General features: G+C 36.2%; 1 long non-coding RNA gene across 1 annotated transcript; it reads right to left on the reverse strand.

Annotated features, from left to right (window-relative positions):
- Positions 1–9,578: 9,578 nt before the first annotated feature.
- On the reverse strand, positions 9,579–56,802 carry LOC110742658. The gene is made up of 2 exons (XR_002520574.2): positions 56,282–56,802; positions 9,579–9,797 (listed from the first exon to the last, which is right to left on the reverse strand). It is a non-coding gene; the product is annotated as an uncharacterized LOC110742658 (long non-coding RNA).
- Between the last annotated feature and the right edge of the window lie 15,287 nt (positions 56,803–72,089).

Consider the following 72,089-nt stretch of genomic DNA (forward strand, 5'->3'; position numbering starts at 1 on the left):
TAGCTCCTGTGTCATTTTTTTGTCCCTGATAAAACAAAGTCCCTCAAAGTAGTGTTATTAATGCATCAAACTTATATGCAAAAATCAACAGAAACCTGGCATGACATGTCTGAGTGTTTGTTGACCATTCATTTAAATTCTAGAAGATACCTCCCAGGACTGGTTATACCTATGAATTTATCATTTTCCCCATGTCAACTAGTGTTGATTATTCTTACCATTAAACAGGAAAATGTGAAACATAATTGATAATATGTCACATTAAATGTTGCTATTATCAATTATTAACAAGAATACATAGTGATGGTGAAAGAAACCAGGCACATTCCTCCATATATCTCCCAACTTCCTGAGCCCAGCACAAACACAACCCACCATATATCACTCTCAACTTCCTGAGCCCAGCACAAACACATTCTCAACTTTAGAAAAACACCACCTGGGAAATCTCCAATAAGGGCACAGCGGGAACCAATAAAAAATGCTAAATGTATAATGTTAACCAATTGTAATGTTGTAACCAAAAGAATTCCCTTGTTCCCCTGTAACTTTACATATCCTGTTTACATCGGGCTATAAAAAGCAAGCACTCGCATTGTTCGAGGCCCTCTTGTATGCTGTGGAAGGGAGGGACCAAGTTCGAACTTGCAGTAAAAGATCCTTGCCGCTTGGCTTTGACTCTGGACTCTGGTGGTCTTCTTTGGGGAACAGACGGTCTGGGCATAACATCGGAGGAGAGATAAGGCATGACTAGAGGCATGGATACATTTTCAAAAATTTTCTGAGGCTATATATAAATATATGTAGGAGATATTTTGGTGACTTGCTTTCAATGAGTCTTGTGTATTAATAAATCCTTCAGCAAGGGAATATTGATGATGATCTGTAGGCAGAAAACCTATAACATGTCTCTACCAGCCCTTTGTATATCTGAGGGCTGGGGGCAAGGTCAGTAGGAGTATGGCATATAGACCAAGACACTCCCCTGCCATTGCTACCTACCAGTCTCAATATCTAGGACATGTTATTTTCTCAAGTTAAGCCTGTCTGTTTTGCCATTAAACATTTTTTTTTTCTCCAATCCCCAGAGGAAAGCAGTCTAATAAAATCTAATAAACTCATCACAGGAAAGTGTTTTTGATTGAAACAAGAATAGTAAATATCATTTATTGAATCTGGACAATGGTCCGAAAATTTCTACTAATCATCACAGTAAAGGTATAATTGCTTATCCTTAAGCTACAGCTAAGGAAACTGTAGCTTAGAGACACTTAACAACATATTCAAAATTATATAGTTAGTAAATGACAAAGCCAGCTGGATTTGAAACCAGGTCACAGGACTCTAGAGGCCATGTTCATTAGATCATCACTATAGGATAATTTTAGGAGAAGGAAAATATTTGAGGCATGAAAAGTTAAACTAATGGCAATTATCTTTAATGATAGAATTTCAGACATTGTGGCAGATGGATGTAGAGAGATTTCTTCGGAAATGGTAGACAGAGAGTATTTAAAATCACAGTATAAAGGCAATTGCTGTATCTGTTTAAATATAATTTTGGAAACAAACAATATAAGAGAAATCAAGCTTAACAACTTTTATTCTCTTTTCCTATATCATTCTCCCCTTGTCTCCACTGTCCACACAGAGGTTGCATGTGGACACATGATCAGTTTTCTAATTGAACTAGTTGTCAAGATTTTAAAATATGTTAATTATACGTAAAGATTCTCATCTCTGGTTTCTTTAAAAAGCTGGGAAATCTAGCAATACTGGGCATACATTTCTTCACAACAACAAGAAGCCAGACCTGAATAATGGCTGGGATCCATGGATGAGGACTAGGTTTTGATTCATCAGTTTTTGCCTGGTCCACTGCCCTCATTTATGATACCTGCCTTGCAGGACTTCGGCATGCAACCTGCACTGCTGGACACAGCTGCCTACCTTCTGTAGACATTTGAGCGCCCTGACCTTTCTATTGTTATTAATGCATCTAATGTGAGTTCAGTCTATAAACATAAAATTTTGGCAGGCAGGGATGTGTCTCAAATGACAATTGTATTTCAGTGGGCATTTACTGAATGGTTAAAGCAATGGTTTTCAGACTCTGCCGTTCATCAGAGTTGCCTGGCCAGCTTGTTAAAGCAGATGAGAGGGCTCTGGCTCCAGAGTTTCTGATTCATTGAGTTTGGGCTGAGCACAGAAATTTGTGTACCTCACACAGTCTCAGGGAATGCTGATGCTGCTGATACAGGGATCACACTTTGTGAACCACTGCTTTAGGGGAAACATTTTTATGACTGTGGACTGGATCATGATAATATTAATACTCTGTCTTCTGCCACTTTTAGTTCCTTCCTGTATAATTTGCTTCCTGATTTTTTTTTTGAATATATATTTTGCTTTTCACCAAAATAAAACACTTTTCTCTCTTTTATCTTCCTGGAATTTCTCCATGGCCACAGTTAACAGCTGTTCCTCTGGAATGGCGTAGAGACAGGTATATGGTCCTGATGACACATGGATTTCCTTTCCTGCCTTGTTTTTATGAGCTTTTTTCCTCTGAAATATTCGGTATCGTGGTCACAAGGAATTTGTGACTGCTGTCCAGATGCCCCCTACACTAAGGCAAATACCAGACAGATTTGAAAATGAAGGGGTTTTCTACTTCCAACAGAGCAGAGTCCATATCCATATCTTCTGTAAATCTATTTTTACTACACAGATGGCTGGAATCATCCAGAAGAGTCACACTTTGAAATTTAGAAAAAGTGAGTGTATTGTAAGAAAAAATAGTTTGGCAGGTTTTTTTCTTCTGGTCATTTTCACTGTGTGTACTTTTTTCCTATATATTGCTTCTCATATTCTTAATGATCACTTTTAAGCTGCTTTCCCCAAACATGTGGCTTATTCTTCAAGCCTCTCTCTAAATAAATTGCAACATATGCTATATGCAATTCATATCGTTCTCAATTCATTTCTAAAAACGGGATGCAGGACAGCACAACTAGGAGGCATTGAGAAAAAGTAAGCCTTATGTGGAGTGGATGTCCAGCTCCAGCAGTAAGAAGTGGACAGAAGTCTGTGTAGCCAGAATCATTAGTGTTGATTTCCTGTTTTCTTGGCTTGCACAAAGGTTGTAAACATTTCCTTCCTGGCAATGACCTTTCAAGCTCTTATTATGGTTAATAGATGATTTTTTGAAAAAGAAGGAAAGGAAAACCACAGAGGCGTATTTGTTAAGGACTTAATTTAACAGAAATGCTTAATTAGATGAAGATGGGCAATGACTAACATGAGGAAGGTGCACCAACACTGATCTTTTTTCAAGGTAATAGCCGTCATTCTTGATCAATAATATCTCTTCAGTTACCATTGCACATAGGCACAGAAGGAGCACCTGCTCTAGGAAAGATGGGAAACAAAAGGCAAACATACATTAAATAGAGACATTAATTGGAGGATGTTATTTATTAAGCACCAACCTTTTACCAGGTTTCGTATAAATCATAGCGTTATAGTCCATCAAAGTTACTTCAATTATCAAATTGAAATCAATTATGCAACCATTAAATTTTATGAAGCATAGGATTTAGGTTTTGATTGTTCACTTTGAAAAATGATTCTGAGTACAAAAATATTCCTATAAATAGAGAGTTCAACCTAGTGCATTTAACTTTTTATTTATAGATCATTCGCTGCTTAACAAAAAGTGGGACAGGGCAGAGACTTGAAGCTAAGTCATTAGGATTTCAAAATGAAGATAAAGAATCTCTGAAATCATAGAGTAAGTTTCTGGTGACTTATGATTTAGATTACAAAGGCTGATTATGCAGTGTTTTTCAGATATACATTACTGGTATATCTGAGTAGGGCAAAATGTAACTTGAATTTGAAAGTAAGAAACCATTTAATGTGGTATTATTTTCCAATGGACAATGGAGAAATAAACCTTTTCTCAAAGTTTTCTCCTATATTGCTGTTGCATCACTTGTTAAGCATAGGATCTACTTTTAGTTATATGTACTTTCATTTCAGGACATCATTAGCTACATTTTACTTATGTCAGAAAAAGACTCAGGATGCCTGCACTTCCTTTCTTACAGTCTTTGAAAAAAAAAAGAATAAGATATATCAAGGAATTGGTATCAAGATAGGAGAATTCTTATAATGTGAGTTGAATGGTCTTGGTAAAGGGTTCCTCTTAATATGTTTCTAATACGAATTGAAGAGTAGAAAGAGGGTGAAGGGGCAAATGACTCCTACCTAAAGGCTTTTTGCTTTCTTTCATACAGTGAAGCAATTACTAAAGAAAATGCTAGAATGATTCTAAGAATCATCCAGGTCCTCAGTCTTATTTTAAATAATCACCTAGTGATAATTATTCTACCAAGTTTGAAACCAGGCACATGAGAATGGAAGTGAACAAAACAAATTGGTGGCCCATCCATTTCTAGCTCTGAGTTAGCAAAGCTACTTCAAATCGCTTCTTTTCTCACTTGAAGATCTGTTTTTTGTTTGCTGTTTGTTTGTTTGGTTCCTTTCAACAAAGCTATTTGAGGAAATGCAATGATTCCATGAGAACCCAGCTTGGTAGCTCAGCTTTTGGTCATTAATATAGTTGGTGTTGTGATGAACCAAAAAGCACAAAGTGCAAAGTGCCTCCCAAAAGTGCAAAGTGCCTCCCAATATGAGACAAATGAATCTTCTTCCAAGAAAATGGGAAGCTGTGTGTGTGTGTGTGTGTGTGTGTGTGTGTGTGTGTGAGAGAGAGAGAGAGAGAGAGAGAGGGAGAGAGAAAAGCAATTTGTTAAAGGATATCCCAGTGGTCTTCATTTTCCTTATATGGGTGACAGCTTTATTTAATTTTGGAAAGTTTTATTGAGAGATGTTCATTGCTTTACATCCAGTCTTTTGCTTGTTGAGAGACTGATTAGAAACTTTCTATTCTATAGTCTTAGAATATCAGCTATCTGTACATATCACCGCCATTCTGTTAGATAAATGACAATTATTTCTGATTTGATGAGCTGTTCCTCTTACTCTAAAAAAGTGCTCTGCAGCATATAGATTTGTTTTTAAAGTAAACAAAATAGAAATGAAACTATCATAATACCTGCAAAAATAATTGCACAAAACCAGGTATGTGCAAAATGAAATAGGTTCTTTCTCAACCTACACCACAGATACAGAGATAGAACATGAATTTGTATCATTGCCAACTTTGATCTCGCTTTCTGGGAAGAATTAAGTGTGTGTTTTAACAGGTTGAACCCTTCAGACTAAGTATTGGTAACAAATTCTTGAATATTGTTCTTCAGATTCATTTTCAGCTTGCTCCCTGGTTTTAGCTCAAACAGTGGCTCATCCTGTTATACTTACAATGAACTAAAATAACTTCTAAGATTATGTCTTGAGTGATTTACATGTACCTTTCGGTTGTGGGTGTTATCCTCTAGTATAAGCTTTTTGGCTAAATGAAGTTTAAGCATCTATAATCCCTCACTCATTTTATTCCCAAAGTAGGGGGTGTTCCTGTAGACAGTAATTGAACTATAATTTCTGAAAATGAAGTCTTGTAGAAGAGATATGAATAAACCAGGGCCAGGTAAATATGCTTTCCTTCTAGCTTTCTCCCTTCCATTCATTCTTGCTACACATTCTGTCTGTACACTGCCTTTCTTTAAATTGGAGCAATGATATTTTAGATGGGGTCAGGGCTTTAGTTGTAAGGAGGCAGAAAAAACCTCAGTCTGATTTTGTTCTCAGTTTCCCGTATAACCTAGCTTCCATCAAATAAGGGGCTTAAAGTGCTAACAATGAAATATAACTTTTATCTTTTTAAATTTGGGTTTTTTTTGTTTTGTTTTTTGTTTTTGTCTCTAACAGTCATCTCTGTGGAGAAGTAATTAGCTTCTTAGTAAAAGGCAAATTTTAGGTTGCCTTATAGTCTAGCCAATACCATTTTAGTAGGCAGAATAATGATCACCTAAAGATGTCTTTGAGTATTCCTAATCCCCAGAACTTGTAATGAGCTATATTACACGGCAAGAAGGGATTCAGATTGCAGATAGAATAAAGGTTGCTAACCTTAATTAAATTCAAACAAGTGAGATTACTATGGATTACCTGGTGAGCCCACTGTAATCACCAGTGTTCTTAAATGAGGAGGAGAAAGGCAGAAGGGGTAGAACCAGAGAGAGAATATTGTGAGAAAGACTGGCTTTGAGGATGGAACAGGGCCACCAGACAAGAAGTACAGGCAGCCTCTAGAAGTTGGAAAAGGCAAGAAAATGGGTTCCCTCCTAGAACCTTTAGAAAGAAAGGCAGTGCTGCCAGCTCTTTGATTTTAGCCCAGTGACACCTGTGTTGGATATTGGACTTCCAAAATTGTAATATAACACATTTTAGTTATTTCAAACCACTAAGTTTGTGATAATTTATTACAATGGCAATAGAAAACTATACAACTATAAGTTACCATCTTAATACAATCCCCAACCGAAACTCACTTTTCATATCTGACATGTTTGAATAGCCCTTTTTGAAACAATGTGCACCAGTTACCTATGATTCTAGTGTACTTAGTCATCTTCCTTTTGTCGACTTCATTTCCTCGGAGGGACCTCTTTTCATTTTTTTGCTTTAGTCAATATGTAAATCAATGTGAGAGACAAAAAATGAAATATTAACAGGGTAGAGGATCCCATTGTGGAGTAAAGAAACTTTATCATTTAGATTGGATTGCTTGTATGTGTGCACACACACAGAATTTCATCAATCTAAATGATGTGGCAACCAAAATTTGTGAAGAAATGTCCCATACATTTTCTACGAAAGTTGATGATTTTAAAACTAAATATAGAAACATAAAATGCATTATGTTGCCCTCCACCAAAATAAAAGACAAAGACTGAAAAAGTCCCATTACACCAAGAACTAGTTCAGGTCAATGAACTGTGGCTCACACAAAGGCCTTCTCGAAAACAGCCATATTTTGGGGGTCTTGGTCTAAAAATATCTGGCCAATAACTGAAGTTGTAACCTCATTTGATATAGCACTCTGGCAATAAAGTTTCTCTTTGGCTGGTAAATATTTTACCCCATAAAGGCTTGAATTTCGATAGGGCAATGATTATAAGATGAATGAAGCCTCAATATTTTTAAAAATATTGTATTTACACAGCGTGTTTTTTGTAAATTTTATAATTATTGTGATGCTTTGTTTATGCTTTGTGCAGATGTTTCTTTGATACTTAGGATAATGACTTATTACATTTATAAGTTTGATATATGAGATTTATCTAAGGTTTTTAAATGCTTAAATTTTACTTATGAAAGTTGTGGGTTTTTTTTCAGATACTTGAAGTGTTTGAAAGAATTGGATATATTAATCTGTGTGATTCAACATGTTTAAGGAATCTGTCCAACTAAGTGTGTAAATGGTTTTAATGGTTCCCAAACAAGATCTCCTATGATCTTAATCCTTTACATTCATAAATAAATTGATCATTAATTAAAAAAAAGCTTTTGCTCTTATATAAAACTACTATATATTTTTTAATAAAGTAAGATTTTAAAGCTGATGCTAGAGGCTAAAGAAAAACTAAGTTTTGAAAGTAGTTACATTTATAGTTTAATTATACATTAAAGATAACTAACCACATATAGATATTCGTGCTCTTAACTACCCCCGACCCAGAAATTAAAAACCTTAATTGACAATTCATATGAGAGATATGAAGGAAGAAAGACATTTTGATGAATTTCAAGGATTCAGCATTCATTCAGCACATTTATTGAATGCTTATACGTTAGGCACTGTACTGAACACAGTGCAAAGGGCTTAAAGCAATGTTTGACCTGCAGGATATGTTCAGTGAGTAAGGGCTGTTTTTGTTAGCCACCTTTGGATCCCCAGTACCTAACAGTACCCGCAAGTATATACGTGTGTGTTTACATAAGTGTATCTGTCTATACCTAGGCCTGTGTCCACGTCCATATCCATATCTATCCTTTTGCATCTAGCAAGTTTTTTTGGAAGAGAGACTAGAAATACAAGAGAATATGAAAGCTAGTAGAGATTTAAGGAATTCCTTTGTTGACTCACAATAGACACCTGCATGCGGGTGTCCACACATGTTCAAATCTGGTGTAAACAGATTGTGACCAGTCTTTTGGAGGGAATCTGAAAACAAATCTCTGAAATAAGAGGGTAAAAATTAAAACAAACACCTACTTTGCCCTCATTTGGTACACTTGTTGATAAGTAGGAAACGGAAGCCTGGGACATGAGGTGACTTGCTCAGGAACCCTCAGCACAATTCCAGTAGTAAGATTTCTGCCTTATGCTTTAGCCAGATGCTGATAGTGATAACCCTACAAGAGATTATCTAAAAAGCATTAATCTAGAAACAAACAAACAATAAAACACTTCACTCATCTTTGTTAAGTGACAGGGCTCTGCTTCACAGCTGCAGAGATCCTTTCCAGTTTGATCAACTGCAAGCTGAAGGGTACGTGTTTGTGTACAGGATAAGTGGCCACTTGAATTCTAACCAAGTACTCCGAATTTAGTAAGTGAAACTCATTATGTCTATAAATAACATCGTCATACTTGATAATACACTTCATTTCTGGTATTGTTTCTACTTCAACCAATACATTGTTGAATGTATTGGTACATTGTACAATACATACAATACATGTTGAATGTATTGGTACATTGTACAATACATACAATACATGTTGAATGTGTTGTGTACATTGTACAACCAATACACAGTCCTGTTGAAATGTACTGTGGTCTTTTTGAAACCATCAGAACATCAACCTCTAATAAATGCTGCACTCTCTTTACAGCCTTGCATTCAGCATCTGAAACAGGACCAAGTGTCATATACTGAAGGAGCAGGATTGTTTGCTACAGTATTTGCCAATCTCTAAGTTATTTAAGCGTAAAATATCCCTGTTCCCCTTATAACCTATTGTAGTTCTATCATTGTGAAGGTTTTAACCCTTTTATGAATGTATTTAAATATTCACTTAATACTAGCTTTCGAGTATAATGAGTCTGAAAGTTCATCATCTGCTACATAAAACACAAACTTCTATGAATTGCCCCAAATGCTGCTTCATCAAATTCAAGGTGGTGATTTCTTTAGTATATAGATGATTTCCTTTCCCTTTTTCCAAAAGATGGTCTATCTTTAGATCTGTTTTAAGTTGTTTCCTTCACTTTTAGCTAGTTCATATCCACATTCTTCTGAGCCTAATTGGAGTCACAAAATAGAAGTCAGCATTCTTTTAGAGTTTAGATAGCTCTTTTAGATGTGCTTACATTATTTCTATTTAAGCCACTTTGTTTTCCTTCTTGAGAAATGCTTTAAAAAGTTTAAAACTCTTTCACCCCTATAATTTTGGCCCAGTTTTCAGAGTACTAATTAAGATGCATGAAGGTGAATGCTTTTTTTCCCCTTCATTTCTTTCATTTCTTTTTAAAGATATATTCTGCCTCTTCTTTCATTTGTACAATTTTCACTCACTGGGTGATGTAAGCACTTTGTATAAGCTTTTTTTTTTTTTTTTTTTTTTTCAGTTTAACCTCCATTTTATTATTCTCTTCTTTGACAGTTTTATGTCCTTACTACACTTCTACCTTCATTTTTCCCTTTTTTGATTTCAGTAAAATATAAATGTCATAATCTCATAAGTCTATGTTTCCCGGTGTTGCCATGACTTTTAATCCAGCTGAAAAGTTCTAATCCATGAAGGGTCTCTTGTGTCAATATCTGAAAATAAAAATGAAGGGTTAGTTAATTATACATAGCCCCTTCTGTTCAAAGTTCTGTAAAACCTGGTTTAAAACGTTATCAAATGGTTTGATATCAAAATAGAAAGTCTTGTGTTTAATCAAAAGTAGAGTAATATTATTTTTAATTTAATTTATAAAACTTAACAATTTCATGAATCTAAGGTATTGATAATAGAGATATAGACTATGGTAGCAGAGTATCCATTGAAAGTACAAGGAACTGTGGATTCACCCTTCTGAGAAAACTTTGGCTTTCTGGAGAAAAATGCACATCAGCAATTTAAGATCTGAACTTAAGAGTCATTAAAATTTCTATAAAAATTGCTCAACCTTACAGAAAATTAAAATGAGATGTAAGACATTGGAAGGGGTCTCTTCAGGAAATCTCATGGAAAGATACCAGTGAAGAAAGACGGATCATTCTCTTAAGAAGAACATGCTTTCCATGTGAATGTGTTTTAAAAGATGCATTCTAGACAACTGCCTTGTGATTGTGAACCAGAACTACTAAGGAAATGGTTAACAGGTAAATTTACACTTTCTATGAAAATCTGAATTACAAAAGATTAGCTTTGAAAGACAAGGAACTAAAGTTTTGTGAACTACTCAGGTGGAAGGAAAAAAAAATCTCTCCTAGTGAATGAATAGTCAGAGGGAAACCACGCTACAAAAACAAGGAATAATTGTTTTCATGGCACATGTCTCGTTCCTGCTCTGGACTATGGAAGGTAATTGATGTAAACACTGTCTGTAGAATATTCCCAAGGTCTTGTAAGGGATTAGCATTAAGCAGTTATAAGGACTATCTCCCCTTTAATGTATCCTGTCTAATGAATTATTGTCATGTAAGGCATCGTGTTACAAATGGGTGTTAGTTTTGGTTTACTTTATACTTTATGGTTTACAATGTGCCTTCACATAGTTTTTCCTCATTGGAATCTTACACTAGCTCTGGAAATAGGAAAAGCAGTTGCCTTGTGACAGATGAAAAAACTGAAGCTTAGAGAGGTTATGTGACTTCCCATAGTCATATACTTGACATGGGCCAGTGCTTTTATTAAAATAGTAGGCTCTGATTCCTCACTCAGCTGGCTTTCCACCAGCATCCTTTTATTAAAATAGTTCCTGTGAAAAGACTTAAACTCAAGCACCATGCACGAGAGATAAAACAAAAGGCCAAAGAAAGGACAACATTTCATTATGGTGAGGTTCCTAGAGGCTGTATTTCTTTAAACCTGGTGTTGAAAATCTATGGCCCAGCACCAATTTAGCTTACCACCTGTTATCGTAAATAAAGTTCTATTAGAACACAGCTATCTCCATTTGTTTATGAATTCCCTTTAGTTGCTTTTGAGCTACAATAGGAGAGTAACTTGTGGCAGAGTCTGTATGACCTGCAATGCCTAGGATATCTACTCTGTGACCCCTAATAAAATACATTTTTCAGACTCTGCTGTAAATCGCTAGTAAATAGTGTATCGTAGCATCAAGCATATTATATTAGTTAATATTTACATTTAAGGAAAACCCTTTAATTTTTAGAGTACAAGTCCATAAAAATGTTTTCTGATTTAATTTACTGAATCTTTGAGGCTCGAATTCTGGAAAATGTTATAAATATGCATAATTTATGGTCATAATGAGAGAATGTACTTCTAATGATCAGCCTTCAAAACTCAAACTGATAAAATGGCATCAAACATCACATGACTAGAATTAATAGAATTTGGAATCAAACATGAGGAACATATCATTTACTGGCTGATTATAAATTACAGGATGATTTTTCCTTATGCATTGTTGTCCTGGGTCCTTTCAGGACAGACCCAGCTATCATTTCCCTGCTGTCATGTGGAATGATGGCGCCCCTGTGGGATTCATTTCCCTGCTGTGTCCAGATCGGATATTCTTATGAACATTAGCAAGTAGGACAGATTTTTATGGTTATATAAGATTATTTCTAACACCTAAATTTTGTCATTTTTAAAGTAGTAAGCATCAGCATATAGTCTGTTTTAACTTGTATATGTAACTTTTTACCTTCTTGAAGACAATAACTATTTTATATTTGTACATTCTTTAGTGGCATCTGCTTAGAGACCATTAGTCTAGACAGTTCTCCATGAACAGGCTTGGAGAGCAACATTAGCTTAGAATGTTCAAATGAAAACATTCTGTTCTTTGCTTGGTCTGTCAATCTCTGTTGGCAGCCAAGAGTTTCCTCCTTTATAGCAACAGAAGAAAAAGAAAAAACAATTCTGAAGTACTTTGGTCCTTTCTTGATTTGGAACTATGAAAATGCTAGTTTATCCAAATTAGTCTGTGAATTTTTATGTTAGAAGATAGTCCCTCTGCCCTAAGACAGTCTATAGAACTGTAACAGAATTCCAATATATGAATAGAGTAAGGGAGGCAATGTGGTGAGCAGGCAAAGTTGGACTCCTGTTTTCTTTGCCCTCTCTTTGTGTATTTCTGTTCTCTCAATAGCTTTTCCTCCCAATTCCACTTCCAACTGCCTAGAGCTTGTGTGCTTACCATATCCCTTCTTTCCAAATGAAAAGTGAATCTTGGAATTTTAATAAAAACAGTGTTAGTTATATAATCAATTAGTTTTCTAAGAAATGTTTCAGCAGAATAATAAAACTTAATATATTCCTTTTAAAATAAAGCAAACAAACATAACAAAATATTTAATATGAAGTTATGAACAATTAAGGAAATAATTTGGGGACTGCTAATTACCCAATGGTAGCAATGTTTTAGAAAAAAAAATTCTGGTTTTCTATAAATTGTATGACCACAGTGACTCCCTATGCATGAATGAGAATCATTCCATGTCTGACTTGGTGGATGAGAAGATGTAAAAAACCAAATGGGGCAAACTAGAATGGATCAGAGCCTGGAATCTAGGTTATAACAAAGGGTCTGACTGATACTTAAATTAACTCACAACAAAGTCAGATTTACCTGTACCTTAAAACCACAGGACAACACCGAGTCTCAATGCTAAGAGACTCCATGGACAGAGTAGTTTCAAACTACACCCATAGGTGCCAGGTTTCAAATTATAAGTAGGCAGGCCATGTCTTAGCATCCTTGAGTTCTATTCAGACCAGTAAGGAGAGATATACAGCAAGTCACAAAATAAGAAGTCTACAGGTATGTGCCAGAGTCTGGCTCACTCAGAAGAATCCACTATAAAGGTACAACATAGTCGTGGCCTTTGACACTACAATGATGCTCTAGTTTAATTCATTCAGCTCAGTGTAGACAGATGAAGGCTGACAGATAGGGGTTGGCAACCAGAGAAAATTGAGGAGAGGGCAAGGATTCGTCATGAGGAGAGGGCAAGAATTTGTGTCCATATTAATTTGAATGAGTTAAAGAGATGGTTATGCAAAAGAGTATAATAGTAATACATGCACATTAATAGAAAAATTTTAAAAATACAAATGAGCTTAAAAGCACTAAAAATAACCCATCATTTCACCATCCAGGGGAAATGACTGTTCATATTATAATGTATAATTTTCTAGTACTTCCTATGTATCCATGTACTTGAGCAAACCTGTGTGAGCTTGTGTGTGTGTCTCTGTGTGTGCATTTATTTTTATTTCTATTTCTGATATTCTTAAGAACGTTATTATCTCTTGGCAATTAATACCATTGTGTTTTATCTGACTTATTATATGTGACGCTGCTACATGTGTCAGTCTAGCAGAGGATTTTTATGCTGTTTCAACTGGTTCTGGACTTCATTATTGATAGCAGTTCTTCAATATACACTAGAGACTTCCTGATACAGGAGGGCTCTATCACAGTCATAAAAAGAGAAATAAAAGGGAACTCTTCCAAGATTGCCAAATAGGAACAGCTTCAGTCTGCAGCTCCCAGTGAGATCAATGCAGAAGATGGATGATTTCTGCATTTCCAACTGAGGTACTTGGTTCATCTCATTGAGACTGATTGGACAGTGGGTGTAGCCCATGGAGGGCGAGCTGAAGCAGAGTGGGGTGTCGCCTCACCCAGGAAGTGCAAGGGGCCGGGAGAGTTCCCTTTACAAGCCAAGGGAAATCATGAGAGACTGTACCAGGAGGAACAGTGCACTCTGCCCAAATTCTACACTTTTCCCATGGTCTTTGCAAGTGGCAGACCAGTAGATTCCCTCCGGTGCCTGGCTTGGCAGATCCCATGCCCACAGAGTCCCGCAAGCTAAGATCCATTGGCTCGAAATTGTCGCTTCTAGCACAGCAGTCTGAAATTGGCCTGGGACACTGGAGGGGCGTCCACTATTGCTGAGGCTTGGGTAGGCAGTTTTATGCCCACAGTGTAAACAAAGCTGCCAGCAAGCTCGAACTGGGCAGAGCCCACCACAACTCAGCAAGGCTGACTGCTTCTCTAGATTCCACCTCTGTGGGCAGGGCATATTTGAACAAAAGGCAGCAGCCCCAATCAGGGACTTATAGATTAAAACCCCCATCTCCCTGGGATGGAGCACCTAGGGAAAGGGGCAGCTGTGGGCACAGCTTCTGCAGACTTAAACGTCCCTGCCTGACAGCTCTAAACAGAGCAGTGGTTCTCCCAGCACAGCGTTCAAGCTCTGGTAATAGACAGACTGCCTCCTCAAGTAGGTCCCTGACCGCTGTGTAGCCTGGCTGGGAGACACCACCCAGTAGGGGCCAACAGACACCTCATACAGAAGAGCTCTGGCTGATATTAGGTGGGTGCCCCTCTGGGAACAATATTCCAGAAGAAAGAGCAGGCAGCAATATTTGCTGTTCTGCAGCCTCCATTGGTGATACCCAGGCAAACAGGGTCTGGAATGGACCTCCAGAAAACTCCAAAAGACTTGCAGCTGAGGAGCCTATTAGAAGGAAAACTAATAAACAGAGAGGAATAGCATCAACAACAACATTAACAAAAAGGGCATCCACACAAGAACCCCATCTGTAGTTCACCAACAGCAAAGACCAAAGGTAAATAGAACCACAAAGATAGGGAGAAACCAGAGCAGAAACCAGAGCTGAAAATTCCAAAAACCAGAATGACTCATCTCATCGAAAGGATCACAACTCCTCACCAGCAAGAGAACAAAACTGAACGTAGGGTGAGTTTGATGAGTTGACAGAAGTAGACTTCAGAAAGTGGGTAATAACAAACTTCTCCGAGCTAAAGGAGCATGTTCTAACCCATCGCAAGGAAGCTGAAAACCTTAAAAAAAGGTTAGGGAATGACTAACTAGAGTAACCAGTGTAGAGAAGAAAATAAATGACCTGATGGAGCTGAAAAACACAGTACATGAACTTCATGAAGCATACACAAGCTTCAAAAGCAGATTCAATCAAGTGGAAGAAAGGCCATCAGAGATTGAAGATCAAATTAATGAAATAAAGCAATAAGAAAAAATTAGAGAAAAAGAGTGAAAATAAGAAAACAAAGCCTCCAAGAAATATGGGACTATGTGAAAAGACCAAATCTACGTTTTATTGGTGTACCTGAAAGTGACAGGGAGAATGAAACCAAGTTGGAAAACACTCTTCAGGATATTATCCACGAGAATTTCCCCAACCTAGCAAGGCAGGCCTCTATTCAAATTCAGGTAAAATAGAGAACACCACAAACATATTATATTGATCTAAAATCAATACCCTAATATCACAATTAAAAGAACTAGAGAAGCAAGAGCAAACAAATTCAAAGCTAGCAGAAGACAAGAAATAACTAAGATCAGAGCAGAACTGAAGGAGACAGAAATACAAAAACCCTACAAAAAAATCAATGAATTCAGGAGCTGGTTTTTTGAAAAGATCAACAAAATTGATAGACCGCTAGCAAGACTAATAAAGAATAAAAGAGAGATGAATCAAATACACGCAACAAAAAGTGATAAAAGGGATATCACCACCAATCCCACAAAAATACAAACTACCATCAGAGAATACTATAAACACCTCTACAGAAATAAATTAGAAAATCTAGAAGAAATGGTTAAATTCCTGGACACATACACACTCCCAAGACTAAACCAGGAAGAAGCAAATCTCTGAATAGAACCGTAACAAGTTCTGAAATTGAGGCAATAATTAATAGCCTAACAACCAACAAAAGTCCAGGACCAGAAGAATTCACAGCCAAATTCTAGCAGAGGTACAAAGAGGAGCTGGTACCATTCCTTCTGAAACTATTCCAAACAGAAGAAAAAGAGGGAATCCTCCCTAACTTATTTTTGAGGCCAGCATCATCCTGATACCAAAGCCTAGCAGAGACACAACAAAAAAAGAATTTTAAGCCAATATCCCTGATGAACGTCGATGCAAAAATCCTCAATAAAATACTGGCAAACAGAATCCAGCATCACATCGAAAAGCTTGTCCACCACAGTCAAGTCGGCTTCATCCCTGGGATGCAAGGCTGGTTCAACATATGCAAATCAGTAAACGTAATCCATCACATAAACACAACCAATGACAAAAACCACATGATTATCTCAATTGATGTAGAAAAGGCCTTTGACAAAATTCAACAGTCCTTCGTGCTAAAAACCCTCAATAAACTATGTATTGATGGAACATATCACAAAATAATAAGAGCTATTTATGACAAATCCACAGTCAATATCATACTGAATGAGCAAAAACTGGAAGCATTCCCTTTGAAAACCAGCACAAGACAAGGATGCCCTCTCTCACCACTCCTATAGAATGTAGTATTGGAAGTTCTGGCCAGGGCAATCAGGCAAGAGAAAGAGATAAAGGGTATTAAATTAGGAAAAGAGGAAGCCAAATTATCTTTGTTTGCTGATGATGTAATTGTATATTTAGAAAATATAATTGTATATTTAGAAAACCCCATATAATTGTATATTTAGAAAACCCCATCATCTCAGCCCAAAATCTCCTTAAGCCGATAAGCAACTTCAGCAAAGTCTCAGGATACAAAATCAATGTGCAAAAATCACAAGCATTCCTATACACCAAGAACAGACAAACAGAGAGCCAAATTATGAGGGAACTCCTATTCACAATTGCAACAAAGAGAATAAAATACCTAGAAATCCAACTTACAAGGGATGTGAAGGACCTCTTCAAGGAGAACTACAAACCACTGCTCAACAAAATAAAAGAGGACACAAACAAATGGAAGAACATTCCATGCTTAAGGATAGGAAGAATCAATATTGTGAAAATGGCCATATTGCCCAAAGTAATTTATAGATTCAATGCCATCCCCATCAAGCTACCAATGACTTTCTTCACAGAATTGGAAAAAACTGCTTTAAATTTCATATGGAACCAAAAAAGAGCCAGCATAGCCAAGACAATCCTAAGGAAAAAGAACAAAGCTGGAGGCATCACACTACCTGACTTCAAAGTATACTATAAGGCTACAGTAACCAAAACAGCATGATACTGGTACCAAAACAGACATATAGACCAAGGGAACAGAACAAAGGCCTCAGAAATAACACCACACATCTACAACCATCTGATCTTTGACAAAACTGACAAAAACAAGAAATGGGGAAAGGATTCCCTGTTTAAAAAATGGTGCCGGGAAAACTGGCTAGCCATATGTAGAAAGCTGAAACTGGATCCCTTCCTTACACATTTTATTAAAATAACTGAAGATGGGTTAAAGACTTAAATGTGAGACCTAAAACCATAAAAAAAATCCTAAGAAGAAAACCTAGGCAATACCATTCAGGACATAGGCACGGGCAAAGACTTCATGACTAAAACACCAAAGGCAATGACAACAAAAGCCAAAAGAGACAAATGGGATGTAATTAAACCAAAGAGCTTCTGCACAGTAAGAGAAAATATCATCAGAGTGAACAGGCAACCTATAGAATGGAAAAAAATTTTTGCAATCTACCCATCTGACAAAGGGCTAATATCCAGAATCTACAAAGAACTTAAACAAATTTATGAGAAGAAAAACAACCCCATCAAAAAGTGGGCAAAGGATATGAACAGACACTTCTCAAAAGAAGACATTTATGCAGCCAACAGGCATATGAAAAAATGCTCGCCATCACTGGTCATCAGAGAAATGCAAATCAAAACCACATGAGATACCATCTCATGCCTGTTAGAATGACAATCATTTAAAAGTCAGGAACGCTGGAGAGGATGTGGAGAAATAGGAATGCTTTTACACTGTTGGTGGGAGTGTGAATTAGTTCGACCATTGTGGAAGACAGTGTGGTGATTCCTCAAGGATCTAGAACTAGAAATACCATTTGACCCAGCCATCCCATTACTGGGTATATACCCAAAGGATTATAAATCATGCTGCTGTAAAGACACATGCCCACGTATGTTTATTGTGGCACTATTCACAATAGCAATGTCTTGGAACCAACCCAAATGTCCATCAATAATAGACTGGATAAAGAAAATGTGGCACATATACACTGTGGAATACTATGAAGCCATAAAAAAGGATGAATTCATGTCCTTTGCAGGGTCATGGATGAAGCTGGAAGCCATCATTCTCAGCAAACTATCACAGGGACAGAAAACCGAACACCACATGTTCTCACTAATAAGTAGGATTTGAACAATGAGAACACATGGACACAGGGAGGGGAACATCACACACCTGGGCTTGTTGGTGGGTGGGGGTTTGGGGGAAGGATAGCATTAGGAGAAATACCTAATGTAAATGACGAGTTGATGGGTGCAGCAAACCAACATGGCACATGTATGCCTATGTAACAAACCTGCATGTTGTGCACATGTACACCAGAACTTAAAGTATAATTAAAAAAAAAGAAGAGAGATAAAAGAAGGGAAGTTGTATCAGGTACAGATGTTACATATGCCATCCAAAAAACTAGCAGCATAAAAAACCCTTTATTATGCTCATGGAGTCTATGGATCAGGAATTTAGACAAGGCTCAGCAGGAATGGTTTGACTCTGCTCTATATCTGAGGCCTAATCTGGGGAAATATAAACATTTGGAGTGAGGTCACAGTTAGGGCTTAGTATCTTCTGTGGGCGTCTTGATTCATTATATTCATCAGTGTGGAACCTAGGATTTGATGACTTAGGAATACTTGACTCAGGAAAGCCTGCTGATGAGAGCATATGTGATCCTTTTCATGTGATCCTTTTTAGAGCATGGTAGCTTCAGGGGAGTTGGACTGTTACATAAAGCTTCAGGGTTACAAAAGTTAATGTCCTTGCAAACAAGGCGCAAGCTGCATTACCTTGTATGATCTCACCCACTAGTTTTAAGAATCATGAGGCAGCCCAGAATTAAGTGGGGGTGGGGACAGACTCCATCTTTTAATGGAAGGAGTGCCTAAAATTTTGTAAACAGGCCTACAATTTCCAACTCCTTGAAACGTTAGTTCAAACTGTGAGAAAGCAAATCAAGGCTCCTAGATTAACCACAATTTAAGAATCCTCCCCCAAGGAGATAATGCAAGTTATTCTCCATTTTGATAATTTTTTATCTCTAGGCAGAAATTATCTTACACAATTCAAACATTACAGAACCAAGAAGACAACATTTTCCCTTAATGCTGTGAACAAGAGGAACCTAAAACTTTAAGAAGCAGATTATGATCTACAATGGGTAAGAAAAGGAACATTTTTTGCTGACTCACCTTACAACTAGAAAAATGCAGCTTGCACAAAGGCTGAGGTGTTCCAGAAGGGGAAACAGAGAGCTGTAGCTGGGGAAGCTGGCAGATTGTCAAGGTGAGAGGACCTCAAGAATATAAAGTGAAGTAATCTGCTGGGAGCAATATTCATATTTGTAAATATCACTGGGGCAACTAATGCACCCTTACCTGAAATCACCCAGAACTTGATTTCTTTTTAGTTATTATATTTCAACGAAAGACTCAGATTGCTGTGACTTGACTCTTGCAATTTCTGGTAGTCAAGGTAACATTTGTTGTTGTTTTCCAGAACAGTATACCACTCTGAACCATAAATCTGCAATTAATCCTCCAAAACAACTCGTGATGATGAACTGTTTGGCATTATCAATTTCTGTTTTCCTCCAGGTGCCAAATACATAGAGTTCTTAAAATGCCTCAGGCAATCAAAATACTACTTTGGAATATTTCCTTTCTCTTTGGGTTTTCTTTTCTCCTATCATCTTTCTAAAATGGTGTAAAGGAGATGATGGAAGGTAAAGAAAACAATTCTGACATCTGGGGAATATAAGAGAAACACACTTAATTTTTAAAATTAAGTCTTATAATTGTAGCTTATGTTAGTGATGGCTTTTGTATGTAGATGATAAGCATATGGCAAGTTGAGAAGGGCACGTCTCTGATGTCATGTGTCCAAAACGAGTGGAACTAAAGAAGAAACACTTGTCCCAGATGATACTGTTGCTCAATATCAAAATCAATTAATGTTTACCTGACACTATTGGAATACACAGAGCTGGAGCAATTTCATCTGTAGGAATTATTTGGGCTTCTGACTTAGCAGATGTAGAGGGTCTTTTGAGATATCAACATTCTTAAAGGTTTGAGAGTTCACTTTTACTGGGGAAAATTAAAAGAGCAAACAAAAATTAATGACAATTGAAGAAATCGCCTATTCTCACACCTAGGGTGGAATATGAATGCTTAGTCATCATTCAGGTGGATGTTCCCATTACTTTACAAGAAACAATCAGGACTCCATGACCACCAGCAAGGTTAGGCTTTAAATAGTAAATGTGAAAGATGCAAGAAAATAGATTGAATTGTATTTCTGTGCTACACACACACACACACACACACTTCCTCACCTCTGTCAATCTGTTAGGATCTCACAACCCAGCACATGTGACCTACCCCAGTGGGTCAAGCCAACTTTTATCCACCTGGATCAGATTACATAACCTTGTTGTTTACAGACCTCTCCATCTTATTGCAAGAACAAACTTGTAACACAAGTATCAAGCCCAGAAAATATCTGTCATCTTAATTTCCAAAAGTTAACGATGGAAAACATATCAGCAATTTCTTGATGGTTGGTTTGGATTGAGGTTGGGTAGAAGATGCCACCTCTTTAGGATTTTCCTTAGAGATAATAAGTGTCTTCTATGTGCCATGGTATGTGGTGGGTGATTTAGTACACGTTATCTCATTTAATCGACCCATTATGGAGATAATTGAGGCTCAGAGATATGCAGCAAATTCTTAAGGTCACACAGATCATGCAGCAAAACTAAGTCTGGGTCCAAGGAGTTCTAACTCCACCTCATGAGATCCTTAAAGCAGTATCCCTGTCCAGGATTACCTTCTCACTTTCACCAGTCTGTTTAGGGATCATCCAGCCTATGCTGATTTTTCCCTCCTCCATTCTTGTGGATGTGGGCCTATACCTCTTATTCACCTATACCTCTTATTAATACTGTTATTAACAACATATTAATACTGTTATTAATATAAAACTACCAAGTTTTTTCATTTTAACTAATAGTTTCTTATCATATGATTGTAAATGCTTCATTATCCATTTCTCTAATGATACTAATTTAAATGGTTTTAACCTGCATTGTATTGCCTGCTTAATTTTTTTAACTTCTGTTTCCAGAGAAAACTAAAACAATCTTTAAAATTTCAGAGAATAATGTGAAAAACACCATTGTACCAAATACTCATAATTGGCTTTTATTTACTTTTTATAATATACTTGTTGGTCTTATAAAAAAATGAAGGATGCACCAATAAAGTTGAAGACCTCTTTGTTCCTGAACTTCATTCCTACTTCACTCTTTCCATTCCCAGAGTGATTCATCACCATGAATTTGACATATATTCTTTCAGTGCGTGCCTTTATACTTTTACTTCATATGCATTTTTCCATAAGTAGTACGTAGCATTGTGTGTATTTTTTAAATTTACATACTCTCATACAATGTGTTTTCTATAATTTGCCTTTTATCATTAATATCTGTTAGGGATATACTGTTTTTAATATAAAACTACGTAGTTTATTCTTTTTAACTAATAGTATCTGATCATATGAATGTAAATGCTTCATTATCCATCTCTCTAATTATACTAATTTAGGTGGTTTTCAATTTTTGGTTGCATAGAACATACTTCTACATTTTTTCTTATTTTAATGTATAAGTTTTCTCTAGATTATATACCTAAAGTTGGAATTACTGCACTGTAGGATATCTTGTTTTCAATCTTACTAGATCTGCCAAGTTTCCCTCTAAAGCTATTGTACCAATTTATTCTCCTTCCAGAAGTATAATGTGAGACTGTTCATTTCACCACATGCTAGCCCATGCTTGGAGTTGCCCAGTGCTAACTATCTTTTAATGAGGTTGTTTATTTCCTTAGTCAGCGGTCAGTCTCTTACAGGAAGCATACTGTATTTACATTTGTTGACGTCCTTGGGGTTCTACGGTGGCTAATCTATATTGCACTTGATATTTATGGATTAACTGATTGGCCTACTGTCGTCCACTGCCAAATGATTCCCCATGATCTGCTGAAGTATGTAGGTAACATCCACACCTCTCTGAATGCAATTGCTCATATTGTCTTAGAGTATCTTAAATACGGTAACTTAAAACCCCCACAGAATAGGATGTAAATCATTTGCTTCAGAAATAGAAATGATGTAACTCATAGGCTATTACAATTCAAACATTACAGAATTCAAATTCTGTAATTTGAGATTACAAATGAGATAACTCATAGGCTGTTACAACCAAATTAAGAACATTTAATGATCATAATTAATTAGTCAAAAGTTGAGCTCATGTACTCAAGTAATTTGCATGTGTACCTCTTCATTTACACCGGCTGTAGCTAATGGTTTTATAATAGAGGCAGTTTTCTTCTACACCATTCTACCCTCCAGAGTATTATTTATTTTTAACTGGGCTTTTTTTTCCTCTTGTTTATTCATGTTCCCCCTCTCTCCCAATCAGTATGTAAAAATACTCATGTCTTCATCATTAAAAAAAAAAGTTCTCCTTCACTTTCATATGGTCACCAGTTTCCCTGAATCTCTCACCTTTGCTCACTACCAAACTTCTCTAAATCAGTTCTTCTTTCTCAGTGTACTCCTTTCTGGCTATGATTCCCATCACTCCACTGAATCATCTCTTACCAGTAACTTAATATTACTCAATACAATGTCCATCTTTGTGGCCCGCATCTTACCTGATCTCTGTGGAGTGTCCTAATTCTTGATGCTTCCTGCCTTTTTGAAACCATTGCTTCCCTTGGGTCCTGGCTCTGCTTTTCCAGTCTCACTTTCTATCCAGTTAAATATTGGAGTTCTTTAAGATTCAGTCTAAGTCCTCTTTCTACTTCACTTTATAGCTTCATTCTTAGATTAACTCATGCAGGTTTATAATATAGATTACTGAAATGCAGAACTCCAGCCAAGATTTATTTGCACTCTAGATCTGAGTATATAATGATTTTTGGATAAACCATTGGGATTAGGCACCTCAAATATAATATTCCCTAAATAAAGCTCATGTTCATTTATCCATACCTATTTATGCCTCTATTACTGATGTCATTACCATTCATTTGGTATCACAGACCAATAAGCTAAAAGTTATATTTGCCTCATCTTTCCTTTCTTACCCTTACCGTATCCACTGCACCCTGTAGATTTCACTTCCTTTGCATGGCTCATATTTGTCTACTTTGCCTCACCCCCCCCCCCCCCCCCCCGCCACCCCTACCCTTGTCCATCTTTTTCACCAGCTGTCACAAAAGTCTCTAAACTGGTAGTACATGCTACTTACTCTCTTCAGAATTGCATCAGCATCCTTTTGCTGCTATAACAAAATACAGCAACTTAATGTCTTAAAACAACACGAATTTATTATCTTATTAATCTGGGGTTCAGAAGTTCTAAAATCAAGGTTTTGGCAAGGGCGCATTCCTTCTGGAGGCTCTGAGGGACAATTTGCTTCTCAGCCTTTTCCAGCTTCTAGAGGCCACTGTGTCCCTTGGCTCTATCTAGCCCTTTTCTTGACAATCCCTACTATCCCTGTTACATCATATCTGACCCTGACCCTCCTGCCTCTATTTTTCTTTTGAGACAGTGTCTTACTCCATTGCCCAGGCTGAAGTGTAGTGGCATTATCACAGCTCATTGCAGCTCTTACCATCCAGACTCAAGCAGCCCTCCTACTTCAGCCTCCTAAGTAGCTGGGACTGTAGGCATGCACCACCACACCCAGCTAATTTTACTATTTTTAAAAATCTTTTGTAGAGATGGAGTCTCACTGTGTTGCCCAGGCTGGTCTTGAACTCCTGGCCTTTTATAAGAACCCTTGGGATTACCAGGCTATTTTCTTATTTCAAAATTTTAACTTAATGCACCTGCAAAGTCCCTTTTGCCATGCAAGGTAATGCACTCACAGATTCCAGGATTAGGATGTGGACATCTTAGAGGGCTATTATTCATTTTCCCATAGGAATACTCCTCCCCTCCACTCTCCTCCCTTCTCAATTTGTTAACCTTCAGTGTTACTTCAGAGTTTAGTTCAGATGTCACATTCTCGCCCTTATTCCGTGGAGTCAAGTTTGTCTCTTAGAAATGTGAACATCCTTATCTCATTTGTGTATTTACTTAACTCATGTTCACCTAGCTCGCCAGTCAGTAGGCCTTATTAAAGCAGCAACACATTGATTTTCTCACTATTTTGTTTCCACACCCAGCAGCACATCTGTAACATTGGAGGCTGTGGTTTTTAAAACCTATAATTGGCTCTGTAGTTTTGATTTGATTTGTTACAAAACATGATTTTATTTTTTTCCTTTGATTTGAGGTAAATAATTAGACTTACAGAAAAAAAAAAAATCCTTTTCAAAGGAGCTCAAACAACTCAATAGCAAAAAAACTAAATAATTTGATTAAAAAATTGACAAAAGATCTGAACCAACAGTTCTCAAAAGAAGACAAATGGCCAAGTATATGAAAAAATGCTCAACATCACAAATCATTAGAGAAGTGCAAATTAAAACCGCAATGTGATGTTATCTCACCCCAGTTAGAATGGCTTGTATCAAAAAGACAGTAACAGATGCTGGCAAGGATGTGGAGAAAGGGTAGCCCTTGTACACTCTTGGTGGGAATGTAAATTAGTACGGCCTCTGTGGAGAACAGTATACAAGTTCCTCAAAAATTAAAACTAGAACTGCTGGATGGTCCAGCAATTCTATCACTAGGTATATATTCAAAAGGAAGGGAATTAATATACCAAAAATAATTCTGCCTGCCCATGATTTTTGCAGAAGTATTTATAGTAGCCAAAATATGGAATCAACCTAAGTGTCCATTAATGGAAGAATAAATAAAGAAAATATGATATGTAAATCTAATTAAATATTATTCAGCTATAAAAAAGAATGAAATCCTGTCATTTGTAGCAACATCGATGGAACTGGAGGTCATTCTATTAAGTGAAATAAGCCAAGCACAGACCGGCAAATATAGCATATTCTCACTCACGTGTGGGAGTTAAAAAATAACGGATCTTATGAAGGTACAGAGTAGACTGGTGCTTACCAGAAGCCAGAATGGTGGGGGGGCATGAAGGGGAGAAAGAATACAAATGTATTTATTAACACTGAATTTTATACTTAAAATTGCAAAGATAGTAAATTTTATATGTATATTTTACCTCAATATAAAAAGAAAAAAATTTCCAATTAAAATTTTTTTCTTATAAAGTTATTTGTAATTCCAAAAAACCTAAAAACATCCTCTTGTGAAAATTTGAATAATTAATTATATTTAGAAAAAAAACAAAAGTTTTGTTTGATTAGAAAGTAATGCAGAAGAACAGAAGACTTTTTCAATGTTAGAGTTTTCAGAATCCCACTTTTCTCCTCAAGTTTATATATATATAAATCTCCTTTATTAAGACAAATGATACATGACATTATTACAACTGGAGCACCATTGACCATTACAAAAGTTATTTATTTCTGAAAGCTTTGCTTGTCACAAATTGGAATTTTATTCTGTTTCCCGCAGTTGTATTTAACACTTGACTATAAGAAATAGAATTTCTTTAAAGAAATTATTTTGAAATCTGACCAAAACACTTGATGACATTAAATATATCTTTGGTGAAAATAATAAAGAATGCAACTTGTAAAAATGAGAGTTTTCTTTATGAATAATTCAGCTGGTAAATAAGAGAACAGATGTGGAAATTCAATGTGACTTTTTTTTCCCAAAGGAAAAAGAGTGGTTGGGGAAAATAATAAAATGTATTGCTTGATCAAAAACTAGGATCTGTAGGCTATAAAATCAGAGTAGATAAAAGGTATACTGAAACCATGGAGTAGAACAAGAGAAATAGGAAAAACTTTTGTAGACATAACAACTGAATGAAGCTTCTTTTTGGAAAATGGTAGATTTAGAAGTAAAGGTGCCTATAAAATAAAAGATTATTTCATCAGTGAGTGAATTGTTAACCAAGAACATCTGAAAGTTTAGGATCTAATTAGGAGTGATTAGCACATTGTGCAAAAGCTCTGTATGTGGACACATGGTTCATGGGAGAGAAATGGGTAGTTTTATAGAGGCAGAACAATTTAACGTTGATTGAAAATCAGTTATTTTCAAATGTAATAAATAAAAGTACCCATCTCAAGAAGCTCAGTTTGGTTAAAGAAACATTTATTGAGTGCCTACTACTGCATGCTGGCTGCTTTGCTGGAACTGATGAGAACAAAATCCAAGCAAAGCCAATCAACGAGACTCAATTCCAGTATTTTTGTTGGAAGCAAAGATGAAAGATAACCATTTCTACACTAGAAAGACTCCAGTCTCTCAATTTGAATATCATATGAAACAAGACCTCAAATTGTTTAAGAAAAAAACGTTAAATTGCATGTGAATACATGACCACATTTATAAAAGCAACATGTTTTTGAACTTTGTTTTACCATTATGGATTGCCAGCACTGACCAAAATATAGACGATTATAGGCACTAAATAATAGTAATGGTAAAAATAAAAATAGTAATAATAATTTTAAAAATGGTAAACAAAATTTACTATTTTGGTTTACCTGCACCTTTATAATTTCCTACTATATTTCCTACTGTAAAAATTCCAAATGAACATCCTTTGACCTCGACATTTTCCCTAAATATAATATTTTCTTAGGATACATTTTAATCAGTAAATCAAAAGATGAGGACATTTTAATGTAATCAGTAGGTCAGAAGATCAGGATATTTTAGGATATTTGAGAAATACTGCTAAGTTGCTTTCCAAAAAGTTCTGTCAATAAGTTAGTAGCTATCAGGAATATGTAAAAGAGTCTCGTGTTGCCTTTCTGGAACTGAGGAATGCTCTGTCTATCCACACATATGATATGGGGTGTGTGTATGTATGTATGTGTACAAATCTTCATTTGAAAGATGAAAATGATATCTCATTTAAAATTGCATTGATTTGACTATTAATGAATTGAAAATGTTTACACCATTTATTAGGTACTAACATTATTTTCTTTTAAAATCTTTCATTCTCATCCATTGTTCATTTTTGAACTGGAAAAAAATTATTTTTTCTTCTTCATTTGTTTGACTTCTTTAAACAGTAAAGACCTTCCCAATATGTCTGTGGTATAGATAAAAATATTTTTCTGAAATGTGACTGTATTTTAAAGCTTTAAGTTCCATTATAAATATGAAACTATTAGATTGTGTTGTATTATATTATAACCAAAGCATGAAACATAATTAAAAGTGAAGGACTTGTCGAATTTCGTTTATTTCTGTCAAACAAATGATAGAGGTACTTCCTCTAAATTTTAAATGAAAGCTTCCTCTAAATTTTAAAATAGATTATGTCACACAAGAAGAGGTTTTTAATCCCTGTATATTATTTTTAGATTGTATGTGTTGAATCCCTAATTTTTAAAGATGAGGAAATTAGTACCTAACCTAAATTTAGTCGTTGCTTCTTTTCCTCTATCAATTCTATGATTTTTGTTGTTTATATTAGTATTTTGTATCATGAAGGTTAATAAAACATTCCCTTTTATAACCATAATTTCCAGTTGTCTAATCTTAATTTTATATTTAAATGAATTCGTTGTTGTCACAAGTCTTTTAATTTCTCCACGTTTTTTTCATTTTTGATTATTACTTTTGTTTTTAACTGGATTTTGATTTCCAAGTAGTTTGTTCAAGAAAGATTCATGAATTCTATGTTTCCTGTATTTCTGTATATTTGAGATTGTCTGGCTTTACGGACAGATCAGGTGAATAAGATTCTTAGGTCTTTTTTTTTTTTTTTTAACTTTGTAAAAATGATTACATAAACTCATGGTATTTAATGATGACTTAGATAAGTTTTGCACATAATTTACATTTCTGTTTGAATTTCTCCGATTCTTTTAACTATCAAATTTAACAGTTCCACCAAGTAAATATTGCTTTTCATTCTATTAATTTTATCTTATGACACAGTGAACACTTTTATCAGATGATTAAATTTTTACCTAATTTCAAAAATTGTGTATTTTATATATACAATTTACACATATTTTCTTTTATTTATTTCTTTTTTGCTATCTTCTATCTTTTGTTTTCCTTCTAATCATTAATAATAAATCTCTTCATACATCCCACTTTAGTCTGTGTGATTTTCTTAATCCTGAAATCCAAGACAGATCTTTGTTGTATTTTCTGACATTTTTTTCCTTTATTTTGCAATTTGTGATAGGGCTTCATGGGTTGCATTTTTTTTCTTGTGGCTCTGTTGTTTCCTTTAATCTCCTTTAATTTATTTAGCATCTATTATTTCCTAAACATCCAATTGCCTTAAAATTTTTTAGACCATGGAGACTAAGCTATCTGAATTGTTATTCTGTTTCCTGGGGATAGTTCCAGTTAAATTAGTCTTTATACTATTTCTTTATGTTCCTTTTAATGTTAATTCTCTTTTGTTTCTTTCTCTCACTCTTTCTCCTCCTCCCTCCCTCACTTGTGTCTTTCTATCATCCTCTCTCTGGTGTATGAGAGGGTGGTATTATTATTCAGATGTCAAGTCTAAGTTATGCATTCTTTTCTTATGCCACCTTTTTGTTTAAGCATAGTACAGAAAAGCGTGAGAGCAACTTTCTGCTTTGTTTGACCTTTACTTCTCCTCTATAAAATATATCACCTTTCTGTAGTTCATGTCTCCTCTTAGTGCTGTATATTTCAAACGCCACTGTTGGTCTTACTCATCTTAAGTCACAGACTCTTCACAGTGTAGCCTCAGGTCACGCCACACTCCCCTCTGTACCCCACTTCACCTGCAGCCATTTATTCAACGATTTCAAGATTGTCTGTGTTCCTCACCTCTGCAGGTTGCTCCATTTGGTGGCTTAAAGCTGGGTCTCTATTACTATACCCCCATGTCTCTAGATTGTCCTGCACCTACACATTTCTATTCTAGAAAACAGAGTTTCGTCAGATGGCCCTTCAGGGCTACAACACTCACTTTAATAAAGATGTCTATTTTTTCTAAATTTTAAGAAAGTTTGTGTCACCTTTTGTTATCATGCTTCATTATAATTCAAATTTTACTGTAATACTATAATTGAGATGTAATCTAAAAATGTGATTTGAGTTTGTCAGTTGTTCTATATGATTTAGCAAATAAGTTCCTTTTCCTTTTTTCTGTTCTTTTCATCTGTTTAGAAAAAGAGAGTAAAAATATTATTGAAATGGAACTCTACCAGTACTAGCTAAAAATTCTCTTTTTCTTAATTAAGTAATCTGGCTATATCATTTTTCTAATTTAAAAATAAAAATGATTTTAAAATTAGCACACATTTTTCTTTTTTTAATCATTAATCACAACTTCAGGGTTAGCCATGGGATAAATCATTGTTCCAGGTTGTTGAAATTTAGACAAAACATAATTTATGATTTATAGATTAAAATACAAAAAATAAGGAGAATTAAATCTCAAAGGTTTACTGAATCTTGTTGAAAGGTTATTTTTTGAGTAAAAAATGGAAAGGTCATTGCCATTGTATAAATGTTTGTATAAAAGGGTGGGGAGGATAATTAATTAAGATTTTTCTTTATTAAACCATAGAACAAAATAGCACTAGAAAGTTGTGACAGAAAAAACAACTAAACCTCAGATTAGTCCCCTAAGGACTAAACTCTGTAGTACTCCTTGCTCCAAATTCCTTCCCTGGAGGAAGGAAGGGCCTGGAGAAAGTCCTGTCTAGAGACCATCAGTCTTGCAAAACAGGTCATTTTGACCCAGTATATTGTATGTGCTCTCCCACCCCAACTCTGGCACAGCATCACATAATAATTAGCAGACTTCTTATCTTAACTAACATATGCCAAAATCAAACTTAATCATTCTTTTCTACTGACTCCAAGTTTTCTAGACAAAGACTGATTTCTTTAACCAACTGCAAATTAAAGAGTCTCTGAATCCACCTATAACCTGTAAGACCTTGCTTCAAGGTATCTTGCCTTTTTCAGCCAAGCTAATGTATAACCTCTACGTACTGATTTATGACTTTGCCTATAGCTTCTGCTTTTTTAACATTTATACAACAGAATTGTAGTCTGACTGCCTTAAGAGCACATTCTCAGGACTTTGGGGTTTGTGTTTTCTCTGGGCCAAAGTCACTCCTATTCACTCAAAATAAACCTCTGAAATATTTTACAAAGTTTTTGTTTTTGGTTTTCAATTTTGCCCCTATTGTGTCATTGTTTGGGAAATTATTTTCTAATAAAAACATGGTTAGAAATATAATAAAGAACTGTTACAAGAACATTCCACCAATTTGATTGTACTGGTAATAAAATGATTCCCACACCAGTACAAATTATGTCTTGCAAAACTTATACAGTTACATTTTTACTTCATGACGTACTTATTATAGTTGCTATTTTTATTTTTAAATAATTTCAATGTAGATAGGAAATGACAAGAGCTTCTTTTGATTTCAATATTTGGGATAAATTCAAGAGTCAAATTAGTAAAACATGTATCAGTGACATTATCTCCCAGAGGCAATTCACTCACAAACCAGTAACAACGACCAATCAGGTAAATCATGCCTCTGTATTTCTGTCCCAAGGAGGCAATATGGGAGCTAACAGAGTTACTATTAGCAGAAATAGCATAAAAGAGACATGCTTTGGGGTTATCAGAAGGAAACACGTTCTCCTTTCTCTCCCGGGAGAGCAGAAAGTATGAGTGTCAGAAAATGAGCATCTCTTCTCTTCTGCTGCTGCCTGGATATTTATGGGTGGGAGACTGTAAAAGTTTGGACAGGCAGTAAATGCTCTGTCCCTCTTGAGCTCCGCTTTTTTCAGGAAACAGTAATTTAACATTTTAGGAAAGAATATGTCAGAGCATGAGAAAAGAAGAAAAGCAGATTGATTTTGAGGAAAATGAGATAGATGCATTCTTTGCACTTCGACATATTCTGTGAAGTGAAACTACATCTGTTTCTAAACAGTCCCTCAAACCACAAAGCAGTTGAACGTCAGAAGAATGAAAATAGCAACCGAATAGATAGTAGACACATCTAAAAATTGGACTTTCAGAAGGCTCTACACAAAGTCAAAAGACAGCTAAATAAAATGATAAGGAATATACAAACTATGTTGTGTGCTATTCCAAAGCAGGAAAATTATTTTGGTTAACTAAAAAGTACTATGACTATCATAAAAGCCAAATATAGATCAAATATTCTCATGAATATAATACATGGTTAACCCAAATAATGAAATCAACATGGTTTATCCTTTTTAGTCGGTTCCAAAGACATTTTAAAACTTTGCATTTCTTCTAAATTATACTGATTAATATTTTATTGCATTGATGAAAGTATATCAAGATTTCTGTTTTCAGAATATTAAATTTCTATTTGCAGAATATTTCAGAATATTAAATGAAGCATTTAATATATGCGGGTGTATGTTGCCTCTCATCCTAAAAAACAAATAAAGCATTTAGTTTAAGAATCCCATTTTACAGCTGTAAAACCAAGATGCAGAGATGGCCAATGCTTTCCTCATTCTCCTAACACCTAGATCTAAATGCTGCTATGTCATATTGCCTAGCACAACATTCCCTCTGTGTGAGAATAGTACTTGGTTGGGTATACTGGATGGTATGCTAAGAAAAGGATAAGGACTATGGATATAAAAACATGTCTATACCTCTAAAAGTTATGAGTATATAATTTCAAACTTTGGTTGCTTGTCATTAGCATCCTTTCTCCAATGCCACTAGTCTGCCCTCTTACTAGCCAAAGATTTCCCCTTCCCTGAGCCTCATGGCCTCAGGGTTTTCTTCTTATATGACAGGATAGGTAATGGCCTGTGAGTTTTCAATGTCACATGTGTAACTGAAGAAACTGATCACCAAAGGTTTAAACAATAAAGACATTTATTTATCCCACAAAGCAAGAAGGTGCCTTTTAGATACCAAAGTAGAAATGTCAAATAGGCATCTGGATTTTTCAGAATGGATCAGGGCTGGAGATATGGGATGGAATGAGATGAGATTTCATAGATAGAGTGAATAGAGGAGAAAAGGAGAGGAACAGTAGTGAGTCCTAGCCACTATCAATACTTAGAGATCAAGAAAAGAGAAGGGAACTAACAGGTGAGTATAATGTATACCAGGGAAACCAGCAGAAGTGACATCTTAGAAGAGATTTCAAGAAAGGAGTAGTCTACTTTGTCAACTGGTGCTGGAATGTCAAGAAAGCAGCATGGTAGTACAATATCTGTCCTGCCTTTTAAAATCCTTTAAACTTAATGGGTTGCTTTGAATACTGGCAATTTTAATGACCCTAGCTCTTGATTAACAGAAAAATGTTGAGGTAGTGATGAGTTTCAGATCCCACCCCCTAAATGATAGATTAGATTAGATTAGATGATATAGATAGATAGATGAAACAGATAGATAAATAGATTAAAACAAAATCTGTCAGTACATATGTCAAGTAGAAAATTTTCTTACTTAACAGCATTCAGTAAAAGATAATGAGAGATTACTGGACTAAATTAGAAGAACAAATTGAAGAGATAAGTATGAGGAGGGAGAAAACAGCAAAGGCATTAGGAGAAACCTTTTTCTTTTGGACTTTCTAGATGCAAATTATCTGGGCTGCCACATGTTAAATACTGTGCCAGTTTTGTTATAAGTTCAAGCTGTATTTCATTAAAACAGCAAATGTTGGTACATCCTCCAAGGCCTAAGGATGCTGATAATAACTAGGTTCTTAAACATTTCTCCATCTTAAGATCTGTTATCACAATCTCTGTGGAATGAGAAGATAATTCAAAATGTACTAAGCATGTAAACATGTGCCACCCTCCAGTTACTATATACTTTCACATACATTGCCTCATTTAATCTGGAAAGAGCTTTGTGAAGGCAATATCACCAAATCCTTTTAGAGGTAAAAATAAACTGTGCTGCAAAGAGGCTAAGTAGTTTGTCTGAGGCCACACAACTAGTAAGTATCAAGGCTAAGGTTGAAACATAGATTTGATTCTAACTGCAAGACCTTCCTGCATCCATGGGGAAGGGGAGCCTAGAACGTGTTTTTGATCTTCTCAACCTGCTTCACAATTTAAGAGTGTGTGCAGCAGAGCATACCAGGGGCCCCTTAGATGTTCAGGAAGGTTTAGGGTCTATTTAGAGTGAGGGTGCTCACGGGCAAGAGATCTTAACTGATGACTCATCTTAACTGGAGATCGATGTGGGGCTTCAGGAGAAAGCCAAAGAAACCAAGTCCAGATAAGACTTCCCAAATACACTGGAATTGTGAGTCTGGAGGGAAGAGGGTATATGAGGGTAGATAATTTTTCCTGTCTTCAACCCTTTGCTGTCTATAGATTTTACTTCTTCTCTAACTCATCCTACAGCTACAGGAATTTCCCAAAGAACTTGTGGACTTGAAGGTGTGAGCTAGGTTTGTGGGCAGTGAGTCTGTGGTTTTGGAAGCTTCCTAAATCCCAAGACAACACCTTAATGTGAAAACATGTATATTTTTAAAAAGAAAATAAAATTTCAGTACCTTCCAAATGTATTAGACCAAATGGAAAAGTTAAGCCCTGAAAGCTGACTCAGGTAACATGACTGCTTTTCTTCTCTGGTGGCTGGTCATTGCTTTCTGACCTTGGTGTTGACTTGTATACTTTAACCACACTCCTCATTCTTTACTCAAATTTCAACTAAATGACGTGGAGATAGAGATCCTTGTGACTGTTACCTCTTTCAATAGAATGTTAAACAAGCCCCTTAGAGTATAATTAATAGTAGCCAATCAAATCTTATACCTGTATGTTAGCCTTTCTTTGAAAATGTAATTCTGTTCAGCACCTTCATTTTGCCTATATATATGATCCTCATTTTTCTCCACACTGGGAGCACTAATCCCCATTTTTTAGTGTAAGTCTGCTCCCCAGACAGTCGCTTTCACACTTTCCACTTGGATAAAGTCTCTTTAAATTAAATTCTGACCCTTTTGATTGTTTTAGGTTGACATATTCAACCTTTAAGAATATATACATAGATTAGGTTGGTGCAGAAATAGTTGCAGGTTTTTGACATTGCTTTTAATTACTTTCAATTACTTTTGCACCAACCTAACATGTATGCGTGTGTGTACACATACGTACTTTTCTTTTTTTGAGACAGAGTCTCTCACTCTGTTGCCCAGGCTGGAGTGCAGTGGCACAATCTCTGCTTACTGCAAGCTCCCCCTCCCTGGTTCACACCATTCTTCTGCCTCAGCCTCCTGAGTAGCTGGGACTACAGGCGCCCGCCACCACGCCCGGCTAATATTTTGTATTTTTAGTAGAGATGGGGTTTTGCCATGTTAGCCAGAATGGTCTCAATCTCCTGACCTCATAATCCGCCCACCTCGACCTACCAAAGTGCTGGGATTACAGGCATGAGCCACCATGCCCAGCCCACACATATGTATTCTAGTGGATTGAATTGTGTCCCCTCAAAATTTATGTTGAAATCTTAACCCCCATTACCTCTAGAATGTGAACTTATTTGCAAATAGAGTAATTGCAGATGTAATTAGTAGGATGAGGTCATTAGGGTAAGTTCTAATGCATCATGACTGGTATTCTCATAAAAAGGGGAAATTTGAACACAGAGACACATATATACACAAAAAAATTCCATGTAAACCTAAAGATTGAAATGCTTCTGCAGGCTAAGGAATGCCAAATGTTGCCAGCATATGTGTGTGTGTGTAGACAAATATATATATTTGACATATATATGTGTGTGTGTGTGTGTATATACACACACACACTGTATACTGTATTTTTTCTGATCAGTTTCTATTGGGAAGTTCCAACTTGTCAGAAAAACCATCTCACCCTATAGCCTGGTTATTATGATTTTTCAATAATTCTCATGAGTATGTGTTCATTCAACTTTTTGTCAGCTTCCCAGATCAAAATGAAATGGTAAGCAAATATATAAATTTGAAGCCACTTTTTATTATTTTTATTATTTTGGCTTATATATTACATTATAACTGAGTGAAAAATGCCAGAGTGATAGAAAAGCGGTTGTGTGTGACTCAGAGAGAGGACACGCCAGTTTTCTCGCTGATCAGGTCAATGCTTCATGAAGAATAATGTGCTCAGTGTGAGCAGGCACTTATCACTTTCATCAAGAGTAAGACTGGCTTCCCAGCTTCCCTGTGGGTGATGGAAATGATAAACAATCTTCTACAGGGTAGGCTCTTCATTACACATGGGCACATTCACAAAGCACTTGGTCAACTATCTTGGAACAACATGATTGGACCAGCTGTCCATTCTAGTCTTCAAAAGTTTTTTGACACAGGAGGGCATTCTGTTGGCAAAGTCACAAGTGGTGTCATTCACACCATAGTCTCAACATTCAGCATCCGATTGGAAGACTTCTGGTGAATGTGATTCTTTCTTATTGTTTCTCAGAGTCTCAGAAAAGTATTATAAATCATATTATTTTAGAACGGGAAGTTCTAATCTCTTTAGGGTTCCATACATAGACTTCAGATGGATATCTGTACCTTCACAAACATGCACATTATTTGGCTTTATGCTATTTTTTTTTCCTTTTGCTGATAGTCATCACAGATGAGATGCCAAGGACATATTTTTGTGAACATCACACCTTAAAAGCAGCGGATATCCTAAGTGTGTGTACAATGTACTATCTTAGGCAAGAAAACCACTCCGTGTTGTAGAAATACTGTAGCACCTACAGGTGGCTGGATCACACAGTGAATGACCAGCTCTGCTGGCTAAGAACAGTAGTCACTGAATTCATTAAGAATCTGAAGTCTGTTAGAAGTTTGGATAGACGGAACTTTAATTTATGTCTGTATTTAAGAAGTGTATCTGAGAGAAAGTAGACATGATTGTAAGCTATTGTCATTAGTGAGATGTCCATGAGTCAATGTCTTATCAGAATTCATCTTGGTTTTACACTGGGAGCTAGATTTAAAATAATATAACTATCTATACATTGGTTAGATTTGTCAAAACTGTAAGTATTCCTTGAAAAAATATGGGAAAAAGAGTTTGCAGAAATTTTCTTATCTTTTAAATAACAGACCCTGAGATACAGAGTCAGACATTATTTATTATTGTTGTTTGATTTTATTTTTCTGAAGTTGCAATGGAAAGGATGGCACTATAAATCTCTCAGGATGAAGTTAGATCTTATGTAAGTTGGGAGAACAAAACTGAGCTAGACTTTGGTACTATCCAGCCTAATGCTTCTTTGAATAATTTTATTTTGACCATTTTTTCAGCTAGCTATATCTTTATGAACATTAAAAAATGGCATTTTGAAACATTAATACAATTAGACACAAATGAAAATTGAGAAAAATATTAGCTTCATAAACAGTAGCAAGAGCATTAGTATCTCAAATCTAGATAAACCCCTAAAAATAAATATAAAAAATATCATCAACATTAACAAGGCCAATAAGATAGGCAGTTTTAAAAATGTACACAAATGAATGATAATTATAGGACAAAACTTCATTAATAAAAAAGCTTAATACACTCAGGTATTTTTTTATATATAAAATTTGGAGATCAAAAGTTATAATAGTAAGTGCTGCAGAAGGTTTGAAGAAGTGACACTGTCATAAATGTGGTTGATAAAAAAGTGGCACCATTTGTTTGAATGGCAATCTGGCAACGAATCACAAAAGGTTTAAAATGTGCATACGTTTTGAGCAAGGTATTACATTTATAACAATGTAACTAAACAAATCTTTAGGAATTCTGTGAAAAGGATATTTAGAAGGATAATATTTATAATAACAAATGCTTAAAAATCTTTTCAATCTTCAAAAATAAGGGATTATTTAGTTGTGATACTATCAAATAATGGAATATTAGTCAACTTTTTAAGATACAAATGTGGAAGAACTCTCGTAATATAGACAGGTTTTGCTATGTTGCAAAGAAATAGAAAATAGATTACATACCATAAAATTGTGATCACATTTTTGTACACATTCATCCATCTATATATCCACAAAAATGGGAAAAATATCTAAAAGTAATACATTAAATATTAACAGTGGTTATTTCAAGGTAGTGAAAATACGAGTATTTTTAGTTCGATTTTGCTTCTGTGTGTTCTACTTTTTCTATAATGACCATGCATTATTTGTAAAATGGACAAAAATGAATAAAAATATTTTACATATTTTTCTACATTCTTTGAGCATTGGCAAACTAATTCAAGAATCTCTGCATACTACCATGTAAGTGGGTTCGTATTGAAGAGAAAAATATTGAAGCACTTTCTCTTCCTCAGCTTCACGGAAAAGTGGAGTTTTGACAACTCATACAAAGTAGAATAAACAAGTAAAATTTCAGGAATCTTGGTAATATAAACATTAAATAAAACATAACGAATAGATTGGAAATAAGAATGGGTCCAATCTGTTAAAGTAAGATTTTTCAAGTACCTGTGAATACTGATTTAATCCAGGCAACGCATACCTGGACAGTTTCATCAAAAAGAAGTGTTTTATGGAAAATGACCCTTTCAGATTAGATTTTTTTTGTACCTATCACCTTATCCATTGTTACATGGACAGTTGAAACTTTGTATGAAGTGACTAAGCACAGAATTACTCCTGTAGCTAAAAAGCAGAGAGAGCAAGAATTTTACTTAACCATAGCAACATGAGAGAAAACTTTCTTTTGCTTCCCATAAATTTAAAACCTTCTGCAGATTTTGCAACATTGGCATTAGTTGATGCTTAAATCGTCCTGTGCAGACTAGCTGAAGTCATTAGAAATGTTTTCTCCCTGGCAGCCATAAAGCTTTGAAGAGGTAGAAAGTCTTTGATCAGTAAGAACTTTGCCAAGTGTGATTTTAAAGGATGTTGAATATTCCAGTTGTTCAAAGCAAGGTTATTTAGAGTAACCTTAATTCATTGTGCCAGATTTTCAGAGCATGCCTCAAGGGGGTATGCTGCAAAAAGGTGTCCCAAGAAAGGTTTCTTTTTCTGGCTTAACCCTGGTCTGGTATCTTGAAGCCAGATTTGGAATATGTATTGCCGAAGAGTCCTGATGTTCTCAAACTTGAGTTTTGGAAAGAAATGATGGATTAAGTCTTTGTAAAAGACAGATATGGGAAATGTGAATGTGTGGTAATAATTTGCTCAACTTTTAATCTGTTCTTTTTCTGAGGACAGATAAAATCCTCACTTAGAAATTTCTATGAAACATCTATTAGAGGTTAGTTTTTTTTCTATTTATTCCTTATACCATTAAATATTCAGCAAACGTAATTGGACAAAACCATGATTATATTCAAATAATAAATATTTTAGCAGCCAACGTTTGCTATAGTCTTATCTTTGTTTTAGAACATGGAAAGGCAATAAAAATCACCCATCAACCTCTTGTCCAGAGATGATTACTTTTAAAATGTTTATATAGTCTAATCAATGTATATTTATATACCTATAATAACATTTTTATAAATTGGGATCAAGTTTTACATACTGCTTTAAACCAGAATTCTTACTTTCCAATCAATAAGCTATGAATATTTCAAACATATCCTGAAATATTATTTGACAGAAAAAATACCTGTATAGTATTTCTTAATTTATTCAAATCCTGTAGTCTACAAATATGTGAAAAATCAGTGATCTAAGTGTCTAAATGCAGCCTAGATACAGTGATTGGTAAGATGTAGTCTCTGATCTCAGTCAGTTCATATTCTGGCAGTGAGAGGGCCAGAGAGGGGCAAACAGAAATAAAAATACCTACTATAAGACATAGCTGGAAGAGAGAAATCCAGGCCATATTCATGGAGTACTGAGGCACAAAATGGAAGCATGGATTTGGAGGATCAGAAGGCAGGTATTTTAATGGTCAATATCATGATAGAGTGCTTCTTACCCCATGGAGTTGTGGTCAAGTTCAAATGCCTTAAAATCTATAAACTGCCTAGAATAGTGCCTGGCATGTACAAAGTGTGTGATAAGGTTACAGTATTGTTATTGTTGCACGGTTGTCAATATTATAATTACATGGCAACTCAAAGAAAACGCTGACTATGATGCCATCTGCTTGAATCCTTTTCCTACCTCAACCCCAAAATTCAATAGGTCATGCAATTTGTAGAGCAAGTGGGCCTCAAGACTCAGCCACCCTGTCCAGTAAAGTCAAGAAGTCAAGCTGTCGGCCATCTATTAGGTCTCAATTAACATTTCCTCTATCATTTCCAGTTGCCTGAAATGATCCAGGAAGCCATAAACTTAATGAGAGTATTTAATTACTTCGATAAAATTGGTCCATGGTCCTCTGTGCTAGTTTAATAACTACATTTCCATGCCTTTGGAATCACTTACAATATGTGTTTTAAACCAGTGACATTTGTTTTCTTTTATTATTGTTCCCATTCTATTAATATGTGTTTATCTTATTTCAGTCTCTGTGGCCCTGAAATAAGTACTTATTAATCAAGAGTCACTTAAAGACTGATGTGCCTTCTTCTGCATTAAGGAAACTGAAAGAACACCAAGCAGCCGAATAGGCATAGGTTTTTCTCCTCTTAATTAAAAGCTGGTTTGTACATATAATTCCTTTCTTGGCATATTATGCGGAGGTATTAAAATTAGATTCAACTAGGATGGAGTAATTATAGGCACAACTACAGCTTCACAAGAGTTTCATTTTAGGGACTGTACTCAGCTGCAGATGACAAGTTAATATATTGTGACTAGTTATTCACTAATTGACTCCTGCAAATTGATGGAACTAAACCTCCACATGCAGAAACTGTAGTCTTTCCTCCTGACTTGGGATGCCAAGGGACCCAAACAATCACTACCTTAGGAAACATCTCCAGGTCTATGCCTTGATTGGTTTTCCACCTTCCTGAAGTCCTTGGCGTGGATCCTGAAGATTTATTAATACATGATGCAGTGTAAATTCTGAACTGCAGTACATGATAGAGTTAGAGGTTAGGGGAAAGAGGCTTCCTGAAGCAGCAGAGAATATCCCTATAAGCACAAAAATGTAAGAAGCCGTGCTAGAAGATCTTCTAATGTAAGTGGACCTGATCTCTAGGTGAGACATTGTTTGACAGTAAAAACCCTGACTATCTGAGGGGACACAGTCTAGGAATTCTTTGCCATAAGACCCCCGAAGCCCAATATTCCCATTCCCTTAGCTAATCTTTTCATAGGGCAACTCAAAAGGTGGAAGGCATCTTTGGGGACAAATATATTGGGAGTTTGGTGAGGACTCCAGGAACTATATCCTACACCAGTATTAGTGATTTCTATGAACCCCGTAAGCCCTGCCCCCTGCATCTTTGGGCATCTTGTTTCTTTTGCTGGAATTAAGCAATTGGGGTGACACTGAGCAGCTCAGGGGGAGTATCAGCAAGCCAAGGATTTTTTTCTTTTTCTGAGACAGAGTCTCATTCCGTCACCCAGACTGGAGTTCAATGGTGTGATCTTGGCTCACTGCAACCTCTGCCTCCCTGGTTCAAGCAAGTCTCCTGCCTCAGCCTCCCGAGTAGCTGGGACTACAGGCACATGCCACCATGCTCAGCTAATCTTTGTATTTTTAGTAGAGACGGGGTTTCGCCGTGTTGGCCAGGATAGTCTCGATCTCTTGACCTCATGATCCACCCGCCTCAGCCCCCAAAGTGCTGGGATTACAGGCGTGAGCCACCGCACCCGGCCGCTAATGATTCTTATAGCATCATAACATAAATATCTGTATGGTTACAACTTAGTGTAAGGAAGAATAGGCACCTTCTGCTCCAACCTTCCATTATATAGAAGAGATCCAGGGAGGAGAAGCCACCTGCTCCAGAATGCATAATGTTAGTGCCTAAAATGGACAATAAATTTAGTTTTTCTTATCTCTGGTCCAGTATTTTATCCACTGCATTAGACTGATTATAAACCAAAGAAAATTTCTAAATGTAGACTCCTCTGAAAATGGCTCTTTTCTCTTCCAAATAACTTTCTTTGCAGTAAAGGGGGGGAAAAAAAAACCTGGGGGAAAATGGGGCGTATAAAATGGGAGTACCAGGATTCTTTTTAGGGGAAGAAGAAGCCCATTTTATTGGTGATCTACCAAGATAATGAGCCTCTCTGAAGAGAGATGGTGTTCAGGACCAGACCTCTTAATGGGGCCAGTGAATAATATAGAATAGTGCTGCCTTGGCTTAAAAAAATGTAAAAGACTTCATAGTGTTCATACTAATAGTAATTAGATGCCCCATGACCAAATCCAAAAGTAAGAAAAGGCTTGGTAAAATTTTTTCTCTATCAGTAAGGAGTCAATGACTGTTCCATTCTTGGCTGAGGTACATGGTAAAAATTCCAACCATCATACTTTTGTCGTGGCTTAAAAATTGGTTGTCTTCAAAGATAATTTGAGAAATTCGATAGAATTCAATGTCAGCACATAAATAAATCAGTTTTAGTGAGCTCCACAAACAGGAAATTCTTGGTTGTCTAATTTACATGAAAGAATCTAAGCTGCTACATTCTATGGAGTCTGATTTGTTGTCTCGATCTTATACCTGTTTAATTATTATATTTATTTCTCAAATTTGGAGAGTTGTAATATGGTGGTGCAATTAAAATTAAATAGCATATCTACCTGAAAAACTTGGCCAACATAGATTTGGAATCACCAACATTAAAATAGCAGGAAGTGGCTTTCTATAAAATTCAGAGTCATAGCAACATATTTTCCTCTCTTATCGTATCAAATCTCAGGCACCTGCCCATGAAATTGGCAGTAGAAAGATTTTTGTACTGCCAATTACAGGTTTCTCATCATCTTGCCAACTTGCTTTGTCTCCACAACCTGGCAAAATATAGCTATTGGCAGGAAAGTGAATATTTGAAAATGATTACAGTATATAGGATTTTCTTTTGTTCCATAGTGTTTAACGAAGTAATTTAAGCACTATTTTAGCACTAAGAATAGATTTGCTTTCTACATTATAATATGCAGCATACTCTGTAATTTGAGCCTTCTGGTCACCAGTTCCTCAAATAAAGAAATAGAATGAGGTCTTTAATGAACATTATCCCTAACAAAGATAATTGAGCAAAATATTAATGACCTCTGTATTTTGTAATTCCTTGGCCATAATCTTCTTTTTAGTTAAACAGAAGCATTCAATTACTTGCTACTGTAGATGGAGGCAGAGAGCAGAGAGGTAGGATGGTTATATCAGGAGTACAAAGAGAAAAAAAAAAGTTAATCTTGAACTTCTGAACGAAAGAGTTAATCTTTATTTGTACCAAAGTATGATCCTTCAGAAAGACAATTGTCTTTAAAGCTAGACTTTCTTTAGATAAAAAAAGAATATTCTAAATATCTCGAGCTTTTCCAGAACCAGGTCTTCCATAAAATGTAGAGAAGATACCCTGCCTTCCTATGGCAGCTGTGATACTTGACATGTTGCCTAGAGTAGGAGAATATTGAATATAGGAGAAGTGACAGTCAAATCCACTTATTCTGTTTCCAAAGGAATGTGAAGAGATGAAAGGATGTAAGGAAGTAGGGTACAGGATAGGAAATAAGAGAAGGCCTGAGAGGCACTGGTGTTCAACAAGGGAAATATAAAGGATGGGGATTTTTTAAAAATTCACTTTGGGAGATCCAGAGGGCAATGATTTCATAGACTCTCATCAACTACATCAAGCCATATCAAAGTAAAATTGCAAGTACCAAAGTTTTAGCTTTCCTGAGCTTGGCTTTATTCTCCTATGACCAGTGATCATCAGAAGGTAATAGCAGCAACAGCAGCAGCAGTACCAGCTTCACCTGAGAACATGTTAAAAATGCAGATTCTTAGACTTCACACCAGACCTACTGGGAGTCCAGCAATCTGTGTTTCAACAAGAATTCCAGAGGTTTCTGATGCACCCTAAAGTTAAAGACTATTGCCCTGTGACCTGAATTTAGATTTGAAAATTTCCACAGGTCTCCAGAGGCAGATACCAAGAAGGCTGAGTGAAGTCAAGTAGCCGTGCCTTGTGGCTTACTGAGGTGAGAGGAAAGGGGGTCTACAGGTTGGAACATCTAGGCTAAGAACTGATGCAGAATGCACAAATATTCAGAGGCATTTATAACACCAATTGGAACAAAACAGAGGCTGGTATCATCAGGACATACTACTGAATCTTGAGCCAACTGGGAGAGATCAACCTGTCAGTGTCACATATAGCTGGCAATAGGCTATACATCAAGCAATCTACCAGACAAGGGAAATATTCTCAGAGAGATACCTGAGAAAGCAGATGACATGCAACAATCCCAGAAATGTTCCACTCCCAACCATGAAGTCCCACTAGTGAGACCTGTCTCACCTCACTCCCAGACACCCAAATGCCATCTGGGAAAAGGGCAAAGCAAGGGGAAGAATGGTGAAAGAAGAGGCCTGATAAAGGGTTCAACTTTGAAAGACCGAACGTCTATACTAAAAACTAAACCATTGAACCAGAACAACTTGGCACTTCATTAATTGGCAAGTCTGAGTTGTTCCCATTCCTCACAGATGGAATGAGGCTTCTAAGGAAGTTCAGGGCAGTATTAGAGAATAAACTATGTGTCAGAAAGCAAAGACAATAAACAATGTGTTGGAAAGCAAAATGCATATATGAATCTGTAACTTTTGCAACTTGTAGGGCAATGCTTACATTTTTGCTACCCAGAATGCTCTCTAGGAAGCAAAATATGTCAGTAGAGAAATGATAGAATGAAATAATTTTAAGTAATTAACTATGCTCTGTGGCAAGTGTCTGTTGTCCCAGCTACTCAGGAGGCTGGATTGCTGGAGGCCAGCCTGGGCCTCCTTTTTTTTTTTTTTTTATTGAGACCCTGTCCCTAAAAAATAAAAAACATTAAAAAATAATTTAAAAATAATAAAGGCATCTTAAAATTGTGAGAATTACTCATGAGATTTTTACAGTTTGCCCTTGGCAAATTATCCTTTATCTTCCCTCTGTTATAGATAAACCATCAGGCAGATTTGTAAATAGAGGCCGGACTCAGCCCTTAGGTAGAGGCTTTTGGCAACATTAGAATGGTGAGCAAATTGGAAAGGGTCAGCCAGGAATTCCATATTTAGAAACTCATTTAAGCAGAATGATATGATGAACCTAAAATAAAGTATTATAAAATAAAGGACAAGAAACCAATAGATTTCTTTGTTACTAAGATCAGTCAATCTGCACTGGATTTTTCAATTACTTCAATGTCAAGAGCATGATATTGGAAAATTAAACCAATGTACCTCAACTGGAAGGTGTTAAAAGCTCTTTAGAAATGTTCCCAGGCAGTGTATTTAAATATTTATGAATAATTTCTATAAATGACTGCTGGCCAGTTATAATAATTAAATGTATTCAGATGATATAATAATCTTCTCATCGCCTGAAAAAGTGCTGACTGTATAATACCCTGAAACCACCTCTGCTCAGTATGCTGACCTGATTTTTTTCTTCCTGGAAAGATTAACTTTTATTTTTACTTACTTTTAAAGAAACTTTTAATTAAGATATAACTTCTATACAACTAAAATGAACAAATCTATATGTGTAGCTCAGTAAATTTTTACATATGTATCCATACATATAACCTCCACTCAAATTAGGTTATAGAGCATTTCTAATACCCCAGAAGATCACATGTCCCCTTTTAAGGCAATAATTTCATTCCTAAGCCAACTATTATTCTAACTTCTATTACTTTTTATTACATTTTCATTTTTTGAGTAGATATAAATGGAATCAAACAATAATGATGTTTTTATGACTGGTTTCTTTTACTCACAAGTAAGTCTGTGAGGGTCATGTATGGTGTTGCATTTGGCAGTAATTTGTTCCTTTTCATTGCTATGTAGTATTCCACAGAATGAATGCATCACATTCTCTATTGACAGATATTTTGGTTGTTTGTAGTTCTTGACTTTTAGGAATTCAACTTCCATTCATGCGTGGGTCTTTGGTGAATGTAAGCATTCATTTCTGTTGGGTATACACTCAGAAATGGAATTGATGGATCACAATATACTTAGCTTTAGTAGGCACTCAGATTTCCAAAATAGTTGCACCACTTTAATTTCTCACCTCAAAAACTGGCTTTTTAAATGAGGGAACATACACTATATGCTTTCAAAGTAGACCTTTCTCAAGTCTGACTTCCTAAGGATGGTTTGTTTATAATTTTTTAGACAAGGCATAAATGCTCTGGAGAGAATGGTATTTAACTTATCTTATTCATTTTCAAATTCAGCTGTGTGTATGTCCATTAAGGAAAAATGGCCTGTGTAGAAAGCAATTGACTGGGAGACACCCCCCAGTAGGGGCCAACAGACACCTCATACAGGAGAACTCTGGCTGGCATCTGGTGGGTGACCCTCTTGGATCAAGCTTCCAGAGGAAGGATCAGGCAGCAATATTTGCTTTTCTATAGCCTCCACTGGTGATATCCCAGCAAACAGGGTCTGAAGTGGACCTCCAGCAAACTTCAACAGGTTGCAGCAGAGGGGCCTGACTGTTAGACGAAACAGTAACAGACAGAAAGGAATAGCATCAACATCAACAAAAAGGACGTCCACACCAAAACCCCATCAAAGACCAAAGATAGATAAAACCACAAAGAGGGGGAGGAACCAGAGCAGAAAGGCTGAAAATTCCAAAAACCAGAATGCCTCTTCTCCTCCAAAGGACCACAACTCCTCACCAGCAAGGGAACAAAACTGGTTGGACAATGAGTTTGAGGAATTGACAGAAGTAGGTTTCAGAAAGTAGGTAATAACAAACTCCTCCCAGCTAAAGGAGCATGTTCTAACCCAACACAAGGACACCAAGAACCTTGAAGAAAGGTTAGACGAATTGCTAAGTAGAATAAACAGTGTAGAGAAGAACATAAATGACTGGATGGAGCTGAAAAATGCGGCAGGATAACTTTCTGAGGCATACACAAGCTTCAACAGCCAAATTGATCATGCAGAAGAAAGGATAAGGATATCAGTGATTGAAGATTAAGTTAATGAAATAAAGTGAGAAGACAAGATTAGAGAAAAAAGAATGAAAAGAAACAAATAAAGCCTCCAAGAAATATGGGACTATGTGAAAAGACCAAATCTACATTTGATTGGTGTACCTGAAAGTGATGGGGAGAATGGAACCAAGGTGGAAAACAGTCTTCAGGATATTATCCAGGAGAACTTCCCCAATCTAGCAAGGCAGGCCAAGATTCAAATTCTGGAAAAACAGAGAACACCACAAACATGTTCCTCAAGAAGAGCAACCCCAAGACACATAATCATCAGATTCACCAAGGTTGAAATGAAGGAAAAAATGTTAAGGCAGTCAGAGAGAAAGGTCACGTTACACCGCATTAGACTAACAGTGGATCTTTTGGCAGAAACCCTACAAGCCAGAAGAGAGTGGGAGCCAGTATTCAACATTCTTAAAGAAAAGAATTTTCAACCCAGAATTTCATATCCAGCCAAAATAAGCTTAATAAGTGAAGGAGAAATAAAATCCTTTACAAACAAGCAAACACTGAAAGATTTTGTCACCACCAGGCCTGCCTTACAAGAGCTCCTGAAGGAAGCACTAAACATGAAAAAGAACAACTGGTACCAGCCACTGCAAAAACATGCCAAATTGTAAAGACCATCGGTGCTATGAAGAAACTTCATCAACTAACGGGCAAAATAACCAGCTAGCATCATAATGACAGGATCAAATTCACACGTAACAATATTAACCTTAAATGTAAATGGGCTAAATGCCCCAATTAAGAGTCACACACTGGCAAATTGGATAAAGAGTCAAGACCCATCAGTGTGCTGTATTTAGGAGACCCAACTCACGTGCAAAGACACACATTGGATCAAAATAAAGGGATGGAGGAAGATCTACCAAGCAAATGGAAAGCAAAAAACAGCAGAGATTGCAATCCTAGTCTCTGATAAAACAGACTTTAAACCAACAAAGATCAAAAGAGACAAGAAAGGCCATTACATAACAGTAAAGGGATCAATGCAACAAGAAGAACTAACTATGCTAAATATATATGCACCCAATACAGGAGCACCCAGATTCATAAAGAACGTACTTAGAGACCTACAAAGAGACTTAGAATCCCATACAATAATAGTAGGAGAATTTAACACCCCACTGTCAATATTAGACAGATGAACGAGACAGAAAATTAACAAGGATATCCAGGATTTGAACTCAGCTCTGGGCCAAGCAGATCTAATGGACATCTACAGAACTCTCCACCCCAAATCAACAGAACATACATTCTTCTCAGCACCACATCACACTTATTCTAAAATTGGCCACATAATTGGAAATAAAACACTCCTCAGCAAATGTAAAAGAACAGAAATCACACAAAAAAACTATCTCTCAGACCATAGTGCAATCAAATTAGAACTCAGAATTAAGAAACACACTCAAAACTGCACAATTACATGGAAAACTGTACAACCTGCTCCTGAATGACTACTGCGTAAATAATGAAATGAAGGCAGAAATAAAGATATTCTTTGAAACCAGCCACAACAAAGACACAACGTACCAGAATCTCTGGAACACAGTTAAAGCAGTGTATAGAGGGAAATTTATAGCACTAAATGCCCATAAGAGAAAGCAAGAAAGATCTAAAATCAACACCCTAACATCACAATTAAAAGAACTGGAGAAGCAAAAGCAAACAAATTCAAAAGCTAATGGAAGACAAGAAATAACTAAGATCAGAGCAGAACTGAAGGAGTTAGAGACACAGAAAATCCTTCAAAAAATCAATGAATCCAGGAGCTGGTTTTTTGAAAAGATCAAGAAAATAAGTAGACCTCTAGTCAGACAAATAAAGAAGAAAAGAGAGAATAATCAAATACATGCCATAAAAAATGATAAAGGGGATATCACCACCAATCCCACAGAAATACAAACTACCATCAGAGAATACTATAAACACCTCTATGCAAAAAAACCTACAAATCTAGAAGAAATGTATAAATTTATGGACACATACACCCTCCCATGACTAAACCAGGAAGAAGATGAATCTCTGAATAGATCAATAATGGGTTCTGAAATTGAGGCAATAATTAATAGCCTACCAACCAAAAAAATTCCAGGACCTGATGGATTCACAGTCAAATTCTAGCAGAGGTACAAAGAGGAGGTGGTACCATTCCTTCTGAAACTACTCCAATCAATAGAAAAAGAGGGAATCCTTCCTAACTCATTTGTGAGGCCAGCACTATCCTAATATGAAAACCTGGCAGAGACAAGATTAAAAAAAAATGGAATTTTGGGCCAGTATCCCTGATGAACATCGATGTTAAAATCCTCAATAAAATACCAGCAAACTGAATCCCCCAGCACATCAAAAAGCTTATCCACCATGTTCAAGTCGGCTTCTTGCCTGGGATGCAAGGCTGGTTCAATATACGCAAATCAATAAATGAAAGCCATCACATAAACAGAACCAATGACAAAAACTACATGATTATCTGAATAGATGCAGAAAAAACCTTTGGCAAAATTCAAGAGCCCTTCATACTAAAAACTCTCAATAAACTAGATATTGATGTTATGTGCCTCAAAATAATAAGATCTATTTATGCCAAACCCATAGCCAATATCATATTAAATGGACTAAATGAGCAAAAACTGGAAGCATTCCCTTTGAAAAACAACACAAGACAAGGATGCCCTCTCTGACCACTCCTATTCAACACAGTGTTGGAAATTCTGGTCAGGGCAATCAGGCAAGAGAAAGAAATAAAGGATATTCAATTAAAAAAGAAGAAGTCAGATTTTCTCTTTTTGCAGATGACATCATTGTATATTTAGAAAACCCCATCGTCTCAGCCCAAAATCTCCTTAAGGTGATAAGCAACTTCAGCAACGTCTCAGGATACAAATTCAATGTGCAAAAATCACAAGCATTCCTATACACCAATAACAGACAAACAGAGAGCCAAATCATGAGGAAATTCCCATTCACAATTGCAACCAAGAGAATCAAATACCTAGGAACTCAACTTGCAAGGAATGTGAAGCATCTCTTCAAGTAGAACTACAAACCACTGCTCAACAAAATAAAAGAAGACACAAACAAATGGAAGAATACTCCATGCTCGTGGATAGGAAGAATCAATATTGTGAAAATGGCCATATTACCCAAAGTAATTTATAGATTCAATGCTATCCCCATCAAGCTACCACTGACTTTCTTCACAGAATTGGAAAAAACTACTTTAAATTTCATATGGAACCAAAAAAGAGCCTGCATAGCAAAGACAATCCTAGACAAAAAGAACATAGCTGGAGTCATCATGCTATCCCACTTCAAACTATTCTACAAGGCTACAGTAATCAAAACAGCATTGTACTGGTATCAAAACAGACATATAGACCAATGGAACAGAACAGAAACCTCAGAAATAACACCAAACATCTACAACCATCTGATCTTTGACAAACCTCACAAAAACAAGCAATGGGGAAAGGATTCCCTATTTAATAAATGTTGCTGGGAAAAGTGGCTAGGCATAAGCAGAAAGTGGAAACTGGATCCCTTCCTTACACCTTATACAAAAATTAACTCAAGATGGATTAAAGACTTAAATGTAAAATCTGAAACCATAAAAACCCTAGAAGAAAACCTACACAATACCATTCAGGATATAGGCACGGGCAAAGACTTCATGACTAAAACACCAAAAGCAACAGCAACAAAAGCCAAAATTGACAAATAGGATCTAATTAACCTAAAGACCTTCTACACAGCAAAAGAAACTGTCAGCAGAGTGAACAGGCAGCCTACAGAATGGGAGAAAATTTTTGCAATCTATCCACCTGACAAAGGGCCAATATTCAGAATCTACAAAGAACTTAAATTTACAAGAAAAAAACAAAGAACCCTATCAAAAAGTGGGTGATGAATATGAACAGACACTACTCAAAAGAAGACAATTATGCATGCAACAGACTTATGAAAAAATGCTCATCATCAATAGTCATTAGAGAAATGCAAATCAAAACCACAATGAGAAACCATCTTATGCCAGTTAGAATGGGGATCATTAAAAAGTCAGGAAACAACAGATGCTGGGGAGGATGTAGACAAATAGGAAGGCTTTTACCCTATTGGTGTGAGTGTAAATTATTTCAACCCTTGTGGAAGACAGTGTGGCGACTCCTCGAGGATCTAAAACTAGAAATACCATTTGACCCAGCAATCCCATTACTGGGTATATACTCAAAGGATTACAAATCATTCTACTGTAAAGACACATGCATACGTATGTTTATTGCAGCACTCTTCACAATAGCAAAGTCTTGGAATCAACCCAAATGGCTATGAATGATAGACTTGATAAAGAAAATGTGACACATTTACACCATGGAATACTATGCAGCCATAAAAAAGGATGAGTTCATGGCCTTTGCAGGGACATAGATGAAACTGGAAACCATCATTCTTAGCACAGTAACACAAGAAGAGAAAACCAAACACCGCATGTTCTCAGTCATAAGTGGGAGTTGAATAATGAGAACACATGAAGACAGGGAGGGGAAAAACACACACTGGGGCCTGTCGGGGGATGGAGGGCTGGGGGAGGGATAGCATTAGGAGAAATACCTAATGTAAATGACGAGTTGATGGGTGCAGCAAACCAACATGGAACATGAATACCTGTGTAACAAACCTGCACTCTGTGCACATGTATCCCAGAACTTAAAGTATAATAGTATTTATGACAAACCCACAGCCAAGATCATACTGAATGGGCAAAAACTGAAAGCATTCCTTTTGAAAACTGGCACAAGACAGGGATGCCCTCTCACCACTCCTATTCAATATAGCGTTGGACGTTCTAACCAGGGCAATCAGGCAGGAGAAAGAAATAAAGGGTATTCAATTAGGAAAAGAGGAAGTCAAATTGTCCTTGTTTGCAGATGACATGATTGTATATTCAGAAAACCCCATCATCTCAGCCCAAAATCTCCTTAAGCTGATAAGCAACTTCAGCAAAGTCTCAGGATACAAATTCAATGTGCAAAAATCACAAGCATTTCTATACACCAATAACAGGCAAACAGAGAGCCAAATCATGAGTGAACTCCCATTCACAATTGCTTCAAAGAGAACAAAATACCTAGTATCCAACTTACAAGGGATGTGAAGGACCTCTTCAAGAACTACAAACCACTGCTCAACGAAATAAAAGAGGACACAAACAAATGGAAGAACATTCCATGCTCATGGATAGGAAGAATCAATATCATGAAAATGGCCATACTGCCCAAGGTAATTTATAGATTCAATGCCATCCCCATAAAGCTACCAATGAGTTTCTTCACAGAATTGGAAAAAACTACTTTAAAGTTCATATAGAACCAAAAAGTAGCCTGCATAACCAAGAAAATCCTAAGCCAAAAGAACAAAGCTGGAGGCATCGCGCTACCTGACTTCAAACTATGCTACAAGGCTACAGTAACCAAAACAGCATGGTACTGGTACCAAAACAGAGATATAGACCAATGGAACAGAACAGAGCCCTCAGAAATAATACCACACATCTACAACCATCGAATCTTTGACAAGCCTGACAAAAACAAGAAATGGGGAAAGGATTCCCTATTTAATAAATGTTGCTGGGAAAACTGGCTAGCCATATGTAGAAAGCTGAAACTGGATGCCTTCCTTACACCTTATACTAAAATTAATTCAAGATGGATTAGAGACTTAAATGTTAGACCTAAAACCATTAAAACCCTGGAAGAAATCCTAGGCAATGCCATTCAGGACATAGGCATGGGCAAGGACTTCATATCTGAAACACCAAAAGCAATGGCAACAAAAGTCAAAATTGACAAATGGGATCTGATTAACTTAAAGAGCTTCTGCACAGCAAAAGAAACTACCGTCAGAGTGAATAGGCAACCTACAGAATGGGAGAAAAATCTGACAAAGGGCTAATATCCAGATTCTACAAAGAACTCAACAAACTTACAAGAAAAGAGGAAACAACCCCATCAAAAAGTGGGCGAAAGATATGAAAAAACACTTCTCAAAAGACAAAATTTATGCAGGCAACAGACACGTGAAAAAATGCTCATCATCAGTGGCCATCAGAGAAATACAAATCCAAACCACAATAAGATATCATCTCACACCAGTTAGAATGGCAATCATTAAAAAATCAAGATACCACAGGTGTTGGAGAGGGTGTGGAAAAATAGGACCACTTTTAAACTGTTGGTGGAACTGTAAACTAGTTCAACCATTGTGGAAGACAGTGTGGCGATTCCTCAAGGATCTATAATTAGAAATACCATTTGAGCCAGCCATTCTATTACTGGGTATATACCCAAAGGATTATAAATCATGCTGCTAAAAAGACACATGCACACGTATGTTTATTGTGGCACTATTCACAATAGCAAAGACTTGGAACCAACGAAAATGTCCATCAGTGATAGACTGGATTAAGAAAATATGGCACATATGCACCATGGAATACTATGCAGCCATAAAAAGGATGAGTTCATGTCCTTTATAGGGTCATGGATGCAGCTGGAAACCATCATTCTCAGCAAACTATCGCAAGGACAAAAAACCAAACACCTCATGTTCTCACTCATAGGTGGGAATTGAACAGTGAGAACACTTGGACACAGGAAAGGGAACATCACACACTGGGACCTGCCATGGGGTTGGGGGAGTGGGGAGGGATAGCATTAGAAGATATACCTAATGTAAATGACTAGTTAATGGGTGCAGCACACCAACATGGCACATGTATACATATGTAACAAACCTGCACGTCATGCACATGCACCCTAGAACTTAAAGTATATGAAAAAAAGTATAATAGTTAAAAAAAAAAAAAAAAAGACAAAAATTTTTAACTGCTCCAGATCTAGCAAAACTATTATTGGGTATCCAAGTCCTTGGGTAGATTTTTCTCTACATTGAGTAATATGCCAGATCAACTCACCTCTCAGTTTCTCCAACCCAAAATGACGTATTTTTTCTTAAATGTTTATTTTTATTTCACATCAAAAAGTAGATATGTTCATTGCAGAAATTTCAGAAAACACAAGAAATCATATGGAAGCGGATTACCCATAATCTGACTGTGGATATTCTGATTATATGCTTCCAGAATTTACTTACACATGAAAAAGTTACAACTATAGTTATATGGTGTAATAACAGCCTTATATATACATCTTGTGAATGTATCCAGGTATTGGGATAAATTTCAAATTTTTAATGCCTACATTAAAGGAGACAAGTATATTCAACTTTAACACATATTACCAAAATGCCTCCCCAAAGGCTATTCCAATGTACGAACCCAGCAATAAATGAGAGTGCAATATTCCCTGATTCCCCAGAAGTTGGTTGCAATACCTTTTAAATTATCATCTAATTATTGGCCTCTGATAATTCCCTTTTTAGTTAATATTTATTTAATTACAAGTAAGTGTAAACATTCATACCCATTTGCACTTGTTACTTTGTAAATTGCTTGCTCACCTTTTTAGCCCATATTTCTTTTGCTATGTGAAAAATTTTATATGTAGGAAATCAATTAACATTTTTTGTGCTATATTTGATTTAAACCATTTATTTTTATTTTTGGCAAATTAGTATTTCCATTATCCATTCATCTTTATTTGTATTCTTCAGTAGAATGTTCTTTTTGTCTGATAGTCATCATAATTCTTGTTAAATTTAATCCCTACATATTTTGCATAATTGTTGCTAATCTGAATTCAATTATTTTTATTATATTATATTATTGTTAGATGCTGATTATTTATTAAAATATTGATTATTGATATATATGAAATCTACTGCTACTAATTTATGTCTGTGGTCAGCATTTCGACTAATACTTATTAGTTTATACAATTTCCAGTTGGTTGCCTTGGCTTTCCCAGCTAGATAATCAAGTTATGTGCAAATAAGGACAATTTCCTTATTTTCAGTATTTATGCTTTTCACTTCTTAATTTTGCTTGATCACAGGGAACACTTCTAGAATATTGTTAAATAGTAGTGGTGGAAAAGGACATCTTTGTCTTATTCCTAATTTAATTCATTTTACCATTTATCTTAATGCTGCTATTAGAGTTACAGTGTTTTTTTTTTTAAATCGTATTAAGAAAATAAATTATTTTTCATTTTTTAAAATATGTTTCTATAGATAATTATTTTTATCAAAGCATATTAACATGTATTGATATAATGTTATGAGTCTTTGCAGAAATAGTAAGTTGATTTATATAATTAGAGCTCCTTATACTGAATTTTTCTTGCATTCAAAGCATAATCTCTACTTTGTCACTGAGCATTTTTCCTTTCATATACTCAGGGATTGATTTGCTAATGTTTGCCTGAAAACTTCAGACTTTATATTCATAAGTAAAGTTATTGTTCTATAGTTTTCTTAGGTTTTTCTGTCAGTTTCGCTAGCTTGATAAATAACCATGATCATCTCCATTCTTTTCTCTATGCTGTAGACATTTTCCATAGTAAATGACACTTCTATTTTCTTCCAATTATACCTGTATTGAACAGTATTATATGTCAGGTATTGGGGACACACTCATGAAACATAAAGATACAATGCATCTTTGAAAATAACTTACAGGTGAGTCTATTTCCTGAAAGTTTCAGGGAATTAGTCTGGCCCCCTCTTTGGAGGATGGAGGAAGGCATGTACTTTTTGACATTTCCGATTTCTTACATTTTAATGGATATAACCCAGTTTTCTACTTTTATTGTTCATATTTTCTTGGAAAAATATTCATCTCTCAGAGAGTTTGATATTGTCTTTTTTTTTTTTTTTTTTTTTTTTTTTTTGGGACGGAGTCTCGCTCTGTCACCCAGGCTGGAGTGCAGTGGCCGGATCTCTGCTCACTGCAAGCTCCGCCTCCCGGGTTTACGCCATTCTCCTGGCTCAGCCTCCCGAGTAGCTGGGACTACAGGCGCTCGCCACCTCGCCCGGCTAGTTTTTTGTACTTTTTAGTAGAGACGGGGTTTCACCGTGTTAGCCAGGATGGTCTCGATCTCCTGACCTTGTGATCCGCCCATCTCGGCCTCCCAAAGTGCTAGGATTACAGGCTTGAGCCACCGCGCCCGGCCTGATATTGTCTTTTAATAGATTAATTATTCATCTGTGATTATATTCCAGTTCCTAACTTAAGTGTTTCAAAATCCTTTTTTTCCCTCTGATGTTGTTGTTATATAGTATTTATTCTCAAATCTGGAGCAAAGAACAAATTACTCTGCTATTACCACATAGTCTGTTTTTGTCACATAATTGATAATGTGACAAGAAGAATTGCCAAATCTGAGAGGAACTCATGAATACATTGAAGATAATATTTTTCTTAAATTGTGGAAAATCACTATGTTGTGTGACCTTGGGCAAATAACTTACTTGCTTGGGACTCAATTCCTGAATCTATTACTTGAGAAGAATGTGAATTTCTCAAGACCGGTAGGCGTGTTTTCTGAATCTGACCCAGGGACTAGGACAGTGGCTCTGATGTAGCAGACTTGCAATAATAATTTGTTGAATTGAGTTCTCTGCTGGAGGGCAAGGAGCTTGATTAGATGACTTGTTGAGGTATGCGCCAATTCTAAGAGCTACCATATTACATTAGAAGAACAATTAAAATGATGAGAAGACATTATTGTCAAAGAATTAACGACATCACAGAAATATAGAGGCCAGCTAGGGTTTTCCTTTGTATAAATCATCTAGCAGCAACTTCACTCATTCCTAATTTAATCATTTATCAGCCACATTCTTGGAAAAATATTTAATTCTTTTATTTCGAACTCAATAAAGCCATTTGTTTTAGCTACTATTTGATAAGGAAAAAATGAAGTAGTTTACCTGTATGACCCAAAACCAGTGATTCATTTGCATATCATGCTGAAATCGGTGAATTTTCTCTTAGCAGTGTTTTTTGTTTGTTAATTGTTTTTTCCAAAGCCCAGCTCACAGTGTTTGTTGAAGTGGATAATTCACATGGTTCTGAAAAGAGATAGAGGAAGAAAAAGATGTCACACTTCAATACATTCACGGTTCCTTATTTAATATAAATTTGAGACTGAACTTGATGAATTATGAAAGTAAAGCCTATTTCTGTGTTATTGTCTCTTAGTAGCACATTGATCCTTGACCATCTTTGTGTTTCTGTTTGTTTTTCCTCATGGAATGTTTTCCTTCACGTCGAAGGCTGCGTTGCCAAAAGCAATGCCTAATAGCTTTATTTTGGGATTTCCATTTATTTTAACTATGCATGGTAAATATTTCCCTTACCGTCATCCATAGTGAATAACTGTATTATCAACACTAGATTTGGAGCAAGATGTGGCATAGCAGAATCTCATGTAAACAATCACTCACTGAAAATTCCATGAAGGTATAATCATTTCGAAAAACTAAGTACTATTATAATCTTGTAAAGGGTAATGGTCATATTAGATAATAATTCTTAAGTTCGAGATTGTGGGGATCTTGTAGACTTATTACATATAAAAAAGTTTAATAAACAAGGTCATCTAATTTAACTCTCATTGGGCAATCATACTTATTTTTAACTATTATCTTGATGAATTATCTTTTTTTTTTTTTTTTTTTGAGATGGAATGCCACCGGCTCTGTAGCCCAGGCTGGAGTGCAGTGGCCAGATCTCAACTCCTCTGGCCTCCGCCTCCCGGGTTCACGCACCAGGTGTCCTGCCTCAGCCTCCCGAGTAGCTGGGACTACAGGCGTCGCCACCTTTCCTTCCCGGCTAGTTTTTGCATATTTTTTAGTAGAGACGGGGTTTCACTGTGTTAGCCAAGATGGTCTCGATCTCCTGACCTCATGATCCGCCCGTCTCGGCCTCCTGATGAATTATCTTAACAGAGGTTCTAATATCGAATGGACTCCTACTTTGGATCCAAGACCACTTTACCTTACAATATACTAGAGTGACTAGTAAGCAACCTGCTAATTGTTTTCATCCAGATACCTCCATCTCCAAAATTAAATCGGTTTCTCTTTAAAGTGAAATAAATGCATGTGATCGTCTATATGTCTTAGTTGATTAAGCACAATAAACACATTCTATAAAACCTTTTCTAGAATCTTTTTCTGCAAGCAGCGATAAATAAAAGCATATAATTTGTGGACTATAGTTAATAAAATTTTATCATATTAGAGATTTTGTTAAATAGGTAGATTTTAGCTGCTCCTGTCGCAAAAAAAGTAACTATGTGAGGTGACAGATACGTTCATGTGCTTTGATAGAGGAATCATTTAACTATACACACACACACACACACACACATATATATATATAATCCTATAACAACATGTTGTATACCTCAAAAAAAATAAAATTTATTTAAAGACAATAATAATAAAAGACATACATTGCTTCATCTCAACTTCTGCTCTGAGCAAAAGTAGTCACAATATCCTGGGGATATGGTGTTAATTACTGAGGAAAAGGGACTCATCTAGTACCAATCTTACTTCTAGTGAGATAGATTCACAAAAACATTAGGGTAAAAACTCATTTCAGCCATCCATACCTCATCTATAAAGAAAAGGAGAGGTATGTAACATCTGAGATTTCTTCTAGTTCAGATGTTTAGGGATCCATGAATTTTGTTTCTGTGGATTCTCATAACTGATAATCTTACTTAGAGTGATGCTTGAGGACAATAAAAGTAAACTATGACCTGAATGACAAAGAGATATGAGCAAAAGAGCAATAGTTTGATGATGCAGTGGAAATGTATCATCATTCCGTGAGGTTTTGGATTCTTTAGCTTTTGTTCAAAATTGATGATGAGAAATATTTATGCACGGCAGTGAACTGAAAAGGCATAAATCAAAAGGACTTGGTGAACCCTGAGTTTTCTGATTTTCATTATGTGAAGAAGCATGCGAAGTACTTTAAAACTGAGTTCTTCCACTCACCCTCTTCGAATGTCAATGCTCATTGATAGACTTCAATGATTTTGCTGTGTACCATGGCAAGCAGAAATTTCATGTGGAATACTATCTTCAGAAACCTCCTTCTGAAGCCCTGACACTCCACTCTTTCCTCTGAGTAATCCACGGTATGATGGCACGTCAGCATGAAAGTGAGTTTTCCATTTCATTGCTTCCTAAATTGAAGCTGTTTGATAAATGGTGTACCTGACACACAATGGTGTATACCCACACTGTGACGTTTGACAGAAAGCAATTTCAAAGCTTTTACCTTTGCATTTCATATACTTACTTTCCAGGTTACCTTGGAAAGTAACTAGGATATCATACCATATACATTCTAACACAGGCTTGCATGTACACTTCAGATAGGAAGAAGGTGAGAGTCGAGTTTGTGTTCCAGTTATAAAACACAAACAAGCAAATAAACAAAAACTAGTTGTCCACCATATGACATCAAATTTCACTACACACCTTGGGTTTAGAAATCCTTTTATTGGAAATTGATTTTACATATTTAAAAATAGGACAGAATGTAAGCATCACACCGATATCTTTCATTAAATGATGAAGTTGTATATAAAACAGTTTATAGTTTCATATTGGGTAGGTGCAAAATTAATTGTGGTTTGTGCATTGAAAGAATGGCAAAAACTGCAATTACTTTTGCACCAATCTAATATTACTTGGCTGTTATCCTTCAAAAATCTAATTTGGAAGACTATCAACTCAAATAATGATGAAAGGGTGCATGAGTTTCCACTTTATAGTAACACATACTTTTCTTATATTTTTGGGGCTTCGCTTGTCAACTGTAACCTTTCCTAGTACCTTATAGTAGGAGACGAATACCTACTAAGTGATTGGTGATGAAATCTCATAAATGATAGCTAATTGTCAGCTATTGATTTGAAAACAGTAAATTAATGCTAAAGTAATTTTATTTGCAAATTTAATATGATTGTGTTACTCTCTTATTTCTTTTCTTTTCTTTCTTTTTTTTTTTTTTTTTTTTGAGACAGAGTCTCACTCTGTCGCCGAGGCTGGAGTGCAGGAGTGCAGTGGCGTGTTCTCGGCTGTCTGCAAGCTCCACCTCCCGGGTTCACGCTGTCATTCTCTCATTTCTATTAATTTTTCCAATGAAAAAAAGAGAGACTGTTTGTGAAGTGGTAAAGTCAACAGAAAATGCAAACACAGATATACAATACATTGGTGTTTAGATGCAAAATAAGGCAATTTTTGCTTTTTAAATTATTTAAGCACTATTTAATTGGTAGGAAACAGAAAAATTCCTAGCTGTGATGGAGGGCATTAGAAAGGGCTCTCTACAATCCTTGCAGATTTCTCTTACAATATAGGAGAGATAACCTAATGAAGTGAAAAGTGAATACACACTGAGACAAAACACATCTGTATCCTGTTCTATTTCTGCCATTAGTGGCTTATCATCTTGACTAAACAACTTTGGCCTTCCTGAGCTTCCTGACTGTGTAAAATTGGCATAGACATACCTACTAGGTGGAGTTGTTAAGACTTAAAAGCGATAAAATGTATATGTTGTGCCTGACTTAGTGGGTGCTCAATAAATATTATTCTTTTTTCATATTTTCCAATTATTAACACTAGAATTTTCACCAACATAATTTTTTAATCATCTTAAGGTACCCAGAGTCTTCTAATAACAAAAGCTACTGGAAGGGGCAAGAATTTAAACCTAATCAGCTTAGAAATTGTCATTCCTTTTTTGAAGCATAATAGCTGGTTACTTAAATGGGTGATTATATGACAGAGGTGAAACAGATAAAGCTCTAGCATCGTATAATTGACCATTTATTGATACTTTTTCATTATCAAAAAGATAGATGTTAATTTTAGGAAAAGATACAGAAGTAGAAAGAATTTTGTTTTTAAATTAACTTCAGTTTTGTGGTCCAAAACCCATACTGGCACGTTCCTTTATCATGCCATTCTTTTGATTTCTCTTCATTTACATTTCCCTGGCAATTATTTCTCTTCTTTAGAAGTGAGCTTCAAATCAAAATAAGATTATTTTCCCCTTGGCATACAAGACTTCGGCTAGAATATAAATTCTGTGCTGAATAATCATCTGTTAAATCATTGTTATCCTATCTGAATTAGTGAGCCATCCAAATGCTTTGGTTTTCATGCTTATAAGAAATGCAAAACTATCGAAATGTTAGACTTGATCGTTAACTTAATGCTGGTGCTGCCAGCCATCCTATGTTATCAATAGCCATAATCCAACGAATGGTGAATATAGCCAGCCTTGCTACCACTAAAGGACCTTGAATTATTATTATTTTTTTTTATACTTTAAGTTCTAGGGTACATGTGCACAACGTGCAGGTTTGTTACATATGTATACATGTGCCATGTTGGTGTGCTGCACCCATTAACTCATCATTTACATTAGGTATATCTCCTAATGCTATCCTTCCCCCCTACCCCCTCCCCACAATAGGACCCAGTGTGTGATGCTCCCCTTCCTGTGTCCAAGTGATCTCACTGTTCAATTCCCACCTATGAGTGAGAACATGCAGTATTTGGTTTTCTGTTCTTGTGATAGTTTGCTGAGAATGATGGTTCCCAGCTGCATCCATGTCCCTACAAAGGACATGAACTCATCCTTTTTTATGGCTGCATAGTATTCCATGGTGTATATGTGCCACATTTTCTTAATCCAGTCTGTCATTGATGGACATTTGGGTTGATTCCAAGTCTTTGCTATTGTGAATAGTGCCGCAATAAACATACGTGTGCCTGTGTCTTTATAGCAGCATGATTTATAATCCTTTGGGTATATACCCAGTAATGGGATGGCTGGGTCATACGGTATTTCTAGTTTTAGATCCTTGCAGAATTGCCACACTGTTTTCCACAATGGTTGAACTAGTTTACAGTCCCACCAACAGTGTAAAAGTGTTCCTATCCTCCACATCCTCTCCAGCACCTGTTGTTTACTGATTTTTTAATGATTGCCATTCTAACTGGTGTGAGATGGTATCTCATTGTGGTTTTGATTTGCGTTTCTCTGATGGCCACTGATGATGAGCATTTTTTCACGTGTCTGTTGGCTGCACAAACGTCTTCTTTTGAGAAGTGTCTGTTCATATCCTTTGCCCACTTTTTGATGGGGTTGTTTGTTTTTTCTTTGTAAATTTGATTGAGTTATTTATAGGTTCTGGATATTAGCCCTTTGTCAGATGAGTAAATTGCAAAAATTTTCTCCCATTCTGTAGGTTGCCTGTTCACTCTGACGGTAGTTTCTTTTGCTATGCAGAAGCTCTTTAGTTTAATTAGACCCCATTTGTCAATTTTGGCTTTTGTTGCCATTGCTTTTGGTGTTTTAGACATGAAGTCTTTGCCCATGCCTATGTCCTGAATGGTATTACCTAGGTTTTCTTCTAGGGTGTTTATGGTTTTAGCTCTAACATTTAAGTCTCTAATCCATCTTGAATTAATTTTCGTATTGCAAGGTGGCTTCAGAGTAGTTTTGAGAGAGTTTACAAGGTGATAATGATGATCTGCCAAATTACAAGCCAAAGTTTGAAAGGAAGGTTTAAAATGTTAATACTGTCAAGGATTGAATAATCTTGAATTTGAATCAAAATTGTTTCTTTAGCCTTAATAGCATTAAAAACATAATATTTAAACTTATGGGTCTTTCTATGATGATTTTGGGAAAACTGTAGATTCTAGATATTAATTTCTTCCTGTTCTCTGCCTATGAAAACAACAACAAAAAAAGCAGGAATAATCTATTTACTGTTTGTGCATCCCTATTATAGGACAGATCATATACATCTGGGTGGGGGCTTAGAAAAATTGTTCATTTTCAAATAGATGATAATATTTTTACTTATTTCTTCACTTATTTTATTAATAATATTCGTTTTCTATAAAAATGATTTTTATTAGCTTGTTTACTTTGATAGAAAAGCAACACATGCTTATTACAGAATATGTAGAAAATACAGAAGCTCTTAAGAAGAAAAATAAAAATAATCTCTTCATTTGATGTGACAACTACCTTTCTGTTACTATGTTTCCTTTTCTACATTTTATGTTACTGATTGTTTTGGGTTATTTTTAAATAGCTAATTTTATATTAATATGTGACTTTATAATAGGATATTGTTGCTAAACTCTTTAACACATATATTTCATCATCTATTGTTATTGCCTTGAAACATTAGTTGGTGTAATCATGGCATACATTTATTTAATCATTTATTTTTAAAAAATACTAGACTGTTTACTTTTTTCTCTTCTTTTTTAAACATTATAAGTAATATGGTGATAAGCATCTATGCGCATCAGGTTTTTTTCTGATTCTCAATTTCTTCTTTTTTATAGATTTTTGAAAATTATTGGGTCAATGAGCACAACTATGTTAAGGCAAATTGGATTCCCAAAGGATTATAATGGTTTACCCTCCTGTGAGCATTTTGCAATTGTGTTTTGTCCACTGCATGGCTGGCTTTGATATGTGTAGTGATTGTTTATCCCTTCCTAATTAAAAAGTCCTTGAATAGATTTGATGACCACATCATTAACTCTTCTTGGTTTTCAAACAGGTATGGTAAAGCCCGAAAATGGAGGAAGGCACATTTGAACGTGATCCAAAAAACTGTATTTAGGAACTGAGTGTTAAGAATAGGTGAGAGTAAGGATTACACAGATTCAAAATGCACAGGTTGCTAGGAAGAGGTAAGATATGTAAAGAGTACTTTTATATTTCTAGACCAAAACATCTAGGTGAGGTGACAGCATTTATTGATAAGGAAAAAGAGTTCAGTCGTCTAAGTTGATTTTTAAAGAATTTACGTCTTCTAAATAAGAAAGTTCTTACAGCTCCACTAATAATTTGTAGAATTATGATCCCTTTGTAGTGCCCTAAATAAACTCAAGAAAAGGTTAAAATAGACAAACTAAATACTATAACGTTTATTCTTATTCATTTTCAAAGATGGCAGAAAAGAAAACACAAATATTATTTGCAAGTAGAAGCTATTTTATGAACTAGATAAGAATACAATTAGCTTGAACTTTAACAAATGTTGATTTTCATGCAAGTATGAACATCAATTTCAGCACAGCCTTGGCTCATATATTCTTTATTCATGAGTTGTGGAAGTGCAGCTTAATATCTCTTGAAGGTATATAATTACAAATTAAAACATATCTGCTCCTTTTCATTTTGGTGGAACCCTAGGGAACTACCCTCCTAAAGTACCCTGCTACATATACCAAGGTCTACAGAGGCTTTCACATTTATGTCTGAACCAAGGAGTAAAACAACAATTCATTTCCCACTGATGTGCTGTGAGGTGAAAAGTACACTTGGAAATGATGGGCTGAGAGTAATAATAATATTAATAATTGATGTGTCTGCAGTTCATTTAATCTTTAAACTCCACAGCTAAGTTGTCACATCAAATTATATAAATTGCAAATAAAAGAGCTTTGCACTGATTTGCACGTCGAGGTAAAGATGCAACTTGGGAAACCCTGAGCTGATTTATTATTCAGTTGCATGGTCTACAGCAAAGCTTGCCAAGCAGCTGAGATTGAATTTCAGGTGTGTGGCAAAGGGTCCTTTCAATCAGCCCTTGAGACAACCAGGTGTAACCCTCAAGCTGATCATCTCAGATCTTGAGCAACCTCCTCTGGGGCTTGAGCAGTGTCTGAAGGCAGATCCCACAGTTCTGCAGCCAGTGAGAATGAGTGACTTCCAGCATCTGCTGTTTTGCCATCATATGCTGAATGTCATCAAATAATGATGCCAACAGCAAAGCACTCTGTGGCTTGTGAAGAAGGAATCCATGATACTGTTAAATGAGTTATTTCAGGTGTTCCAGGATGGTAATTGGCATTCCAAAGCCAGGAGGTGGCAGGAAGGTGATGAGCAAAAGAGCTGGGACTTCTGATGGGTCCAGCTCCAGGCAGCAGCCCCGAACCTCTGTCATTGTTTTTTGTGTCAGTTCAGTTGGATGGACCCTTTTAGTGGAGTCCAAGCTAGCTGCAAGTGACTACTATAATAATGTGCATACTTGAAGCCTTATTTTCGGATACTTGTTATGAAATGCTTTGATGAGAGTCTACAACAATTTGCATTATTACAAAAAATCCACATTACATTGTTCAATGAGGGAAATTGAAGACCTCTTGATTATTTCAATATATTTTCAACTATTATCAACTTTGAAGTTGTAAATGTTTTACTTTTTGCATCATCAACTTATACAAATTAATTTTCAATATAAACTCAATAATATAAAGAGATTATCACTAAGACATTTTCGATCAAGAATGACATGTTAGTCATTTTTACCATAACATTTGATGTAAAAGGTTTTGTTCATACACACATTGTTATGGGTTGAATTGTGTCTCTCAAGTAGATACGTCAAAGTCCTAACCCTCAGAACCTGTGAATGTAAACTTTTTTGGAAATAGGATCTTTGCAGATATAATAAAGTTAGGGAGAGGTCATGTTGGATTAGAGTGGGCCCTAAATCCAATGACTGGTGCTCTCATAAGGAGAAAGAGATTTGGAGACACACACAGGAAGAATGCCAAGTGACAACTGAGGCAGAGAGTGGAGTGATGCATCTACAAGCCAAGGAATGCTGACAACCACCAGAAGCCAGGAAGGGGCAAAGAATGATTTCTCCCTAAAGCCTTTAGAAGGCACATGGCCCTCCTGACACTTGACTTTAGACTTCTCTAGCCTTTAGAACTAAATAAATTTATGTTGTTTTAAGTCACCCAGTGTTTTCTTACAACTCTAGGACAACTAATACAGATATACTCACTAGTTTTTCATTACAATAAAAATACTTTACTTCAAAGTTTTACATTAGTGTTCTATTTCATATCCTCCTCAAGTTTTTTGTTTCTTTTTAAAATGTTTATATAATATGAAAAATGTAATATATTTTTTACCAAATTCAGTATCATTTCCCCCAAATCCTCTGCAGTCTCTCAGTAGATGCCAGATAATTATTATAATTCTCTGTATGTGAAAAATGTAAAAACAATGAAGAAATGTGGTTGTTGTACTCATAAAGAAAGTGTACTCTGCAGTAACTGTGTGGAGTATTCTGTGTTTATAGGTTCAATTTAGGTTCCCAAGTTTTCGCTATTCTTGCTGATTTTCTGTCTAGCTGTCCTATCCGTTTGGTTAGTTATTTTATTATTTATGTCCAGAAGTATCTCAAATAATTACATTTTTCTTACGGGATTGTCTACTAGACAATCAACAAAGGTTTACTGAAATTATAATACCATCATCAACATTACTACTAATACAAATTGCACTAACCATTGCTTTAGCTTTCTTAGCACTATACTGTTAGATTTTGTGCATTTGCAGCTGAAAGCCTCCAAGAGCTATAAACTACAAGTGTGTAATATAAAATTTGATTTACATAATCGCTTATGAAGAACAAATAATGCTGACCTGTTTCTGCATCTCTTACCCAGAGGGATGATCAATTGCATGTGAGGTGGAGAATACAAGACAGCTCTTATGATGTTATTTTGGGAGGCTGATTTTATGATGATGCCATTAACTCACATAGATAGAAAATTACTGTTCTGTTGTTGTTACATGTACTGATTCTAGAAGGAGATGCCCACGAGTTTTAAAATAACTCCATTTTTCTAACTTTGGAAGTATGTTGAAGATGGAAGCTGGCTCTAAGAATCTACCCAAGTTTACTTCTTTACAAAACACCTCTCCTGTTTGTACTGTAACTCCTTACATACACAGCTACCTGAGTAGTTTCATTGTTATTCCTATCTTAGCCATTTCTGGAGACTGGACCTGGCTTTAATATCCCTGGATGATCCAAAGGTCTCCCAAGTGCTCATGGTCCTTGATGCTACCAGTGTTCCTTTCCTATTACCCTGACCTTACATATACAAGTCAATTCTTTGTGCTTCTATTTTATCATCTGCAGAATATTAGGGTTTAAATAGATAAGTGTTGGGGTCCCTTACTCTTTTATGGTTCTGCATTGCTTTTGTTTCTTCTGTTGCTTATTTAGACTCTAAAATTACATTAAGATGATTCTAAAATTAAGTCATCTAAATTATGATGACCATTTCTTGCTCTGAACTTTAACCCCAGAAATTGTTATTGTTCATGACTTATTTTTCAGTTGTTTTGGTCCATTTTGACTTCAACGTTCTAAGCCATAAGCACCAACGTCGTATGTTTTCAAAGGCCAGGCAAGCAACTTTAACCAAACTGAGACTAATAAGGAAATATTAGACTTGAGAACATACCCTGACAAAGGCCAAAGATAATGTGATATGCATACTAAGAAAACAAGTTCCAGGGATTGCATTATTTTTGTAGGCTGGAATTTTGCAACTTAAAAATATAAAGTTTAGTTCTTTCCTAGAGCTGTTTTTCTTAAGCCCATTACCTAGGCTATTTGTTTAGACTATCCTGATGCCCCTCCTCTGAGGTCAAAGCTGTAGCTACTCTAGAAGGGACACCTATAGATGTTGAGACTGAGAACTTGGAAACTTATCGACTTCCCCAATTAAGTGGCAATGTCATGCATCCTCCTTGGCATGACAGCAGATTCTACTATAACAATCTTCCACTTATTTTCATCAACTATTGTGTTACCTCCTGTGAAAGAAATGCTAAAAGCACTAACTTTTTTTGATATCTTTCTCTGTTCTTATATTTACTCAGCACAATGGCTTAAGTCATAACCATCATTGAACTCTGACTTTTATGCTATTTATGTAGTCAGTGCCATAAATGTATCTTTACGAACCACAGCCTGAAGCTAGCAGGCAGCTTCGCTCTCAGAAGGAAATAATAACAATATTTTCAGCTGATGCAAATAAATGGCATGCATGGACACTGCAGAAGATAGTTTAGAAATTCCCAAACTGAAAAGCCTATACCAGAGGAGTGGTTGTCAGGAACTGAGATACTCGCTGTGGCCACCTAGTAGCCCAGTTCATAATGACACCCCTTACTCTCGAGCCTGTTCCCAGAGTGTTATCCGGCTGCATCTCCAGTTTAAGAGCACTGAGTGAGTCATTCACGGTGTCAGTCCTTGTCATGATTAAAATGTGAGCAAACATAAGTTTGACTGTCTACTCCAACGATCTTCTGAGGTTTGACAAATATTCATTTGTCGAGCCTTCACTTAATCATCAAGAATGTCAAGCTAAAAGCCCCCTTTGTAAAAACAGCCTAACGGTGAGCATCAAATCTATGTAACTGGGGTCGGGGGATGTTCAACACTGGAAGGGAGCTCCCTTTTATAGCCTGCTTCTGATTTGACACAATCAACAAGCGATGAGTTGCAGTGGGAACCAAAGGTGGGTGGGGCAATTCTTTGTACTCTTCCCCTTCATCCTTTTTTTCTGTGGAGTGGGGTGGGGGTTGTTTATTTTTTTATTTTCTTATTTCCTAACCTATAAAATTCAAGAACTTATTCATTCACTAATTGAGTAATTAACTACCAAACAATTATATTATGTTATTATCAACTTCCAAGGTTTCCCCTCATTCTCTGATTTCAAAGATGAGTCTCCTTTTTGGATACTTAGACTTCCTTCTGGTGAGCCAGAACCATGGCTGACCTTAGCTCACAGATTTTTTCATTCCTGTCCCCAACTACAGAAGGGCTATGAAACAACTCAGATAGCAGCTACTAACAATTCCATAACTGATCAGATGGATCCTATTGCATACAAATATTGTCCAAATGGCCCTGACCACTGCTTTGCAGACTCTTTGCTTCCCACTTTGTCCTTAGCTCCCTCCCACCCAAACTGCCTAGACTGCCCTGAAGCCTAAGATGTTAGATATCTTTCCTCAGCCTTTAAACACCAGATGGTTGTTCCTAATGGAAGACTTTTAACACTGTTTCTGAAACATGTTACTTACAGCCAGCAACCCTATTTCAAACAGACGACAAAACCAACCAGCATAATTTGATCCATTTTTCCTCTTCTTCATCCTACCCCAGCTACAACTATCTCTGTAGCTCTGCTCTAGGCCCCCTAGAGGCTTAGGATAGGAGATTAACCCTTCCACTTCTATAAATCTAGTCTCCCTGGTAATATGGATTGTACCCCACTCTGCCTACTCACAGACCAAGCTCCAACTCTTAACCCCTTCTTTTCCAATAACTTCTCTCCTTGTGGCCGCGTCTCATTTGCCTTCAATTATGTATACTTCTCTCCTACATAAGAAACACATAAATTCCTTTTCTCACTCCCCCAGCCTACCATTTGACCATTCAATCAATTGTCCTCTTTATTTTAATGCAAACTCTGAAAATTTTATATATATATATATATATAAAATTTATAACTACTCTCTATAAAGATACCAAGATCACCTTTTGGACAAATTCAAAAATTACCTATTGTTTGTTCTTGTTTCTCATCCTCTGCAACCTATTGGACTTGACATATTTTTGTTGATATCATAGAAAGTGGAGCAGATGTAACAGTCCTTGAATAATTTGAGGAGAAAAATACAGATAAAGAAAAAGGAATGGCCTTCCATGGAGTGGGTTTGTACCTGTCCTAGCATGTGGGAAATACTAAGCAAGTATCCATTTAATCTGCTTTTTGCAGCAATGTAGATCCATACTCTTGTCCTTGGAGTAAGAACTTAAGACTTATTTATTTGTTTATTTATTTATTTATTTTTGAGACAGTCTTGCTCTGTCGCCCAGGCTGGAGTGCAATGGTATGATCTCAGCTCACTGCAACCTCCGCCTCCTGGGTTCAAGCAATTCTCTTGCTTCAGCCTCTTGAATAGCTGGAATTGCAGGCGTATACCACCTTGCCCGGCTAATTTTTCTATTTTTTTTTTTTTTTTTTTAGTAGAGACAGGATTTCAACATATTGGTCAGACTCGTCTTGAACTCCTGACCTCTTGATACCCCTGCCTCGGCCTCCCAAAATGCTGGGATTACAGGCATAAGCCACCGCACCCAACCTTAAGACTTACTTTATCAAATTTGATGCCCTATTGCAGCATCCTAATGCCATAACAGAGTGAACTCAGTATTGACCATCTGCTTTCTAAAAAGTTCTACTCCCTGGCTGCTGAGGCTCTAGTCCTCCAACTATCTTCCTGGCAGTTTTTGGTGTTTCATAACCCTATCTCTGTTTTAGTTTTCTCTTGAGTTTGGCTTTATGTTTAAGGGCCTTCCAGTTCTCATGTGTCAGACTGAACTAACTATCAGACTGGGCCACAACAAAGTGAGGAACTCTAAGGAACTCTGAGACTGGGAGTGCCCAGAGAAGAAACACTGGTATCATATTCTCCTCTGATAGTTGCCTGCTGCATGCAGAACCCGCTGGCCCACTTTGGCATTGCTATTAGACTGAGAATTGAAGAAGCTTATACGTCAAAATGATGAAGCATATGTTTTTGCTGACTACTCATCCTTCCCATTGAAATATTAAAAGAAATAAAAAATATAAATAAGACATTAGTAGCACTAAAAAATTGGAAAGAGACTATAAACAGATCAGAACCTTGAGGGATTTCTGATAAAGGTAAAGCAGAAAAGATTGAAGTGAGAATGAACAATCAATTTACAGGCAAACGATAACACCACCAAAATAAAAATAAAAAGTTTCTGATCAGAATCCAAAAGCTCAATGTCAGAAAACCCAGGGCTACAGGTGGAGAGTGAGCTTGGACTTGTTATAAAGTGGTTAATCAAAGGACAAAAACAAAACAAACAAAAAGCAAACAGACAAAAACCTCTGCAATGCTCTGAGTTGTTTCATAAGTCTCAGTTCTAAGCTACGATATTTGTTCTCCATGTAAAAAGGGAGATCTGCCTTTGGAAATAGCTAGAACAGTTTGTGGTCCAGAAACCGGAACTTTGCTCCAGGTAACTTCTAGCACCATGACAAAATAGATTCTCCACACCCGAAAGGGAGACCCGCCTCCTCTCACTTCCTCCACTGGTCCCACTCTGCTCACATTCCCCCATGGTCTGGATGATTGCACACACCTCCTTACTAGTGCCCCTGTTTCCACACATGTTTTTCTAAACTCCATTCTCCCCAGAGCACCCAGTGATTCTTTTAGAGCATGAATGACATCATGTTGCTTATTTGCTCAAAATCTCACACACATTCCAAAGTTGTAATAGTAACCTCTAAGACCCTATGCAATCAGCCAAAGCAAGCTAATAGACTGTGTGGTTTTTCACTCTATCAGAATGTGCTTCTGAGAGTGAATAGTTGTACCCATCAAAGGTGAAAGTTGTCCAGGAAGATATGAAGAAAAAAACAGAGATCAGAAAATTGACAAGAAGGTGATTAAAGTAATTGACCCTAGAATATAAATCGTAATGGGAAAAAACACAGGAAAAAATGGACTGAAGTGACAGGGGAGTTACCTAAAATGATAACCTGAGTGAGAGTAAAGTATTCCAGCCTTGATTAAATGGAGAGTGATGGGGAAATGGCAGCCATGAGCAAAGCTAGAGGAGCCACAGTAGCAGGGCATGGGACTTAAAGGAACTGGGGTTTCTCCAAGGGCATGGAGTAGTGATGATCTGGGATCATCATTGTGAAACAAGGAGGGAAGCAGCCCAGACTCCGGTGTGACTGATGGATAAGACTGGAGAGAGAGATGTGATTTAAGAAGGCTGAAGAGAAAACAATATCGTCAAGAATCACTTTGGGTTCCTTTAAATTAAGAAACTGGAGGGGCTGCTCAGGAAAAAGATTAAAGAAATTGAGGAGATTTTAAGGAGTACTAATTGTAGAAAATTGGATAAAAGGATTTTGGAGAGAGAAAAGATATTTTAAGTGAAAAAGCAAGTTTCAGTAAATATGTTTGATACCGAACATAAACATTTATATAAATATTACATATGTGTATGTCAAACCTTATATCTATATGTGGAAGGACACACAAACCAAAGTCCTAACAGTGTTGGGAAGCCTTCATTATCAATGATATATATTCCTGATTTTTTTTTTTTTTTTTGAGACGGAGTCTTGCTCTGTCACCCAGGCTTGAGTGCAGTGGCGTGATCTCAACTCACTGCAACCCCCGCCTCCAAGGTTCAAGCAATTCTTCTGCCTCAGCCTCTCAAGTAGCAGGGATTACAGGTGCGTGCCACCACACCAGGCTAATTTTTTGTATTTTTAGTAGAGACGGGGTTTCATCATGTTAGCCAGGATGGTCTTGATCTCCTGACCTCGTGATCTGCCCACGTTGTCCTCCCAAAGTGCTGGGATTACAGGCGTGCGCCACCGCGGCCGACCCTGATTTTACGTTTTTATTTTTAGCTGCTATCATGTATTACCTTTGCCATCAGAATAAATATAACAGAATGTTTTCTAAAACTTACCTGAAGCAAATCAGAGTAAATAATTATTGCATCTTTCACAAAGGTAGAGAACATCATGAAGCTGTCACAGAATTTTAAAGAGCAGGTGCTAAGAGCATATACTTCTAGTGGCATGCTTACTGTTGGAATGAATGATGAGAGTTTGGGGATAAAATTATTTTGTGGGAGGCAGTAAAGTTCAGTGCACTTATACTATTAAAGAAATTTTATTTTCCCTTTTCAATGAGTCAGGACATCACTCAACTTTCTGAAACATAAATTAAGCAGTTAAAGATACAGTTTTTTCCTAATTCCTAGGTTGGTACAAAAGT

This window comes from Papio anubis, chromosome 2 (genome assembly GCF_008728515.1).
Source record: "Papio anubis isolate 15944 chromosome 2, Panubis1.0, whole genome shotgun sequence".
In the NCBI taxonomy this organism is placed as follows: domain Eukaryota; kingdom Metazoa; phylum Chordata; class Mammalia; order Primates; family Cercopithecidae; genus Papio; species Papio anubis.